This window comes from Silene latifolia, chromosome 10 (assembly GCF_048544455.1).
Source record: "Silene latifolia isolate original U9 population chromosome 10, ASM4854445v1, whole genome shotgun sequence".
Classification (NCBI taxonomy): Eukaryota; Viridiplantae; Streptophyta; class Magnoliopsida; order Caryophyllales; family Caryophyllaceae; genus Silene; species Silene latifolia.
Genome location: NC_133535.1, coordinates 141420701 through 141492789, shown reverse-complemented (window position 1 = coordinate 141492789; position 72089 = coordinate 141420701). Strand labels below are relative to the sequence as shown.

Below are 72089 nucleotides of genomic sequence, written 5' to 3'. Positions count from 1 at the left end.
TCTATTTACCACCTGGTCGCCGACAAATCCGTCGTATTACTATCGGATTGTATCCGATGAGGCACCGGAGGGGAGGTGTGGATGATCTGCAGGGGCAAATGATAATGTTGGCCTTGGGGGTTTTGTGGTAGAGCGATTTTGGGTGTGTGGGAAGAATGTTTCATTATTATTATTATGGGATATTTTACATGGTACTCCTCAACTTTTCGACTTTCTATATGGTACCCCTACATTTTCTAAAATATATATGGTACCCCTAATTGTTATCATTATCACTAACTATACCCCTAAACTTTATTTTTCCGCCAATTAAACTCAGTTTTAGGCGTTAAGTGATTACTTAGACGCGTAACCAAGCTTGTCATTTATCATCCCATGACATAAGGACTCTATTAGGCTCTGTTCCGGGTGTAATTCCAGAGCAAGTATAGTTACCACCCGTGGCTTGTTGAATGATGTCTTGAGTTGGATTCTCCTTTGGTCTCAATCGTTCCTCACGGCCTCTCCTGCAACAATGAACGAACTGAGGGCTTGGCTTTGTGCCAAGCGTACTCACTCCGACGCTCAAGTCAGTAAACTTAAGAGATAAGTTGTTACATGGCTGAATGTGTATAGTAGAGAGATAAGGAAGATATTACCAGCTGAATAGTGTATTTAGGTTTAGTTATGGATTGTTTGGGATCCTTTCCTCAATGAAGGTTGAGGAGTATTTATAGGCTTTCACCTTTTGTCACGTAGTGGCCAAGTGGCCAAGTGGCTAGCAGGTGGAAAGACTGATCTACCCCTCGGCCGAGGGACCTATGGCAGGCCGGCGGGCCATGTTGACTCACCGCCCGGGGTAAACAGATGTGAGTACGCGGATATGTGTCCCGGCTGGCAAGTTGCCATGCCGAGACCCAGGCTGACAGGCCGATGGGCTGCATCGGCTAGGCTGTCTAAGCCGTTGACTTGCTGTGGATATCATTGACCTTGCTCAATATGTTGACTTGGTCAGCGGTGCAGAATATGCCCCATCAATTTGCCCCCAGCGTAGTCTATGCCGTGGTATGGGCTCCGATGTACGTTTGAGCGTATATTCTGCGCAAGTAATTTGTAAAAAATTACCTGCATCGGCTTCTTCTGCGGCGGCCTCTTTTGCCTCGGCCTGGTCTTTCTTAGGCCGTCCCATATCCCCCCTCCACATGGATGCGTAAAGGGCATCCGATGTGGAAAAGAAAGTGACGCTGGCCGAGACCAGGGTTGAGAGTGCCGGTTGTTTTTGATTGCCCCCGGCCGGCGCTATATAGCCTGGTTGACATGGTGGCCGGCGGAGAACTGATGCTTGGGAATTTGTTGGGGAAGGTGAATAGGCAAGGGGATATGAATAGGCGTGTTGAAGACGCTTGGTCACTGTTGCATTGATTGACGTCTAACTATTGCAACGATTGACATCCCGTGGTTGCATGTCCGACACGTGTCTGTACGCTGATTGGTTGACGCTTCATGGGCTGTTTGCTGATTGGTCCTTCTTCATGGGCTTTTCCCTATAAATAGGGCAGTTGCTCCGTGAAATTGGTCACCAATTTCATTCTCCAAAATTTTTCCTCTAAACTTTCGAAGGTTTCTTTGTCTTCTAATTTTCTCAGTTGTCATTCCGGCGAGTGTTTTTCTTCAAGGTAAACAAACAAACTTCTTCTCTTTATTTTGTTGAACAATTATTGCTATTATGTCTTCTCCGACGCCGGGACTAGCACTTCGTGCCGGAGGGTTCCCCGTTGCGTCTTGATGGGGAGGAGATACTAGACGCCATTCCGATAAGGTTTGGGGGCCCTAGGTCTCCTTCTCCCGTAGTCGATCCACCACCGGAGGGACGGGAGGATGAGGGTGACGATGCGATGAGGATGAGGGAACCCCTTCGATGGTGGGAGGGTCTGTCCCGGATCATGGCGAGCCCCGCACGATCGGGTCTTGAACGTGGTTGGTCCCATAAGTTCGCCAGTTGTTCCGGCGAGACATTTTTCGGAGGCCATTTCTCATTCGGTGAGGGGTATAAGATCGTTATTCCTAAGAAGGGTCAGGCGGTCTGTTGCCCTCCACCGGGTCACACCGGCGTGTACATCAGGCATCTGGAGTATGGGCTGCGGTTTCCTCTGAATAAATACGTCGTGGCCATTATCAGAGCTATGAACGTCGCGGTGGCCCAACTACATCCGCTGGCCATGAGGACGATAGTTGGCTTTGTGTGGCTTTGTCTCTTTAGGGGGGAGATCCCGACAGTCAACTTATTCCGCCGACTTCACAGTCTTCGGCCGTCAATTGCCGGTAAAGTGGGGTGGTACAGCGTACAGACGGAGCCAGGCTATGTCTCCGTGAACAAGCTTACTTCTTGCAAAGACTGGCAACGGCGGTGGGTGTACGTCCAAGTGCCGGAGGATTACCCATTGCCCCGGTCTTTCCAGAGCCCTGTTTACTTGCGGTGTGAGAACCGGGAAGAGTATGAGGAGTGTACCTCCCGGGGTAAGGTGAAAATGGACGCTTCGTTGGTCCCTCTTACTGAGGACGAGAAGCGGGCGATGCAACTATTTGATGCTGAGAAGGGATGGCTGCCCCCGACTCAGATCATTCTTCAGGATGAGCTGCTTTGCCGCGTCGGCCTCATACCGGCCCTCAGCCAGGGTGAGTGGGGTCGGTGTGAGGCCCATCTGTGCACGTTATGCTCCTGTTTTTAGAGCTATGTTTTATTTCTTTCATGTAATTCTTGTTTGGTTTCTTGCAGACCGGTTTGGCCAGGATCTGTCCGAGAGTACCTTGAAGAGGATAGGCCTTGATAAGGACGGGGAGGTCGTTGAGCAGCATCCTACGGCTGAAAAAGGTGATCGTAGACCGTCTCCCAACGAACTCATGGATAAGGAGATGAAGTCGCTGGATCGGACGGCGGCCCAAGCGCGGGTTCTAGGTGGCGTGCCGAAGAGAACAAAGAAGGCAGCGTCCAGGCTGGCGAAGGCATCTGGGTCGACTCCCTCGACCCCAGTGGTTCAGAAGGAGCCTGTGGAGGTCATTGATATCACTGGGGGGTCGGTGACCGTTGCTAAGGAGCCACCGCTTGCTTCCACCGTTGCCGGTGAGAAGAGTAAAGAACCACCGTCTGCTTCCGCCGTTGCCGGGGAGAAGAGGAAAGAGCCACCGTCTGCTTCCACCGTTGCCGGGGAGAAGACTGACTCAGCCGGCCCTCGAACGAAGAGGGTCCAAACTGGTACGGATCTAACTTGTGGTTCGGATTTAGCTGGTTCGCTGGACATCCCAGATGACCGGCTTTCTGATGTGTCAATGCAAGGTGACATGGATGCTCTGTGTAAATTTCTTGTAGATCCTCCCTCGGCAACCGCCGTTCTTGCTGAACGGCAATCAGGGAAGCAGCCTGAGAATACTGAGAGGGCGGGTGTCAGAAATGTCATCGTTGACTCCTCGGCTCAGAAGATTTCTGCCTCCGAGCTTGTGGCAGAGGGTGCGAAACTGTATAAGAGGCTGGGGAGGTGGACCCAACAGGCCGGCTCCTACATCACGGAGCAGGAGAAAACTATGGCCCAAGCTGCGCCACTGCTCGCAAAGCTTAAACTGGATCTCTCTGCCGCAAAGGGGGAAGCCGCGAAGGCTAAACTGGATCTCTTTTCCGCCACGAAGCGCGTGGAGGAAGTTGAGAGGCTGCTAGGGACCGAGAGGGCCAAAGTTGAGGAAGCTGATGCCGCCACCGCCAAGATGATGGAAGAGCGGAACAGGTATAAGGATGCTTATGACGCCGTGGTTGCCAAGAGGGATCAGTGGAAGGATCTGTTCGACAACCAGGCGGAGGCGCTCAGGGACGCGCAGGCTGCCGTTGCCCAAAAGGAGAAAGACATTGCAATGCTTCAAGATGATCTTCTCCCTAAAATGTGCGCTCAATTCCGGGACCAGGCCGAGGAGGCGACCAGGGAGGCAATAAGGAAGCTCGTCCCCGAGGGCTCTTTCCCGTGGGATAAATTTGAGCAGCTTTTGGACGAGATGGCTGAGGCTGCGGAGGCAGCGGCGGCGGAGAAGACGGAGGCGGTGAAGGGGGCTCAGATTGCCGAGGCCAAGGCGGTCTATGATGCCAAGGTGAAGGAGGGTGACGCGCTAAAGGCACTTGAGAATGTCGAGCCCTCTTCCGAGCCAGCCACCGAGACTGCTGCTGCTGCTGATGGAGGACAGCAACAGGCATAGGGAGACGGGCGGTCGTCACCAGACTCACCTGGCGTTTCGGATAGCTTTAGCTGTTCGGGGGCCAATTATTGAGCCTTCTCTCCCTGCCATCTTTTGGCGCTTCAAATCCCAAGTCTGTAACCTTTTGTTTTTTGTTTCCTTGCTTTTTGTAAAGCTTTGGTAGGTAGAGTTCAGGCTATCCTTGTGGGGACGGCCGTCGTCTGTACTCTTCTTGCAATTATTTTCAGTAAGGTTTTATCTTTTTGGTCCTCGGCTTGGCCGGGACTTTGATCACGATCCTTTACTTATCTTCTTGCGTTATTAATTGAGTGCCTCCGTTTTTACCGTCGGCATGACCGGGGTAATTTGGATGCATATCTCAACTGTCTAACGTCTTTAGTGTATTGCTTGATTTGCGTCTCAGCTGCACCGAGTCTATGTTCCTGCTAGCATATCGGTCGTTGTGTCCCCGTCGCTCTCGGCTTTGGCCGAGGTAATCGGGGTTACGGCTCGATAGCATTCGTAACTGTAGGCATATTGACCGCCAGACTTGCGTCTCAACTGCACTGAGTATACGTTTCTTCTAGCGTATCGGTCGTTGTGTCCCCGTCGCTCTCGGCTTTGGCCGAGGTAATCGGGGTTACGGCTCGATAAGCGCGATCGTCATTGTGTCCCGTCGCTCTCGGCTAGGGCCGAGGTAATCGGGGTTATGGCTCGATAGCATTCGTAACTGTAGGCATATTGACCGCGAGACTTGCGTCTCAACTGCACTGAGTGTACGTTTCTTCTAGCATATCGGTCGTTGTGTCCCCGTCGCTTTCGGCTTTGGCCGAGGTAATCGGGGTTACGGCTCGATAGCGCGTATCGGTCATTGTGTCCCCGTCGCTCTCGGCTAGGGCCGAGGTAATCGGGGTTATGGCTCGATAGCATTCGTAACTGTAGGCATATTGACCGCCAGACTTGCGTCTCAACTGCACTGAGTGTACGTTTCTTCTTTGGGTGACTGACCGGTGGCAACTTATGGAGGGGACAAGCACTTTGATGGAAAATTTGGGTGATTCTTCATTTGTTATGATTATGCGTTGGGGTGTCCACAATGGGCTTGGACACCTCCGCCGCTATACAAAGTACTTTCTTAAGTTGTCGGTGTTCCAATGGCTCATCAAAGGCACACCCTCCATGTCCGTCAGCCGGTATGTACCCGGCCTTATCTCTTCAACCACTTTGTAGGGACCCTCCCAGTTGGTCGTCAGCTTACCGTGAATGTTTCCTTTGTTGGTGGCAGCCGACTTCCTTAGGACTAGGTCTCCTACTTTTAAGTCCCTTTTGTGGACTCTTCGGTTGTAGGCTCTTCTCATCCGGTTTTGATATACTGCCAAGTTGAGACGTGCTGTATCTCGGCTTTCTTCGACCAGGTCTAGGGAGGCTTTCAGGCCTTCCTCGTTTTCACCTGGGTTAAAGGTAGCCGTTCTGAATGTTGGCACCGTTGCTTCAATTGGTAGGACTGCTTCGGAACCGTAGACCAGGTGGAATGGGGTGTACCCCGTTGCTTCTTTCTCCGTGGTCCGAAGGGACCACAGGACGCCGGGTAGTTCATCGGCCCACCTTCCTTAAGGTCTTCAATCGTTTTCTTCAAACCGTTGAGGATTGTTTTGTTGGTCGCCTCCGCCGCCCGCCCGTTGCTCGTGGGTGGCAGACGGAGGAGTACGCAAACTTGATGCCAAGCTCTTCTAACCAGTTCATTATCAGGTCGCTCCAAAACTCTCGGCCGTGGTCGAATACCATAACTTGGGGCAACCCGAAGCGAGTTATCACATTTTCCCAAATTACCTTTCGACAACCTTTGTGGTCTTCGCCGCATCGCTACGCTTCTACCCATTTGGTGAAGTAATCAATGGCGACGATTAAGAACTTCCTTCCTCCGGAGGCCGTGGGGAATGGCCCTAGCATGTCCATCCCCCACTGTGCGAAAGGAAGGGGACTAAGCACCGGTTGTAGGTCCCTGGAGGGAGCGTGTACACGGGGCATGCATCCGACGTTTGTGCATTTCTTGGTCTTTGTTCGGAATCTTGAAGCATGGTGGGCCAGAAGTAGCCAGCTCGGAGAGCTTTGTGGGCTAGTGTTCTTGCCCCCATGTGGTGTCCGCAGATGCCTTCGTGAATCTCTGTCAGTATCAGTTCTGCGTCGGCTGGACCGACACACTTCAAGAGTGGTCTTATTACGGATCTTCTGTACAGTTCCCCTTCGAACACCAAGTACCTGGCGGCGATCCTTTTTATTTTGGCCGAGGGATTGCGGTCCTCCGGCAATTCACCTGTGAGTTTGTATTTCATGATCGGGGTCATCCATGTTGTCTCGGTCTCTATGTTGCCCACCATGCCGACAGTCTCCGTGATGCTCTTCGCATTCCTGATATCTACCAGCACGGTTCGGCTGACATTCTTGATGGTTGAGCTGGCAAGTTTGGAGAGAGCGTCGACCCGGTTGTTCTCGGATCTGGGAACGCATTGGATTTGGAAAGATTTCAATTTCGCTATGTCGGCTTTTACCCTCTCTAGGTACCTTACCATTCCGTCGTCCCGAGCCTCAAACTCCCCTCTGATTTGGTTAGTAACCAACAGTGAGTCTGTCTTCAACACAATGTGTTCCGCTCCGTGCCCTAGCTAGCTCGACTCGGTTATCACCGCCTCGTATTCGGATTCGTTGTTCGAGGCCGAGAAGGTGAATTTCAAGGCGTACTCAAACTCGTCTCCGTTTGGGCTGATGATAAGGATGCCGGCTCCTGAGCTGTTCGTCGTGGAGGAGCCGTCGGTGTAAACCTCCCATATGCCTGGGTTTGGCTCTTCTTGATATGTGCATTCGGCCAGGAAATCTGCAAGTGCTTGCCCCTTTATCGAAGGCCTTGGTTTGTATTGAATGCCGAAACCGAGAGAGTTCCACCGCCCATTTGATGAGCCTGCCGGATTGTTCGAATCTTTCCAAAGCTTTCTCAAGTGGCTGATCGGTTAGGACCGTCACGGGGTGTGCGTCGAAGTAGGGTTTTAACTTCCTTGTGGCAATGACGACGGCGAAGGCTGCTTTCTCAATTAGTGGGTAATTTCTCTCGCGAGCAACAACAGCGTATGGTGACAAAGTAGATTGGGTGTTCCTTGTTTGTCCTCTTCCCTGATGATCATGGCGCTGACCGTGGCCGAGGTAACTGCTATATATAGGTATAGCGTCTCCCCCAGCATCGGCCTGGACAGAGTTGGGAGAGTCTGAAGATGAGCTTTGAGTTGCTTGAAAGCCGTGCTCTGTTCCTCCCCCCAGCTGAAGTCTTTATTCCCTTTCAATACTTTGAAGAATGGGGTGCTTTTGTCGGCTGACCGAGAGATGAAACGGGCGAGAGCCGCCATTCTCCCGGTCAGCATCATAACCTCTTTTCGATTCCTTGGTTCCGGCAGGTCTAGTATTGCTTGGATTTTGTCTGGATTTGCATCGATGCCTCTGGCGCTGACAAGTACACCGAGGAATTTACCTGCCCGGACACCGAAGTTGCATTTCATTGGGTTGAGCTTCATCTTGTATTTTCTTAGTGAACAAAATGTTTCGTGTAAATCGGCCAGATGCTCGCTGTCAGACTTGCTTTTCACAATAGCATCGTCGACGTAAGCCTCAATGTTTCGCCCTTTCTGATTTTGGAACACTTTGTCCACCAGCCTTGTGTACGTTGCGCCGGCGTTTTTCAAACCAAACGGCATCATTTTGTACATGTATGTGCCGTTAGCGGTGATGAATGCGCATTTAGGCATGTCTTCCTCAGCCATGAATACCTGGTAGTACCCCGAGAAGGCGTCTAGCAGGCTCAACATGGTGTAACCTGCCGTGGCGTCGATCAAGCTATCTATTCGAGGCAAGGGATAACAATCTTTGGGGCATGCTTTATTAAGATTGGTGAAGTCTACACACATTCTCCATGCTCCCGATGATTTCCTCACCATCACAACATTGGCTAGCCATTCAGGGTAAGTGCAAGGCATAATAAAACCCGCCGTAAGTAGTTTATCTACCTCGGCTTTGATGGCCTCATCTTTCTCGACTGAGGAGTTCCTCATCCTTTGCTTGACGGGGCGAGCGGTGGGAAGTACGTTTAGCTTGTGAGTAATTATCTCCCGGCTCACACCCGGCATCTCGGCCGCTGAGTAGGCGAAGACGTTCTTATTCTTCCTTAGCAGGTCCAGGAGGTTGGCCCTGAATTTTGGTTCTAGGTTGACACCGACGGTTACGGTGCGGCCTGGATCAATCTCCACCTCCTCTGTCTCTGCTCCTTCAACCATGCTGATGGTTCGGTCGTTCTCGGGCCTGGGAGTATGCTGTATCTGGAAGGATTTTAATTTTGAAGCGCCGGCTCTCACCTTCTCTAGATACCTTGTCGTCCTATAGTCCCGAGCTTTGTACTCTCCTTTGATCTGGTTGGTCAATAGGAGCGAATCTGTTTTCACTACGACATGCTCCGCCCCGGCGGTTCTGGCTAGCTTGACTCCGGTTATTACTGCCTCGTACTTGGATTCGTTTTTTGAGGTTACGGAGGTAAGTTTCAAGGCGTGCTCAAACACGTCTCCGTTTGGGCTAAAAATAACGATGCTAGCTTTCGAGCTATCCGTCGTGGAAGGGCCGTTGGTGTGTATCTCCCATACGCCGGGTTCCTTCTCGTTCTTCGAGGCGAGCTTTTGTGCTTCCCCCCGGTCCGAGACGTATATCAATGTCAAGGCCCGGATGGAAATTACGGCGTCGGTTTCACTCAAAGTGACCTGGCCTATGAGCACGTTGTGGGCAGATGTGCCGTCGATAACTATAAATTCAGACATAACATTCTGTTGCAGTTCCTCGCCGAACCTCACGCGAGTCGACCGACCCTGGGGTACCAGGCCGACCCCGAGAAAAAGCCGTACGGCGGGTTGGTGCAGGGGTTCAAATCTTCGACTCTCAGACCGAGGCTGAGAAAGCATTCTCTGTACATAATGTTTGTGTAGGCGCCTGTGTCAATCAAGCACCTCTTCACCAAGTGGTTGGCTATGTCTAGGTGGACCGTTAGTGGGTCGCTGTGAAGAGCGACGACTCCCTCGTAGTCCTTCTTCCCAATGGTCATATCGGGGATGTTGGAAGCGGGGGTGGCTGTGTTGGGCACAAAGTTGATGGTCTGACACGGTTCATTTAGGTGCCGTTTGTGCCCATGAGCGGACCCACCATTCTCGTTGCCCTCGATGATAGCATGGATTACTCCTATCCTGTTCGAGACGGACTTGCTATGCGACCCGCCGGCATCGGTTTTCGGCCCCCGCAACATATTTGCCGAGGCTCCCCTTTCGGATCAGTTCCTCAATGGCATTCTTCAGATGTCGGCAGTCGTTGGTTAAATGACCGGTGTGGCCGTGGTACTCACAGTACTGGCTCGATTCACCGTCACTTCTCGGCCTAGGGGGTCTTTCCCACTTCTGGCCCTCGTTCTTGCTCAAAGCGAAGACCTCGGCGGCCGATACGACTAGGGGGGTGTGGTCATCGTACCGTTTTTTGTAATACGTTCCCGAGCTCCCCCCGGCATCCGCCGAGTTCTGATTCCTGGCAGATTTGTCCGGCCGTGACCTATTATTCTCACGGCGTCTTTCATCGGACCGTGACCCGTTGTTGCCACGGCGTCCTTCATCCGGGTTGTCCTCCCGGTGGCTCTTCTTTTCGGAGGGCTCGGCCTCGCTGGGGCCGACCCATGTCTTGTGATAGTCTTCTACCTTGATGGCCTGGTCGGCCATCCTCCTGGCGGCATCCAAGTTCAGGCCTCCGCACTTGATGAGCTCATTTTTCAAGTCTCCCCTTGGGAGGCCTTTCATCAGCGCGAAGGCCGCCAATTCGGGATTAATTTCTCGAATCTGCTGGACCTTTCCATCGAACCTCTTCACATAGCTTCGTAGAGACTCGCCCCCCTCCTGTTTGATAGTTAGGAGGTCCGATGTCTCCACGGCCCTTCTCTTGTTGCAAGAGTACTGGGCTAGAAAGGCGTCTCTTAGGTCGGCGTAGTAGTATACCGAGCCGTCGGGAAGCCCCTTGTACCAACTTTGAGCCATCCCCTGCAAAGTTGTTGGGAAGACTCGGCACCAGACCTCATCGGGCTGCTCCCATACCGACATGTAAGACTCGAAAGCCTCGGCGTGGTGGTGGATCACTATCTCCTTTGTATGATAGGGGTGGCAACTTGAGCTTAGTTGGCACCTGGACTTCTAGGACGTAGGCGTTGAGGGGCTGTCTGACCATGTGTCGAACGACACGCGGCGATCGGCTCCTCGCATTCCTACTCTGGCTCCTCTCCTCGTAGCGGGGAGGACTCCTTCTTCGACTCGGACTTCTTCTCCAACTCTGCTGAGTCGGACTCCTCTGGTTCCTCCGGGGTAAGCCTCGTTCGTGTTGCGGGGACGCTGTCCTCCCATGAGTGCGGGAAGGACTTAGGTCTACCACGCCCACTTTGGGCTCCCCCGGCGACTTGGCTGGGTCAGCTTCTCCCAGTGCTCCGTTCAAATTTCTCGGAGTCACGTTTCGGGCCCTGGTATCCTGGATGGTTTCCGCCGCTCTTGTCGGCGTGACAGTGTGAGCAGGCGTATTACTAATTAGGTCCAGGTCCATTTTCAGTTTTGCTATGTCAACCACATGTCCCATGATGGTGACCTGGTTGGCTGGCAGCGGCGTGTCCGGCATTATTGGCATGCCGAACTCCGGTTGGATTACCCCGCCGGTGGAGGGCTGCACGACTCCAGAATTGTTGAAGGTGTCATCCTGGTGGAATGGGGTTTCGTCGGTCACGACTGCGTCTTGTTGTTTTGACATCTTAGCTTTTTGGGTGGGTTTTTGTTGTTTTTTTTTTTTTTTTGGGAATGAATATGACTAGCTTCTAGTGTCTTTCCCCACAGACGGCGCCAATTGTTCCGGGTGTAATTCCAGAGCAAGTATAGTTACCACCCGTGGCTTGTTGAATGATGTCTTGAGTTTGATTCTCCTTTGGTCTCAATCGTTCCTCACGGCCTCTCCTGCAACAATGAACGAACTGAGGGCTTGGCTTTGTGCCAAGCGTACTCACTCCGACGCTCAAGTCAGTAAACTTAAGAGATAAGTTGTTACTTGGCTGAATGTGTATAGTAGAGAGATAAGGAAGATATTACCAGCTGAATAGTGTATTTAGGTTTAGTTATGGATTGTTTGGGATCCTTTCCTCAATGAAGGTTGAGGAGTATTTATAGGCTTTCACCTTTTGTCACGTAGTGGCCAAGTGGCTAGCAGGTGGAAAGACTGATCTACCCCTCGGCCGAGGGACCTATGGCAGGCCGGCGGGCCCTGTTGACTCATCGCCCGGGGTAAACAGATGTGAGTACGCGGATATGTGTCCCGGCTGGCAAGTTGCCATGCCGAGACCCAGGCTGACAGGCCGATGGGCTGCATCGGCTAGGCTGTCTAAGCCGTTGACTTGCTGTGGATATCTTTGACCTTGCTCAATATGTTGACTTGGTCAGCGGTGCAGAATATGCCCCATCAGGCTCAATATCTATCTTTGGACGTGATAATTTGGCATGGGATCAATAAATTTCCCGTCAAAAAATTTTTAGCCCATATATATCAATAAATACTAGGATCGAGATGGATATTGAGCCTAATAGAGTCCATATGTCATGGGATAATAAATGACAAGCTTTGTTACGCACCCAAGTCATCACTTAACGCCTAAAACTGGGTTTAATTGGCGGAAAATAAAGTTTAGGGGTGCACTTAGTGATAATGACAACAATTAAGGGTACCATGTATGTTTTAAAAAGTGTAGGGGTACCACGTAGAAAGTCGAAAAGTTGAGGGGTACCATGTAGAATATCCCTATTATTATTATTATTATTATTATTATTATTATTATTAGTCAAGTCAACAACACATCAACTCCATGTTATCTGTAACCTGATATAGCATTAATGATTGTTGTTGTTGTAATTATCCATTTGGATAGTTTGTAACCGGCAGGAGGAAGTGTCGGTGATTTAAGTGTAAATTGCCGGTCGTTTAAGTGTAGTCGGGATTTGTGCAAAATAGAGTAACTATGCGACATTATAATATGAGTTCGGGAGTGCGGAATGCACACTTATATATAATAAATATTTGTACTGTTACGGAATGTTTTCAACAAAGAAATATAGTTTGCGCCGTTTTTTTTCGTTGTTGATTACATTGGGTTTAGGGTGCTTGTTTTATCATGCGAGAAATCACGTGTAACCTAAGGCTATAAGGGTCGGAATATTCCCTAAGAAAAGCGGTATCCGTGACTCAAGTATTACCCAAGTATAAATCCTACGTTTACATAGTAGAATGTCCTTCGTTCTCCACAATAATTTCGAAAGGACATTAAAAATACGCACGTTGATAAACCTAAGGCTATAAGTAAGGGTCCGAATATTCTCTATTCTCTAAGAAAAGCGGCATCCGTGACTCAAGTATTACTAATAAGTATAAATCCTACGTTTACATCGTAGAATGTCCTTCGTTCTCCTCAATAATTTAACTAACAGGAAGTATATTTAAACATCAATTCAAAAGGACATTTTCCTTAAAAATACGCACGTTGATAAAATCATCAAAGGCTGACATGAGTTTAGGTTTTTGATAAGCAATGCATCCAATAGTATGGAAGTCTGTTAAATTACGCAAATGCTAAGGACCTTACGTACCAATGGAGTGGGCCAAATCACTACAATTATATAACATCTCTGCTGCGAACTGCCATTACTCGTATATCACTTCTGATCTATCTCTGTGCATGTTATACTCGTCCTTGTTTCCAGGTAACAATATTCTTTTGCTTTCCTCTCTATACTTCTTCATTTAATATCCATTTATAATAACCGAGTATAAAACCAATCTTCAGACCAATCATAAGCTTAAATGTACTATAATACTCTTACAATTTTTTTTTCTTTATCAGCATTGTAATATTTACGTTTCATAGGAGTATTTGCTTTGTTTATATTGTTAGTGTAATATCCATTTATCGTCGGTTTTAAGACAGGGCCTCACTTGTGTTTTTTCATGTGGCCCACATTATGCTACTGGACTCCAATGCGCTCCCATGGTGTCGCTTTACGGGGTCCTTTTTGTATCTCATTTTCCTATTAGTTTTTTCGACAACATTTTCTTTTGAAGAAAGGCACCGACACGAAATTAAAACATATAAGATCGACAACCTCATCGCCCTAGAACGGGTAGTGATAGTCTTATCTTACGAGAAATTTTGTGAAACTCTAGGCAAAGGTAGAGTCGAAATATTCTGAAACAAAAGCGAATGTTTATTACCTAGAATATACTTGTATGACTTGACTGATATATCACAAAAATACGCTAAAATGCAGCAGTTTAGGGTAAAAGGTGGGTGATTACCAACTCCAAATTTTCTATATCATTTAAAAAAGAAAAAATTATCATTGAGTTTTCTAGCCCACTGTATATTTGGATCCTGGATTCGCCCCTGTACTCAGGTCGAGTAATTTAAAGGCAAAAGATGCCTTTTTATTTTATCTCCTTAAGGATGCATAGATTAACATGTACTCCGTATAAATACATGTTCATGCATGCAAATGAAGGTAGAAGAAAAATATGAAAAGTTCTAGACTTTGGTAATTGCAAAGATAACATAAAAAATACCATAAGTATTCACTAGATCTCTTTGCCTAGAACGACATGGAATGATGGAAGTGATAGTCTTATCCTGCGAGAAATTTTGTGAAACTCTCAAATGTAGTGTTGAAATATTGAATGGCTTTGCATTGTAAGGTTATTTGATAAACTAATCGTCGTTTTGGTGTCGGTTACAAACTATTTAGGGCCAATGGTTCACGTCAGCGCTTTTTTTAAAAACGATATTGACATGTTTGTCTTGAAATTATGTATATGTGCAGGATGGGAAGGATTTTGTTTACCTTGACAAAGCTGCTGGTTGCTCATATTGTGTTGTTGAACTATGTTTGTGAGGGAAGTTCCGGGATAACGAGCTCTTTCGTTCGATCGGAATGGCCAGCAATTGATATGCCTCTTGATAATGCAGTATTTGCTGTTCCAAAGGGCCATAATGCACCGCAACAAGTAAGCATCATATCATTCGGGGGGAATTTTCCGTAGGTTGTCGATCCTGATATTTGCGATTATTGTTATTGGCAGGTGCATATCACACAAGGTGACTATGATGGTAGAGCCGTTATAATCTCGTGGGTGACACCCGATGAACCGGGTTCCGGCACAGTGAAATATGGAACCTCTGAGGATAACTACGAGTTCATTGCTCACGGGACTGTAACAAACTACTCCTTTTACCAGTACAAGTCTGGCTATATCCATCATTGTCTTGTCACTGGTCTCGAGGTAATAATTCCCTTCCATCCTTGATAAAGACCGTCACAAGCAAGATTCTTTTGAACTCATCATTTAAGCATTGTTGTTTCCTTGTATATTCATCCTCTATATACTACAGTAAAAAATAACAAAACTCCAATTTTTCCTGCTCAAGTTTCCCCTTAATTATTTAGCTTCTAATAGTGGTCCCCACTCTCACTAATTAATCTTATTATATTATTTCATCTTTATATTTACATGTCATACATAAAAAAATCTTTCTTAATATATATCCTATCTGTACTCAAAAATCATCGATCAATTAATGTTTAATTATTTATGCTTTTAGTGGATGTAGATATGCAATGATATAATATCATTCTCTTTAAAACAATGTTGACAAAATAGTATTCGCAAAACACATAAATCTTATTCGGGCTAAAATTATTGAACCTTCTATTTTACAACTCATAATTTGAGATACAAGTATACAACGATAGTATAGTTTCTCATTAAATTTCAAAATGAATTAAATCACTGTAAATTAATTATTATAAATTCTAATATCCTCCTCTAAAAAAGCCGTGCGTTTGCACGGGAGCTATACTAATTTTTAATTATTTTCAAACTACATGCAGCATGACAAAAAGTACTATTACATGATTGGAAATGGTGATTCGGCTCGTAAATTTTGGTTTGAAACTCCCCCGAAAATTGATCCAGATTGCTACTACAAATTTGGCATAATCGGTGAGTCGATTATTTTCTTGTCGTCATGCATTATCGTATTTTGAATCCTGGTTTTCAGAATTGGCAATTCTCTAACTGTAATGTCTTGTTTCAGGTGACTTGGGTCAGACATATAACTCTCTTTCGACACTAGAGCATTATATGGAGAGCGGAGCGAAAGCTGTTTTATTTGTTGGTGATCTCTCTTATGCTGACAGATATAAGAAGAATGATATTGGGCTTCGTTGGGATACTTGGGGTCGCTTTGCCGAGAAAAGTGCAGCCTACCAACCTTGGATGTGGTCTACTGGCAATCATGAGATAGACTACTTTCCTGAATTGGTAAATACATTAAACACCCTATTTCTATCAGTTTAGTTACATTAAACACATTAATATTTGTTGAGTTTATAGATCTGGTACTTTTAGGGAGGTTGAATTGAGTATTCTTTTTACAAATATAGTTGCGTGTGAAATTTAAAGACAAATTATTAGTATTGCTTTTGAATTAAACAGTCTATCGAACTGTTCTAAATTTCTAATGACTTGTCAGCAAAGTACGTGATAATTTTTACACTTAGAGCGAAAGCAATAACGTAAGTGATAGGGAAATCATTAGTAATCTTATGAAAGTAATCGTGATTGATAAATAAATAACACAAGAGACTATAGATTGAGTCTTTGTGTTTGGGCAAGCGTGCACAATTATAAATAAGGGTAAGATTATTGGTAGTCTTGAGACAAGATTTTGGTGAGTCTTAAGACAAGACTCACTCAAGACTACCAATAATCTATCATGCTTTTAATAAAGTCTTGACAAAGTCTTAAGTAGAGTCTTGGAAATCCAAGACTTAACTTAAGACTCTACATGAATTTTGAACCCACTATTAAAATAAGACATCCAATGAAAGACAAGTGTTATATTATTTTTGTTCTTTTTTTTCTTAAACCCCACATTTTCTCAAGTAAAGTGTAAAAGTAGAGTCTGAGGAGGTGAGTCTGACTGATAATGTATAAAGTCTGAGGTGAGTCTGAACAATAAATAAATAATAAAAGTTAGTGGAAAACTGATGTGCCAGAGTCTTAAGACTTTGGTGAGTGTGACTGATAATCTCACCCTAATACTAAGAAACAAAACAAAGCAAATTAAAGAGAAACAAACACAAGTAATTTTGAAGTGGTTCGACCTACATTGTTATGGTCTACGATCACTAACTCTCTTATAAATATTTCTTTAATAATCAGTCCTGTGACTACAAAGAAACTCCCACCACCTACACAAGTTGTGCGACTCGAGTACATAACCTCTTGCACCCTGCCCCAGCACCCCAAAGTTGTGCAAGACTCGCGTGCTAAATCCTTAGCACCCCAAAGCTCTCTCTTTAGATAGAAAATATTAACATCTTTTTTTACTAGACCAATGGATTGTCTTGCCCAATATACACCCCGCCCACCAAAATTGTGACAAAAGAGAATTAATCTTATTGGCCACACTTACCGGTATTTTAAACATCGATAGAAAGAAATTGGAGAGATTTCATTGAACGGAAGAGATCAAAGTAAGTTTTCCAGCTGGCTAGAGAAAAACCCCATTCCACGAGGAAATACGCTTAGTAAACGTTTTCGATTAGAACTTTGAATAAATCATTTTTGGAGGCTTGGAAATCCGTAGGCATCCCAAGATACTTTCCAATCCCTTTATTATTCTTAATTTTGAGAACTTGTAAGCAATTCCTTGCCTTCCCCAGTTTGTTACTTGAACTAAACAGAATGCCCGATTTCACCTCATTAAGCACTTGCCCAACGCACAACAATAATCATCGATTAAATGTTTTAAGTAAGAAACTGAATTACCCTTGTCATAGAGAAAGAAAACCGAGTCATCTGCAAGGAAAAGGTGTGTCAGAGGAGTCACCCCTACTAATATTGATCCCCTTAATTCGACCCACCTGTTGAGCATGTGCTACATTACACGATAGAACCTCCATACACAGGATAAAAAGATACGGCGACAACGGGTCGGGTCCCCCTGTCGTAATCCACAACGTGGCTTGAATTGCTGTAATGGGGCACCATTAAACAATACCTCATAAGTTACTGAGTTTACACTACTCTTAAAGTTTAATAAGTCTGTCGGGGAACCAAATTTATATAGAACAGCTTGGAGAAAATCTCACTTTACCCGATTATATGCCTTACTCATGTCAGCCTTAAATGCGAATTTCCCATATTTCCCCTTCATATGCGAGTTTATATTGTCGATTGCTTCATGCACCACCAAGATATTATCACTAATATGCCTACCTGGTATGAAATCATTTTGAAAACGTCCTACCAGATAACTCATGACTTTCGCCACACGATTAGTGATGCACTTCGTAATGATTCTCATAAAGGCATTACACAAACTAATTGGACGATAATCCTGAACACTCTCCGGGTTGTCACACTTTGGTACCACAGAAATAAAGGTTCTATTCGCCTCCCTTAGCACCACTCCCGAGTTCAGATAGACACAACCGCTTTCATAATGTCCTTTTTAATAAAGTGCCAACATTTATGGTAAACCACAGCGGGCGGGTTACCAACCAATCCTGGGGCTTCAGAGCTCCCATTTGAAAAACCGCACTCCTAACCTCTTTAGCAGTAAATGGTTGTTGCAAAAGATCAACATCTTCATCAGAAACTCGACCCGGCCGTAAGATGTCGAAGCATAGCTTCATATGGGTAAGCAATCTCTGTCTCCTGGCAATGTTGCGGCGGGATGTATAAATCAACAAATGTCTTTTGAAAAGCACCACTAACCTGATCAGAATCATAGATCAATTGTCCGTCCTCACCTTTAATACCAAGGATTCAATTTTGACCCGCTCGTCCCTTCATCCAATTAAAGAAATATTTAGTACATATATCCCCATCGACCATCCATTTAAACTTAGCTCTTTGACGCAAATAAAGTGATGTTGTGGCAAACCACGTACTTCCTCATTAACACGAGTATATACCTCCTCATTACCAACACTAGTGGCCAAATCCATACCATGTTTTAGTCTTTTATCAAACTCCTCCCATTTTTTCGTCCATTCTTTTCGTTTATCAAGCGCCCACTTTTTAACATTTTGTCTTACACGAGCAATTTTCCTTATTACTCGGAAAGCTGGAGAACCCATATCACAAATCAGCCAAGCTTCCCGAATCACTTATAAACATTCCACGTATTCTAACGCCCAAGCATCTATTTTATACGGCTTTTTGCTAGTATTTTTTGTAAGATTCAAATCCAACTTAATAAGGGCATGATCCTAAACTTGTATCGGATAATGTTTAATAACACTGTTTGGAAAAATTGTAAACCACTCCTTTGAACCTAACGCCTTATCAATACGTTCATACACCCTTTTGTCACCTTTCCTATTGTTACACCAAGTAAATCGCGGTCCCTTAGCTTGAAAGGAATATCAATCGAGAAAAAGGATTACGCATCTGAGGTAGTACCTCAGATCTTGTAATTTTTGAGCATATACACATTTTTTCTGAGCATATTAACATTTATAAATATAGTTTTTGAGCAATATTATATTTTTTTAGTGTAATGTTTTAGTAAATGTGCTCAAAAACTTTATATTAAAGCAAAACTCAAAAACTTTAAAATAAAACTCAGAAAATAAACAATAAGAGGTACTACCTCAGATGTATAGTCTATGAACTGATATCAATCAATTCATTACTTATCCTCCAATTATTAAACAATCACAAATTCTTAAGAGATACGGTCTCTCATCAATGTTAGTGAACCCAACGCCTTAAAAATACGTCCATACACCCTTTTATTTAGTTTTTATCTTTTCCTTTTTAGTTATTTATTTTATAATTCATTTATTGGGTGTCTCCCATTAATGTAGTAAGAGACCGTATCTTAGAAGACTTGCTAGTTGACGTAAAACTAATTGTTTTTTTTTTTAAATCAAAACAACAAACTACTAATTGAAACAACGTTAAACTCTACCTAAACAAATTGATTCTTTTATTTTTTTTAAAAAAAAAGGAAAAAAGAGAGACAATAATGAGTCACCATGTCCGGACTCAAGCAGGAACGTGGAACCACCACGTCCCCACCTGGGAATAGACGTGGAGTCAGCACGTCTGGACCCAGGCACGGACACGGAACCCCCACATCCCCATCGTCTACGTCTAATCGCAGGTTCAGACATTGACATTGCTGTCTCCAATTATTTATGGCAACATTATTGACAATTTGAGATTGTTCATCTATTTTCAGGGGGAAACTGAACCTTTTAAAACATACCTCTACAGATACAAAACACCTTACGCAGCTTCACAGAGCACTAGTCCTCTTTGGTACGCGGTTAGGCGTGCATCTGCCCATATCATTGTTCTCAACAGCTATTCTCCCTTCGGTAAACTACAACTTGTTAGTTTAACTGTTTTCTTTGGCGCTTTAATTTTCTTCGAGACTGATAATCGATTCCTGAATAATAGTGAAATACACGCCTCAGTGGAGGTGGCTTCAAGAAGAACTGAAAAAAGTGGACAGGGAGAAGACACCTTGGTTGATCGTGTTGATGCATATCCCAATGTACAACAGCAATGAAGCGCATTTCATGGAGGGAGAAAGTATGCGTGTCGTGTTTGAGGACTGGTTTGTTCAACACAAAGTTGATATCATCTTTGCTGGTCATGTTCATGCTTATGAAAGATCGGTAATTAAGATTAAAGTTTTATAAGACCCATCTTAAATTTATATGTTTTGATTACAATTATTTCAAATAACTTGTCATTTTATTTTATTTATCAGCATCGTATCTCAAACATACACTACAATGTATCAACCGGTGAACGTTATCCGGTGCCAGACAAATCTGCTCCAATTTACATAACTATTGGTGATGGTGGAAATTCAGAAGGCCTAGCTGGACGGTAATTCTCTCGGTGTCTTTCTTTAACATTTCACATCAAACAAAACGTATCTGTTTCTTTGTATATATGAAACCAATTGAGAAATTAGACCTTGTTTCTTATTTGTTACAGGTTCATAGATCCACAGCCGGAATACTCAGCATTCCGAGAAGCAAGTTATGGACATGCAACGCTAGAGATTATGAACAGGACACACGCTGTCTACACATGGCATCGAAATGATGATGGCAAGAAGGTGCATGTTGACACCATGACTCTTCTAAACCAGTACTGGTGAGTTACTCTTCAAAACCTTTATAATTTCGTATTAGTTTCGTCTCATGTTTACGGAAACTGATTCTTATGGTAATGCAGGGTTGGCAATGGGGAGAGGAGAATGCTAGAGAGGCCAATTGGTGAAACTGCTCCTTATTAATTGGAGAAGCTAAGGATTACAACAATGGATGTCAATTCTGCGTTATTTCAAGGTTTATAATTTTGTATCAACTTTTGTTAAAGATTTGCAGATGTTTGCTCGTTTGTTTCTTGTATCAGAACTTGATGGTCCTTTTTCCCTTGTTATTCATGTCAATAAAGAGGGCCTTTGGCTATTATGTAGTTTTTGCTGTAATATATTCAATTGTTTTTCTTTGATTTTGACACAAATCAAGGAAAGAGGAGGGTGAAGGATCAAATACTACCCTGAAATAGAAAGGAGAACAATTGCCTGAGACACTTCAAAACGGAATAGGACAACAAATGACCGGACAGGGGGAGTATAATATTCGAGTCTTCTATGGCACTGTTTGGTAAATGACATATTGGCCAAATTTCAACATATTGGAGAGGTTTAACATGTTTGACTTACGAATATGCTATTTAGAGCGTTTGGTTAATGGCATATTGAAATAGCATATTGGGGTCCAATATGCTATTTACTAGCATATTAGGTTAGCGGATTAGATAGAAAAAGTATTGTCTTATTTACCCCCTTAAAAAATACTAACCTTCCTTTTATATATTTAATAAATAATTTATTCATATCCTTATTTGTCATTTTACAAAGAATCTAAACAATCTGCTAATCTAAAACTGTCAATTACCAAACACCTCTAAAACAATTCTGCTAAATAAATCTGCTAGTCAAACGCGCTAAATCATTATACTAGTCAAATCTGCTTTCGCGTTTAATTATGAATTAAGTTCATATTAAATATTATGGGATTTTAATATAAAAAGCGACGCCATGATGGAGCTCTTTCGGTAAGTGTAATTAAAGTTCGGAAATTATTATTCCCTCCGACCTTACTCTACCCAAATTATACATGCTGCTTTACACGAAGAGCTGTGAGCTGGCCCAGAGTTTTTTGTTTGGGCGAGCTTAGAGCTGGTAGTTCGGGCCAAGGCACAACGAGTGGGCCAAGCCCGACATTAGGGATCGCATTTGACTCGTGTTGCGACGGTGGGTCTTGGACGGGCTACGACGTTAGGGATCGAAATTGACCTGTGCTTTGGCACGACCCGGCCCGAGCATGACCAGGCACGGTCCGACCCGACTTGGGCAAGAGATGTATAGTTTCAAATGTAACCATTAGACTTGGTTTAAGTATCGTTTTGTAGATCGTGAAAAGTCAAATGAATAGTTTAAAATGTCACCCTTTTGCCTTAGCTTAGATGATTCTAGAGGGGTATTTAATTTTTAAATATTATTTTAATAATAAGAACATTTTAAAAACACGTTGATAAATCATCAAAGGCTGAGAGCTGATTAGGTTTTTTATAAGAATCCAATTGTATGAACTCTGATAATCTACGCAAATCCTAAGGACCTAACGTATCATACAGTGGTCCAAATTACTACATTTATTTATAACATCTCAAGTAGTGCCATGCATTACTTGAACAGTTGAACTTGAACCCATCACTTCTATCTCTGTGCATGTTATCCTCTTCATTGTTCCAGGTAACAATGTTGCTTTGCTTTCCTCTCTATAGTTTGTGTTCCGTTTGACTAAATGAATTTAGAAACTTTATTGTAAAATTTATAATCTTTAAATCAAAACTCGAAAATTCTATTATAAAATTCAGAGCTACACCACTAGCTATAGTATATCAGATGTATAGTCTACTTACTGTTCTTTACTATATTGGTCAAATGAAGAGGAAGTGCACTAGCTAGTACTCCTTCTATCCGCAGTTTTAGGACATAACCTCACTTATGTTTTGCATCTCGGCTCCATTTTCTTGATGATTTTAACATAATAACATTATTGTGACTATTGTCCTAGGTTTAATGAGTTTAAATTCGCCCACATTATACTACTGGAGAAGGGTTTTTTAAATTACGAGTTTAATTTGTTAATTCTAACTCCAGTGCGCTCCCATGGTGTCGCTTTACAGGGTCCTTTTTTTAATCCCGTTATGGACGAGAAAACACGTTAAGAATTTACGACCCATTTTTTTTTTCAGTTCATTTTTTGAGCTACTCAATTATCGTCTTTCCTAATAAAACCCAAAAAAATAAGGTTACAGTTCCTACCCACATCAAACATTCACTGTCAGAAAAAACGGACATGGGCTGAGAAAAAGTGACCCCCAAATCCAAAAACAAGCCTTTCAACCATTTTAACTCACACACAATATTTGCCATAGCCCGATATTCGGCTTCAGCAGAAGACAAAGACACTGTGTGTTGTTTATGGGTTTTCCACGAGATGGGTGATCCGCCAAGAAAAATATACCAACCGGTGACGGAGCGACGAGAGTCAGGACACCTACCCCAATCAGAATCACACCACCCGGATATAGAGAGAGAGCTATCGGCTCGTAAAAGCAGGCCTTGACCCGGACTCCCTTTGAGATACCGAACAATCCGAAGTGCAGCGGCCATGTGCTTAGTGCGTGGCTGGTGCAAGAAGCGAGACAATATATGGACCGCGTAAGAGAGGTCAGGCCGTGTGACAGATAGGTAAACAAGCCGACCCACTAACCGCCTATATGACTCAATATCAGAGAGAATATCGCCAGTAGCTTCGGCCAGCTGAAGATTTTGCTCAATGGGAGTAGTAGCGGGCTTAGACCCAAGTAACCCAGTTTCGGAAATGATGTCAAGTGCATATTTGCGCTGTGAAATATAAATGCCTTCGCCACTTCGAGAGATTTCAAGTCCCAGAAAATATTTTAATGGACCTAAATCTTTCATATGGAAACAATTCCCCAAATACTCTTTAAATTTTGCAACAGCGGAAGAATCGTTACCGGCAATGACTAAGTCATCCACATAAATGAGAATAAAAAGACGAACTTGGCCATACGAGTAAGAAAATAATGAATAATCCGAGTAAGACTGTTTGAAGCCATATACCTTGAGAGCGGAAGTAAGCTTAACAAACCAACACCTTGGAGCTTGCCGGAGACCATATAATGATTTTTTGAGACGACATACTTTACCTTCCTTCCCACGACTGAAACCGGGAGGGAGGCGCATGTAAACTTCTTCGGCGAGGTCACCATGTAAAAAAGCATTATGGACATCCATTTGATGTAGCTCCCATTTTTTAATTGCAGCCACAGCGAGGAAAGCACGAAGTGTACCCATTTTGACAACCGGAGCAAAGGTCTCTCCATAGTCAAGCCCTTAGACTTGGTGATTCTCGAAGACTACAAGACGGGCTTTGAAACGTTCAACGATACCATCAGACTTGTACTTAATTCTGTACACCCATCGACACCCAAGTGCTTTTTTATCAGACGGAATATCAACCAATTCCCATGTACCATTTTGCTCAAGAGCAACAATCTCTTATTGTATTGCATCACACCAATTAGGATCACGGATGGCGTCTTTAAAAGACGGGGGTTCCATTCCAGCTGTTATAGCTGCAAGAAAATCACGTTACTTGGCAGAGAAAATGTTGCAACTGACATAATTAGCAAGGGTATAGGGTGTACCTGAGGATGACGTTGGAGAGATCGGTGTGCTTGAGGGAGGAGACAGACTGTTTGCGGTGTCAAGTACATAACCTGAGAATCGAGAATTAGGGAATTTCACTCGCCTACCTTTACCCATTTCAGGTTCTGATGGAGGGACAGTGGCTGCTGGTTCCGTGGTAGAGGAGGAAGCGCCTGATGCAGCTTGTTCAGTGGGAGAGGACGTTGCTGCTGAGTCGTCTACAGCCTGGTTCGTGGCAGGCCCTGAACCAGAAACAGTGGGGGTATCGAGGTGCTCAGTTGTGGCCTGAAATGGCTCATCAGCGATGTCCAGATCAGGTGTAGAAGGCGAAGTAGCTGTAGTGTTGGGAGTAGCAAATGGAAAGACGGACTCATGGAAAATAACATCACGAGATACAAAGAAGGTTTCGGTTTCAATATCGTAAAGCTTCCATCCTTTTTTATTACTAGGATATCCAACAAAAATACTACGACGACTTCGCTTCTCAAATTTGTCCCCATTAGTATTTTGATTATGGGCATATGAAAGACAACCAAACACCCGCAAGTTCTCATAAGATGGTGCAACCCCATAAAGACACTCATATGGAGTCAAATTGTGAAGCAATGGTGAAGGTGTTCGGTTGATTAAATAAACAGCGGACAATATACATTCACCCCAAAAAGTTTTAGGCAAATTGGCTTGAAATCGGAGAGCCCGTGCGACATTCAAAATATGACGGTTTTTACGCTCAACTCTCCCGTTTTGTTGCGGCGTACCCACACAAGATGTCTCAAATTTTATACCATTTTGGAAAAAATAACCAGCCCTAGCATTAAACTCGTTTCCATTATCACTTCGCACATTTTTTATAGCCTTAGAAAACTGAGTTTGAACCATATTAACAAAACTCATAAACATATCCGTGACCTCAGTTTTGTCAAGCAATAAATAAACCCAAGTAGCACGGGAATAATCATCCAAAATAGTTAAAAAATAGTTCGCACCGCAAGAAGAGACAGTACGATAAGGACCCCAAAGGTCGCAATGAATTAACTCAAATAAATCCGAAGCACGCTTATTGTTTGAAAGAAAACTATCACGGTGGTGTTTTGCTAAATGACAAGCATCACACACGTTGTCTTTATTTGAAAATGAATTACTAAAAGAGGGTATAGTCTTGACCACTTTATCTGACGGATGCCCAAGACGCCTATGCCAAAGGTCGAATTTCCCTTGTCCAGTCACCGTATGCACCGTCAATGGTCTCGCCTCCGCAACAATCCAAAACAGTCCGTCCCTCAGTTCACCTGCTCCAATCGTCTTCCTCAAAGAAGGGTCCTGAATAAGGCAAGTATTTTTAGTGAACTCAAAATAATAAATATTATCAATTGTAAGCTGTGAAACTGAGATTAAGTTGCACGTGAAAGCAGGAACAAATAATACGTTTCGGAGAGTAAGAGATTCATTAATATAGACGGAACCCATGACGGAAGCCACAATCTGTTGGCCATTCGGAAGACCAACAGTGCGACTAGGTATTTGAATTTTATCCTCCAAACACGACAAAATTCCTGTGACGTGATTAGAAGCACCCGTATCAATAATTCATTTACACATACCAATTAAACGGTCCGAGTCCAGCATAGAGTTCGTCAAGGTGTTCGTTATTACTCCATTTGCACGAACAGGGGGATCTGAAGCAGTTTTACTGCTGTTGCTCGAACCTGCCCCACCTGACGTCCCACTTGGAGATGCACCAGGTCCACGACTTGAAGAACGAGCCCTGTAAACACGGTACTCAGCAATAATACGGGGCCTTTCATCCCACCAATCAGGAAAGCGATTAGTTTTAAAGAAGCATTTAGCCGCGTCATGACCACGGGTTTCACAGTGAGAACAGAGAAGTTTGAGTTTGTCACTTCTCTCCTTATCACGAAGAAGTCTCCAATCGGCATTACCGGAAGGAGGAGTTGCAAATATTTTAACTTCAGACGTGTTGGGTTGGGTTTCAGCACGTAAGCGCTCCTCTTGAAGGACAAGATTATAAGCGCGGTTAAGAGAAGGCAACGGGTCCAATTGAAATTGAGAAGATCGGATATTACCGTAAAGGGTGTGATCGAGTCCCATAAAGAATTGATGCAACCGTTCATTAACTTGACGCTGGATTGCCTTCTCCGTGATCTTGCACTCGCATTTGCCACATCGACAAGCAAATGGCGGTTCATGTTTAACAATCGAGTCCCATAGCGACTTAAGCTTCCCGAAATAGGAAGTCACATCCATTCCCTTTGTTTGCTTACAATTATTCAACTGTGTCTTGAGGCCGTGGATCATCGTGCCGTCGATAACTGCATATTGCCCTTTAATGTCGGACCACAAAACAGAGGCATCATCGGAATAATCAAGATTATCGAGTAAACTCGGATCAATCATATTGTGTATCCATTGAACAATTGTGCAGTTAACGACAACCCAATTCTCGAGGTCGAATTCCGTTGTGGGTTTTTTATGGTCCCATCAACGAATCCGAATTTACGACGAGATTTGAGAGAAAAAGTCATGGATCGTTGCCAAGCGTCGTAGTTATCACGACGTAAAATAACGTTTGATATTTTTGCCCCCGAAACATCATGTGAACCGAGATAATAGGGGCTGAGAGGATCGATTGTTTTAGGTGGGTCAGTGGAGATAAGAGCCCCTGACATGGCTGCGTAGGTGATGATTTTCGTGGTGGAAGATTTTAGGGTTTTTTTGTGAGACCTGGAATTCCTGATACCATGTTAAAGAGATAGAAAGGTGATTTCTGTTATCAGGTTTTGCCCAAACTTAGGCTTAAATAGAGTACATGCTAAACAATGATCCCGTAAATCAGGCTAGAATAATGCTAAATAAACATGATAATAGCAACAATATATTGACTTTCCTAATAGATTTGTACTCATATTGAGTAGAAAATTGGAAATTCGGTGATTTTATTTTAGTTTTATTGAGCAATAATTCTTTTTCTGACAAAAGAAAAAAATCGGATTATTTGGTTTTTGAGGTGAGGTGGAAAAAAAATCTCATTTTCCTTCTTAAATACTACCTCTGTTCCGGTCATTTGTTATCCTTTTCCATTTTGTGTGTTTCGGTCATTTGTTGTCCTTTCTATTTTAAGAATGAAATTGATGAGTAATTTGATCATTCACACTCAATTTGTTACACATGTCATTTAGTAATTGGCTCTCTCTTCTTTCCTTGGTTTTTATGCCAAAACTAAAGAACAACAATTGACCGGGCACGGCGGGCAGAGGGACTACTGAATAATCGCTTCATTGAATTTGTGTTTAAAGAATTGACTTCCTCTAAACAATAAACATTGCACATCTTGGCCTGAATTTAGAGCCTGTTCATGGGTCGTCACTCGTCCCGTATATTTGACCCGGGCTATCCCACCCGCTAAATAGGCTAGTTCGGATAAGGGACTTTAAGAAAAATATAAAGGCCAGGCCCATTAATCCGTTTCAAATCCGCTAATCCGCTTGTTCATGAGCCAAAAATGTAATGAGTCCGGCCCATGTCCGGCCCATACCCGTATTTGGACACCTCTACTCAAATTTAAGTGCACCACAATTAGACCTACTAAATGTTGGGGCTGGTGTCCTCTACAGTTAGTGCAATGACATATAAATCTCTAAAAGGATCAAAGGGTATACTTTTGTATTATTATCAGTTGGTCCACGTTTATCAATAACGGTTGGCTTGCTAGATAAGTTTGACGTTATTGTCATACTGATGGCGGTGATCAACTGGTCCCTAAAAGTCACACCTATAGGATACGTTTGAGAGATGTGACGGTATGAAAATACAGTCATGTTGATGCCTAATATGACTAAGCAGTTAGTCGGAGTTATTGACTAATAATTAGTCAAACGCGATGTTGAGATAATTATTTAATACGGATTAAATAATACTGGCTAATGTGAATTAAGCGGTTAATTCGTAAATTGAATATAAACGACTATATTCAATTAATGTATATTGAATTAATTAATTATACAATATTGTCATTGTCGGACAAGTATTAATATATCGACTGAGTCATGTTACTAGTTGATATTTTAATAACCGATAACCGATGACGATTTATATTAAAAACCCGTCATATACATTTTAGCATTTTGAGTCGGACCACGAGTTAAAAATAAGGAGAAAGTGGAAGCCCACTCCCTCCCTTGTAAAACCCACGGCCGAACCATATGAACAAAAGGAGAGGGCTTTTCTCCTTTTGACCTAAGCATATTCATTTGCACAAAAATTAGGTTTTTGGAGGCATTTTCTCTGAAAACCTAGATCTCACATCGAAAACTCACAAAAACTCTCTCAATATTGCAAGGCAATTAGAGAGTACTTTCTAGCACAAGGGGCATAGTCTCAGACGGTCTTGGGTGCAACGATTAGGAGTAAATCTATATTGATTTCTGTTCTTAGGCCGTATTCACAAAGGACCCAAGGTTGATTCTTATACCTTTATCGTTTCTCTTGTATTTTTCGTTTATGACAATAATCACATGTTAAAGATACGTTATAGTCCTAAAATTTAAGGGAATTTTACGGATATTTTCCCTACAAGTGGTATCAGAGCGAGGCCACGTAAATTTTTCATTATGATTTTCATTAAACGATTTGAATCGATAATCATTTTTGCATTGAATTCCGTGCGGCTGAATTTTTTTTTGTCTCGGCTGAATTTTTTTATGCACGGCTGGTTTTTTTTTTTTTTTTTGCATTGGAAGCCGTGCCACACGGCTTACTGCTGATCAGTCTCAATCGTCTGATTTTGTTTTTCGATTTGTTCTTTGCATATTGTTATTTTAAACGATAATCATAGCAATATGTTAAAGATTTGTCAATTGTAATTTTGTTTTAATACGGATTATGTTCAAATTGCAATTGGTGTTTTTTGTTCAATTGTTGGTTTTGGCCGAGCTAAAAAATTTTGAGCCGCTGAAATTTTTTTTTCTTGCTCTCTTTTGCTCTCGGCAATTCGCTGCTGAAAAAAAAAACAAAATTTTTTTGATGTTTTTTTTGTCACGGTCCAGCCGTGAAAAAGTAAAAAAAAAAATTCGTGTTTTATTTTTTTTTCGGCCATAAAATGCATACAATACGGATTTTATGCATTCGCTTGATAGTGAAACGGTTCACTCACGTACCATTTAGTTATTTTAAAGCAATTTAAAGTAACGGATTATCATGGATTAAAATTAAGTTGATTAAAGCGGTTTTGTCACATATTTTTAATCATTAAAAGGTGGTTTGGATAAATTTAACATAATTACGGAATTATGTCACGAATAAATTTCATTTTAGTTGATGCATTTTATTTATCGTTCCTTTTGAATGCCTTGAATGTTTTTATTACGTATTTAATTTTACAAACGGTTGTAACTTAGTGTGCCTTAGTAGAACGTGTTACCGTAATGATGGAACACGGTCTTGGTTGTATTTTGAGATCTCGCATCTCCGTTTTGTTTTTTTTTTCTTGTAATAACAGTTTTAATTTAGAATGTAAATAGGTTTATATTTTGTAATTTTAAATTGTAATTTTGAGAAGACCAAATATGGAGATCGGATGCTCACTCCCGCTGCATGGACAAAGATGGAACATCAAGACAAGCTTCTCGGGTCCAACGGTGGATTCCAAAGTTGTATTATGTTCTTTTTACTAAGATAGGCCACACTAGGACTTTTATTTACGTTTTGCATTCTTTTATATTTTTGTAACGATAATTTGCATCATATTCCGCCTAAAACCAAACCACCTAATATTTGCATGAAAACTGACTCATATAGAGGTTACGCGTTAGTTTTCTTTGATATACAGATATCACATGTTTTAAATAAGTCATCACCTAAATTAATTCATTCACGCAATGCTAGAAAGTACTCTCTAATTGCCTTGCAATATTGAGAGAGTTTTTGTGAGTTTTCGATGTGAGATCTAGGTTTTCAGAGAAAATGCCTCCAAAAACCTAATTTTTGTGCAAATGAATATGCTTAGGTCAAAAGGAGAGAAGCCCTCTCCTTTTGTTCATATGGTTAGGCCGTGGGTTTTACAAGGGAGGGAGTGGGCTTCCACTTTCTCCTTATTTTTAACTCGTGGTCCGACTCAAAATGCTAAAATGTATATGACGGGTTTTTATTATAAATCGTCATCGGTTATCGGTTATTAAAATATCAACTAGTAACATGACTCAGTCGATATATTAATACTTGTCCGACAATGACAATATTGTATAATTAATTAATTCAATATACATTAATTGAATATAGTCGTTTATATTCAATTTACGAATTAACCGCTTAATTCACATTAGCCAGTATTATTTAATCCGTATTAAATAATTATCTCAACACCGCGTTTGACTAATTATTAGTCAATAACTCCGACTAACTGCTTAGTCATATTAGGCATCAACATGACTGTATTTTCATACCGTCACATCTCTCAAACGTATCCTATAGGTGTGACTTTTAGGGACCAGTTGATCACCGCCATCAGTATGACAATAACGTCAAACTTATCTAGCAAGCCAACCGTTATTGATAAACGTGGACCAACTGATAATAATACAAAAGTATACCCTTTGATCCTTTTAGAGATTTATATGTCATTGCACTAACTGTAGAGGACACCAGCCCCAACAAGCTCCCACTTGTCCGTACAAGTGTACGTGCAATAACGTTATCCGCACTAACTGGAGGACACCGGCTCCAACACTAAACTGGTCAATCGGGTTGGGTTTGGGTCGGGTCGGATTGGGTCTGTTCAGGTTTCTCAGTTTTTATTTTTTTTCCAGGTTAATTCGAGTCGGGTTATTTTGGGCTTCAAGTCTGTTTCGATATGTTGGACGAGTCATTTTCGGGTTAAGCGGGTCGGTTAACTTGGGTCGGTCATTTTCGGGTCAATCAATAAAGGTTAGAAAGACAGTTTAAGTCTTTTCGCTTTAGTTAGAATTATATTTTGTCGGCTTATTTTCGATTTAGGTGGTTTTGGATCAGGTCATCTACGGATCGGGTCAGTTAGGGGTCAAGAAAGCTCGAGTCATATTCAGATCAAATCGAATTGGGTTAATTCAAATTTTAGATCAATTTCAATTGTCGGATCAATTTGAATCGGATTGCTTTTACCAGCTCTAATCACAATCCACAAGGGAGTTGCCAGATACCACGTGCTATAATGCTGGCCTCTTTTTTTTTTCTTTTTTTTTGTAAGCTTGTTCTTTGTTATCTTAGTGAGAGGGACTCCTTGTTAGAGATGGCAATTCGAGCCGGGCTAGCTTGGACGGCACGAGTCCAGTACGGTATGGCACTGCTCGAAGTGAATAGTAACCTAGGCATGAGCACGACACGAGTGGGCTGAAGTCGGGCCGCGGCGTAAAATTTGGAAAAATTTCGTGCTTTGGCACGACACGGACCCCGAGTGACACGAGCACGCACCTGGCACGACGCCTGTGAAATGGCACTTAGGGGAAAAAACTAATTGTTAATGGTTTTTTTACTTGAGATCTAACCGTCTTTTTTTAATATCGGTTTTTAATTATTTAATTAAATCGAGTACATAAAATATACAATTAATCAATTACATTAATATTTAGTAAAATAAGTATTTATCATTGGTATTCATCGGTTATTAGACAAAAGAAAAACAAAAAATATAACATTTTTTTTAAAACAAGAAAAAAAACTGAAGGCCCATGGGCCGGACCACATACAAGGCACGATTAGCCCATGTGCCAGGCACGGCCCGAGCACGAAAATGGGCGTGCCAGAAGCGGGCCATGACAGGGGCTGGGGTGAATGGGCCTGGCACGGCACGGCTCGAGAAGCCCAATATCTATGCCTGGGCCGGGCCAAATTTGGGGGAAAGCACGATGGGTCGGCACACGGACCGAACCAACACGGCCCATTACCTACTCTACATCCTTGTTAGAGCATTCTTAGAGGTGTGCATGGCTCATATTTTATCTCTCATTTTATTATTCGTTTACCTTGTTTTTTTCACAAACTATTTCATCTATTTTCATCATTTTATAAACTATATCTATACAATAGTAATAAGGTTCCCCATCAATATTAATTAGAGCATCCATAAAGGTAAAATTTTATCTCCTCATTTGCCTTTTCTCTCTCTCTCTCTCTTCAAATGAGCCTTTTCATTATTGCACCACGCTTCCCATTATTTGGGATTCCTCTACTTTTGGAGGAGGTTCCAAAAGAAGAGTAAGGCAATTAATGTGCCTTTTGGGAAATTCTCATATTTTGTATGCAAATTTATGTTATTTGGGAACCTCATTATTGCAAAAACGCTGATAGGGCGTTAGTACCAGGTAATGCCCAAATTGGGTGTCACCCTCTCACATGCATTCTTAATTGAAGGGTTCCCACTCACCCCATGTGAGAGGGTGGCGCCCAAATTGGGTGTCACCCGGTGGCGCCCTTTCATTTTCTTTATTGCAAACTGGGGCGGACCCACCTGATAACAAGGGGTGGCGTCCGCTACCCCAAACGTAAAAAAATCGGTTTAGTAGATCGATTTTTGCTACCCCAAATATTGTTGAATAGTGGATAAATAAATATTAATGCATCAAATATACAACAAATATCAAGTGGTTCAGTGGTAAAGGCTTTGTTTTCTTAATAATAATCCTGGGTTCAATTCCCATGAAGTGCAATAATAAATATAACATGAATTGATTACTTTCAGGGGCGTCTTAGAACAAATAGAGGCCCAGTGCGGCACGGAAAAATGAGGCCCAAAAATGAATGCACAAGTATATTATACTTCTTCAATTTCATTAATAAATGAGGCTAAAAAATGAATGCACAAGTATATTATACTTCTTCAATTTCATTAATATAAGCTTATAACATGGTGACCAAAAGTGGAGGCGTGGTTCCGACGTCCATGGTTACCTGTGGCTTTAGACACCCCTGATTACCCCAAAAAAAATTTCGATTCTAAAATTTATTGATATATATATGATAGGCTATCGCACACCTATGCAAAAATAATATTTATACCCTAGCAAAACAAATGAATGTAGTACGTAGGGGTCGAACCACAGAGAGACGGGAGTTGTTAATTAGTTGTTATGGGTTGAATTCTATCGAGGTCGGTTTCGTTTGATTGATTGGTTTGTTGATTAGAAAGTAATAAAATAAATGATAAAAGGAGTCTAGGGAAGTCGGGTCACACATGCAAATTATGTAAATGCTTAAATTAAACATATGAGTTGATAAATGTTAATTGTTTAGGCTTAGAGACACCCATCCGGTCTATGGTTGACACTAATGTCGTAAGGTGGATGTCTCTAAGCCTAAACAACTAACATTTATCAACTCATATGTTTAATTTAAGCATTTACATAATTTGCATGTGTGACCCGACTTCCCTAGACTCCTTTTATCATTTATTTTATTATTTTCTAATCAACAAACCAATCAATCAAACGTAACCGACCTCGATAGAATTCAACCCATAACAACTAATTAACAACTCCCGTCTCTCTATGGTTCGACCCCTACGTACTACATTCATTTGTTTTGCTAGGGTATAAATATTATTTTTGCATAGGTGTACGATAGCTTATCAAATTTTGGCGCTGTTGCCGGAGAGGCGGTTTTGTTTGCTAATTAGTTGTTGAATTTTATTTTATTTTATTTTGTCTCAAGGAACACTTGTTCCTTGGGATCTTCTCACGGTTTCTTTGTAGTTTTAGTGCCTATTTTTGTAGGTGATAAAGCTATTGGCCTTTCATAATGAATTACGAATTCGTCCCACAACTCAAAGATGAGCCTTTTCATGACTATCTTGCCCTATTCAACCATTTTTGCGATAGTCTCCTCTCTCTTGGACATGTCCTTGATGGGGATTACATGGTTCAATTCGCGCTTAATGGCATGAATTTTGAGAACCGAGAAATAGCTCTAAATTTGAGTAATGGGAGTGTCTACTACATGATGGGGTTAGAACTTTGGAATTTCTTTGATTTCATGGCTAGCCAAAGTCAATTACGGGAGGTATCACGCCAATTTCATTATTGGCGTATCGAAGAGGAGCTTAAAGTGTTACATGCTCGTTTGGAAAAAAATTCTCAAGAGAAACCGAGACCACGTGAGCCTATCTTTTCTCATTTTACCTTTTTACCTCCCCAATGTGAGTCTTTTAAATCTAATGATTTTGAATTATTAGATGACGATGATGATAGTCCGACTTTTTCTTCTAAAAGTCCTCCTAATATCATTCCAATTGATAATTTAGAGACTCATGTTGATGACATTGTCCTTGTAGTAGATAACACACTCACCATGGACGATGTTGGGCCCGAATGTAATGAAAAGGATGAGGTTTTACACGAGACCTTAGACCCCTTTGAAAATCCTTTCGTAGAGGATGTGGTTGACCTTTTTAAAGTTGATGGAGGACTTAGTGATGCTAATATAAAGGTTAAGTGGGATGAACCCCCCATTTTTGACGAGTCCTATCACTTAGAGTTTTCATACCACCAATTTGAGACCGATTATAATTATAATTTATGCACTAACGATTATTTTTATGGTCTTAAGCATGATGCTCCTTTTCTTGCTGACGAATGGAGTACGGTGTCTATTTGAAAACTCTCATGGGCAATTTGATAAGATTAATCCTTTCTTGCCTTTGATCTTTCATACTTATATCTTATCAGTTGCTTACATATGCTTGTGTATTGCTCATGCACAGGTATATGATTTACTTCTAAGAGCATTGACGTGTTTTTTTAGAGGACGATGGAGGATCCATTAGAAAAAAATAGTTTGTTTTTGTTTTATTTCAATTTTTACGCAATTTCATGTTTTATTAGAATTAGGAATAAATTTTAGACTAATTAGCTATTTTGAGTTGTGACTTGTAGGTGTTTGAAGAGGAGAAGAGGTGTTTTGAAGGATAGCATACTACCCCATGTTGTAACCCCGTTCGGGGTCGTAACATTTCCGTTCCCAAAAAAAAAAAAAAAATTTAAAAAATTTAAAAAAAAAAAAAAAAAAGTTAACGGTCAACCCCGATCGGGGTCGTGACTTTCTTCCTTATTGCGCGTTTTAATAAAATACGGGATATGCTAATCTTTTCCATATGCTTCAACAACAAAGGACGGTACTCCTTCTCTCTATTTTTCTTCATTTCTCAATCAAATCACCTCCGAAAACCTCTATTAGCATCATGGACAAACTACCCACCGGAATTTTGGCCCATTTTTCGATGCGTTGCTAAGTGGAGGAATCCCCCAATGTTTATGCTAGCTTGGGGGAAGCTCGTTAGTCTAGTCAGTTTTCTTTTCTTTGCAATTTAGTCTAATTTCTCGCAACCCATTAGACATGACCTCTAATCCTTCTTGTTTTATGCTTTGAGCCATTTTTATGGTTTCATTGGGTAGTTTAATTGTTGGCACATTGAGGACAATGTTGTGTTTAGCTTGGGGGGAGATTGCATTTGCATTTTAGTTAGTTTGCATTTAGTTAGTATAGAATTAGTGAGAATTTTTGAAAAATTTGTGTTGTTTGCTTGTCCTACTTATGCCCTCGTATTTGTCCCATTTTTGGCTTGATAGCTCTTGATTCGCTACTTTTGACGGGATATAGCATGCATGGGGATGTCTTGACATAGTAGGTGGAAGATGGAAATTAAACCAAGTAGGCTTGATCTTGACTTTTGGCAAGCTACAAAATTGGTAAGGTAGAACCTCCTTAAAGGCCATTTCATCTTTATTTGGTCTCACTTAAGTGAGTGGTAGGTCTCCTTATGGTATGCGTTATATCAAAACGCACAAGTATGGTCTTCTTTTCATCTCTTTTAAGCATTACTTTCATTTTGCTATGCATTTTTGAAGCCAAATTCACATTTTGATAAATTGCCCATTTTCTAGCCCCCTTCACATGTTATTATTCCCTAGCTACATTAAAAATAGCCTACCCTTGTTAAAGCTAGTAGCTATGTCTTTTGGTGATGGGATGCTCAAAATTGGGATGTTCTTTAAAATTTATGTCATTGTGAATTTGTTTGCCGGATGTCATTGTTTTCCGGTTGTGCTATGAAAGAAAGAATTAGAGTTGAAGAAAAAGAAAAAGAAAAATAAAGAAAAAATGAAAAAAAAGGATGAGAAAAAAGAAAAGAAAAGATTTGTTTGATGAAGTTGTTGTTAATAATAAGTGGTAGAAGAAGAAGAAGTTAAGATTTCCCATATGGTTAATTTTATATTTTGGAGAAATTCTTAAGGTTTGTAATGTAAGAAGTCATTTGTCTTCTAATTGGGCTATTTTGGGTTGGAATGAGCATTTTCACATGCTTTTGTTGCTAGCTTAACATTAGCTCCACATATCCATAATCATTTGTCCCCCTTATGTCCCATATTATAATAAAGCCTTTTTCTTACCCTTTGGCTTCACATTGTGCTTGCATTTGATTGTTTTGGCTTATGATTTGATTGTTTACCATATTAGATTGCGGGCACATTCTCATGAGTCGAGGATAGCTTGAGTGATTATTCACAAAAATGTCCTCTACACAAAATTGAGTTATGAGTGGATCGTGAGAGTCCGAAAGTCAAAAGATCATGCAAGAGCCGAAATGTTTACTTGAAGTCATCCATGCTACGCCGCCATGTAAATCTCATCTATGATTTTGCTTATCCTTATGCCCATGTTGTTTTGGGATTTGAATCAATTGCTTGTTAGCTACTTGGGATTTGCAATGTTGGGATGATCTTGCTTGAGGACAAGCAAGGACTTAGCTTGGGGGAGTTTGATAAGTGCATTTTCTATACATTTTAACCCCTTATATTAGCTTTATTTCACATGTCATTTAGCACTTATCTTAGTGTTTTATAAGCTAATATGTGTATTCTAGTATCTTTGCTTGTCTTGTCATATTTTGTAGGTACTTAAACTTTTTGGAGCTAAAATATTACAAATAAGCTACTAAAAGAAATAAGCTAAGTAAGAGCACAAGTTTGGGCTAAGTGTTGGAAGTGCATGGACTTTGCATGAAGAAAGTGTTGGATCAAAATGAAAATGCAAGCAAAGTCATTGTGCAAGTCAAAGCCCAAGAATTCAAGTCCAAAATGTGGTGGAAAATTTGGATGCTAAAGAAGAGCTTAGGATGCCAAAATACTTAAGATGCCCTCCTTAATGCTCTTAACCACACTCATAAACAAGGCATTAAAGCACCAACTTTGGATTCCTTGAGCATTAAACCAAGAATTGAAGAGAAAATTAAGAGTGTGCTTAGGATGCCAGTTTGGATTCCTCTACAAACTTTGCTCTCTTATTTCCTATATAAGGGGTGCTAATCACACACCTATATACCACCATTCACATACACAATTTCTCATAATTCTCTCTAAATTTAGTAGTTAGTTTAGGTTAGCTTTTAGTTTAGTTTAGTTTAGATTTACTTTATGTTATTTACATTTCCTATTTACATTACAAGTTATAAAACAATTTACATTTACAAGTTATTTATATTACAAGTATTGTTCTTCCATTTTCATTTCCAATTTCAAGGTAATTTCTTATTCATGTTTTTATTTATCATTAGTTTAATTTACATTTTCACCATGTTAGAGTAGTATCTTTTGTCTAGGGAATGAAGGGAGCCATGCATAAAAAGTATTTGTAAAATGTTAAATTAGGTTGATATAATATTGTCTAAATTGTTTCTATCACATGTTTGCACCTTAATGTTTAATCTTTGTTTAAAGGCCTTATTCATTGATTAAGTTTGTTCATTCGTTCTAAAAGTCGAGAGGCACGGAATTGAATTAGACTAAGCATGTGTAGTAGAACGACCTAGTCATGGACGAGAGTTTCTCTAGGACCCGGTCTATGGTTGACACTAATATCGTAAGGTGGGTGTCTTTAAGCCTAAACAATTGACAATATTATTATTACCAAATTTAACATAATCATATATTTACGTAATTGGCATGTGTGACCCGACCTCCTTAGACATTTTATTTATTATTGTTTTATTACATCAAACCAATCAACCAAAGCAAATGTTAATCAACCAAGGTAAAATTCAAGCCATAACAACTAAATTATAAACTCCCGTCTCCTTTGGGTTCGACCCCTAAGTACTACATTCATTTGTTGTCTAGGGTATAAATATTATCTTTGTATAGAAAATTCACTTATCAAACTCCTCCAAGCTAAGTCCTTGCTTGTCCTCAAGCAAGATCATCCCAACATTGCAAATCCCAAGTAGCTAACAAGCAATTGATTCAAATCCTGAAACAACATGGGCATAAGGATAAGCAAAATCATGGATGAGATTTACATGGCGGCGTAGCATGGATGACTTCAAGTAAACATTTCGGCTCTTGCATGATCTTTTGACTTTCGGACTCTCACGATTAATATAAGGAGTTAAAATGTATAGAAAATGCACTTATCAATATATATGGCCAAATTTTTTTTTGCTACCACAAACTTTAAATCCTGGGTCCGCCCCTGATTGCAAATATGGAGTTACGAAATGAAAAGGGTAGATGAAAAAGTTAGTGAAAAATGAGGTGGACGGATGAGAAAAGGAGAGAGACTTTGCGGATGCTCTTATAAAGGCTAGAGTACAAAAAGTTTACTTGAGACGGTTATTTTCGTCTGAATGTTTCAGACGGAACATATGTAACCAAGTTACACTTGAATATAACCTAGTTTAAATGGTTACATAAGGCCGTACATAAGGTCGTTTGAATACTTCCGACGAAATAGTCCATCTGAGAAGAGAAATAATGAATAGAGTATCCTATTTTGAGCTTTATGGATCAAATTAGGCCCTGTTTTTTTGGACTTAAAGTCACTTAATTTAAGTTAACTTCAGATCTTATAAGTTCGATTCGATTCGATTCGAGATCCTATAAGTTCGATTCGAGATCCTTTAAGTTCGATTCGATTCAGATCCTATAATTTCGATTCAGTTGAGATCCTATAAGTTCGATTCGATTCAGATCCTATAAGTTGATTCAGATCCTATACGTCACTTAATTTAAGTTCGATTCGAGATCCTATAAGTTCAGATTCGATTCGATTCGAGATCCTATAAGTTCAGTTAAGTTCAGATCCTATAAGTTCAGTTAAGTTCAGATCCTATAAGTTCAGTTCAGATCCTATAAGTTCAGTTCAGATCTTATAAGTTCAGTTCAGTTCAGATCCTATAAGTTTCAGTCCAAAAGAACAGGGCCTTAATGACAGTTTTCTTTGTTTTGTGTGGGACTTTGTTAGTTAATGACAGTTTTAGTCATTGACATACCTTTCTCGTCGAATAATCTTATAAGGTGTCTAAAGAAGATGCCTTTTTTATATTATCTCCTTGAGGATGCATAGATTAACATGTATAAATACTTGTTCAAGCACGAAAATGAAGGTAGAAGGAAAATATAAAAGTTCTAGACTTAGGGTAATTTCAAAGATAACATAAAAATTCGACAAGTAATCTCTGGATCTCTTTGCACAATCTTATCCTACGAGAAATTTCGTGAAACTCTAGGCAAATGTATATAAGACTTGGTTGATTGTATGAATAATTGAATTAATGTATAAGGAATGGTACATGTATATATATAAGTTACAATAAGAAGAGATAGACCTAATTCTAAAGATTTGGAAAATATACACTTGCTATATGTACAATATTTGCTCATCTTTTGCCTTGGAAAGTAAGGAAGGATCTTGAGCGATCATCTTTGCCTTAGTTGAGTCGATATGGTTAATACGCCCCCTCAAGATGGACGTTCTGAGGAAGAAGGCCAATCTTGCTACGTAGTTCTTGAAAATGACTTTTGGAGAGAGGCTTTGTGAGAGCATCGGTGAGTTGATCTTTGCTTGCAACGTGCTGAATTCGAATCGTGCCGAGTTGAATGTGTTCGCGAACGAAGTTGAATGAGATGGCCATGTGCTTCATGCGAGAGTGGAAAACCAGTTTCGAGCATATAGGGTGGCGGAGAGATTGTCACAAAAGATAGATGGTGGTGTCGTGACATTAATGTGAAGTTCGGTCAATAGATTTCGAAGCCATATTAGCTCGGTTGTGACGGTTGCGACAGAACGAAATTCTGCTTCGGTGGTGGAGAGGGCAACGCCTTTTGTTTTTTGGAGGACCAGGAAATGGGGTTGCGTCCAAGATAAACAATGTAGCCGGAGGTTGATAAGGAATTGTCTTTGTCGCCACCATGATCGGCATCACAGAAGGCATGGAGACGAAGCGGGGTGGAGCGATATAGTTGAATGCCAAGGTTGATGGTTCCATGTAGGTAGCGAAGGAGCCGTTTGAGTGCGGTCCAGTGGGTTAGAGTGGGGTGAGGAAGAAATTGGGCGAGACGATTGACGGTAAAGGCAATGTTAGGCCTGGTTAATGACAGATATTGCAAGCTCCCAACTATTGCACGATAGTCGGAGTGGTTATGGATAGGGTTGTGATCCTCTCGGACCAACCTAGTGTCGACAGCCATTGGGGTAGCATTTGGTTTTGCTTCTAACATTTTATACTTGTCAAGAAGGTCAGTGATATATTTCGATTGGTTTAAGTGGAGTCCAAGTGAATTTGGAGTAACTTCGATGCCTAAAAAATAAGAAAGATGACCAAGGTCCTTTAGTGAAAATCGTTGTGATAACTGAGTGATGAAGGTTTGTATGTGGTGAGGGTGTGAGCCAGTGACGATGATATCATCGACATAGACAAGGATATATATACATGTGGTCATAGAGTGTAAGGTGAATAAGGAGGAGTCGGAGAGGGATTGTTTAAAGCCATAGGTGAGAAGATAGGTCTTTAACTCGGTGTACCAAGCTCGAGGGGCTTGTTTTAAACCGTATATTGCTTTGTTCAATTTTCAAACATAGTCGGGTTTTGTTTGATCAACAAAGCCATGAGGTTGGGTCATAGACATTGTCAGTTAAATTACCCTGTAGAAAAGTGTTGTTTACGTCTAGCTGTCGTAGAGACCATGATTTGGTGACAGCGATAGCTAATATAAGACGAATTGTGGTTGGCTTTACAACTGGGCTGAAAGTTTCGTTGTAATCAATGTCGGATCGTTGATGAAACCCTTTCGAAACGAGACGTGCCTTGTATTGTTTAGGAGTGCCATCCGGATGGAATTTTTTTCGAAAAAACCATTTGCAACTTACAACATTTTGGGTCGAAGAGCGTGGAAGTAGGGACCATGTTTGGTTCCGTTCAAGAGCTTGGAATTCATCTTGCATAGCATGACACCATTGAGGAAGAATTAAGGCTTGCTTGACGGTGTTAGGGAGGTGATCATGGGTTGAAGGGATATGAGCGAGATTGTTGGCGTATCGAGGGTTGGGTTTTCGAATGTTGTTGTCTAGACGAGTAGTGACAGTTCGAACAGGTGGTGGTGAGGGGTCGGTTGCAGGCGGGGCAGCGGAATATGAAGGGTGGTCAGAGGGTGTTGTGGCAGCGGAGGAGGGTGGATTATAGGAGGTAGTAATGGTGGGAGTGGAGTCATCATTGATGGGTGGAGTCGGTGTAGTCGTGGAGGACGGAGGAGCACGCCGAGAATAGACAATGGTCACGGGTTTGGATGAGCGAACCGTGGACTGGTTGGGTGATGGCAGTGGCGTGTCGGGGTGACGAAGAAGAGGAATGTGGAGGGAACACCAGTCATCCGGTTGGGCGTGAGGTGGAGGAGACGGGTTGGGTGTTCTAAACGGATATTCATCATCGATAAATTTTACATGGCGAGAGGTATAAATTTTATGAGTTTTGGGGTCAAGACAATGATAAGCACTTTGGGTGTTGGAGTAGCCAACGAAGATGCAAGCTATTGAGCGATCTTCGAGGTTGTGTTTGGTATATGATCGGAGCCATGGATAACAAAGACAGCCGAAATTATGAAGTTTATTATAGTCGGGTTTTATATTATGTAATTTATAGAAGGGTGAGTCACCATTTAAGGTTTTGGTGGGTAGTCGATTGATGAGGTAGGTCGCTGTACTAAAGGCAAATGGCCAATAAGAGGTGGGTAGGCCCGTGTGATTTAGCAAAGTAAGGCCAGTTTCGACAATGTGACGATGTCGTCGTTCGGCATATCCATTGTGTTCTGGCGTATGTGGTGGAGAAGTAAGGTGAGATATCCCGTCATCGAGTAGGGATTGATTTAATTTAATATATTCTCCGCCGTTGTCGGAGAAAAAACGATGGATGGGTCGTTTAAAATAATTTTCGACTAAGGCTTTGAATTGAGTGAATATTTGAGTGGTCTCGGATTTTTGTTTTAGCGGGTATAACCATACATATTTTGTAAAATGGTCTACAAATATGACGTAATATTTGTAATGGTCTCGAGATAAAATTGGGCTAGTCCATAGGTCCGAGAAAAGAAGGTCTAATGGTGTGTTTGACGTGAGTGTGGAAACAGAGAATGGTAGTTTCTTGCTTTTCAAAATATAACAAGCATGACAGTAATCATTAATTTGCGAAAATAAATTTTTATTGATAAGTTTGAGTACATCATACGAGGGATGTCCTAACTTATGATATCATGATTTTTGCGTGGTTCCTTTTTTGATAGCCACGAGGGTCACGGGTTGGGGAGGACTCCATTCATAGATCCCCTGATTTGCTCAGCCCTGGAAGAGTATTTTCCCGGTTTGCAGGTCCTTTACAAAAAATGAGTCACGTGAGAATAAAACATAAGCATTGTTATCGCTACATAATTTCGAAATTGACACAATATTGCGAGAAATTTTTGGAACATGAAGAACATTGTTAAAGTTAAGATTATGGAGAATGAATGAATCTGTATTAGCGATGTTGAGAGTGGATCTGTCACCAATAATTAAGTCATCGAGGCCGTCATAAGGTGAATGGAAGGCCAAGGTGTCGAGGTCGTGTGTGAGGTGATGGGAGGCACCACTGTCAAGGAGAAAATTGTGGTTGGGTGGAGGGTTGCCATAATTGGCGAGATGAGCTTGAGGTGTGTTTTGGTGTTGACGATAGGTTGTGTAAATAACTGAATCCCTGATTAGGGTATTTCATTCATATGATATATATAGCTAATTACAAGTGTGAACGGTATACAAGATATACGATATCCTAGCCTAGTATACAGGAGTATAATATCAAATATTGACTAACTAATATTTACTGAATAATACATCCCCTCAGTCGTAGCGGTAGGGGAACGAACGCAAAGACTGGTCCGAAACTGATTAAACAATTGGCGCGGGAGTCCCTTTGTGAAAATATCTGCATACTGATACGAGGAAGGGACGTGAAGAACGCGGACCTTACCAAGCTGCACCTGTTCACGAACAAAATGTATATCAATCTCAATGTGTTTCGTGTGCTGGTGCTGAACGGGGTTGTTGGACATATAGACGGCCGAGTCATTGTCGCAATAGACAAGTGTGGCCTGGCGAATTGGCATAAGAAGATCAAGAAGGAGATTACGGAGCCAACTCGTTTCAGCAACAGCATTGGCAACCCCTCGATATTCGGCCTCGGCACTAGAACGAGACACTATAGCTTGGCGTTTGGACGACCAAGAAATCAAATTATCACCCAAAAACACGCAATACCCAGATGTGGAACGGCGAAAATCAGGACAACCGCTCCAGTCAGCATCAGAATAAGCAGTAAGCGAATGTGACTTGGAGACGGATAAAGTAAGACCGAGTTCCATAGAGCCTTTAACATACCGAAGTACGCGCTTCATAAAGTGCAAATGAGGTTCCCGTGGGTCATGCATGAATAAACACAGTTGTTGAACCGCATAGGTGAGATCTGGTTGAGTAATGGTCAAATATTGCAACGCACCTGCAAGACTCCGATATAAACTAGGGTCAGCGACAATAGGACCATCGCCAGCGCTGAGCTTGGAGGATGTATCAACAGGAGTGGCAAAAGCGTTACACCCCGACATAGAGGCACGGGCAAGAATGGACTTGGCATACTGACTTTGAGAAAGAAAGAGGCCGGTTTTTGTGCGGGAGACAGCAATACCAAGAAAGTGATGAAGCGTGCCCAAATCTGTCATGGCAAATTCTCGAGACAAAGCAGTGATAATATAACGGAGGAATGCATCACTAGAAGCAGTTAAAATGATATCATCGACGTATAATAATAAATAAGAAATTTCCGAGCCCCGATGATAAATAAATAAGGATGCATCACATTTACTGCTTCGAAACCCCTGTGAAATAATAAATGTAGCAAACCTGTTTAAGGGCCTTTCGGTCTGTAAAACCTGGGGGTTGGTGCATATAGACAGTCTCTACAAGATCGTCGTGTAGAAAAGCGTTCTTAACATCGAGTTGATGAATAGGCCAAGATCGTGATACAGTTAAGCTAAGTACGGTGCGAATAGTGGCGGGTTTAACAACAGGACTAAAAGTTTCGTCACAATCGACCCCGACTTGCTGAGTTTTGCCATTGAAAACTAATCGCGCTTTATAGCGCTCAAGAGTACCATCGGATCGAAACTTGTGGCGATAAAGCCACATACATCGAATCACGTGAGCATCAGAGGGTCGAGGTACCAAATCCCAAGTCCGGTTATCAATACGAGCTTTATATTCGGCCTTCATGGCAGCTCTCCAATTCGGATCACGAAGGGCCTCGGGTGGTGACTTAGGGACGGGTGAGAGTGGTGGGTTGTTGTGGGCGATGAGGTTTAATCGGTCAATGGGTTTAAAAATGTTGTGTTTGCTACGGGTGGCCATGGTGTGGGCTGGTGGTGGGGGAGGTGGTGGAGGTGGGGTTGAGGAGACAATAGTGATGTTGGTGGGAGACAATGTATGCGGGTTCGAGTGGAAGGCTGGGCTAGAGGTCTGGTTCGGGTGGGAGGCAGGGGTACTAGGCTGGTTGGCAAGGGATAGTGGGGAGTTGACAGGGGGTTCAGGGAAAGGTTGGTGGGGCTAGATGGTGTGGCTGGTGGGTTTTGTGGTGGTGGTATGGGGTAGGCGAACTGGTCGATGTTGGGTGGGGGTACGGGTTCAAGAAAAGTGTAGGTGGTAGGGGCAGGGGTAAAGGTTTGGGCTTAGGGAAAGATATGTTCGTCGAAAGTCACGTGTTGAGACAAAATAATTTTATGAGTTGCAAGATCGAGACACAGGTACCCTCTGTAATTTGCGGGATAACTAAGGAAGACACATCTTGTAGACCGGGTTTTTAATTTGTGGTCACGTGTGGCTGACAAATTCGGGTAGCATAAGCACCCGAAGACACGGAGGTGATCGTATGTGGGTTGACGGAGATAGAGTGCGGAAGCGGGGGATCGGTATTGTAGAAGTTTGGATGGGAGAATATTGTGGAGATAAGTGGCTGTGTGTACAGCTTCAATCCAGAAGTGGGGAGGGAGAGAAGCGTGGGATAGAAGAGCTAAGACGATTTCATTGAGACGACGTATCATGCACTCGGATTTTCCGTTTTGTGAGGACGTTTGTGGGCAAGAAAAACGCAGGGATAGGCCGTGTTGTTGCGAGAATTGGTTCGTGTTAATTACAAATGTAAAGATAGGGTGAGGAGAGCCTTAAGTTGGCTCACTGTCTAGTGATCTTGTATGAGTCATAAGTTGTTGATCAGAATTGGATTCTCCAATTCGATAATATGTTGTATGGTTGATAAAACATTGTATGCGGGCTTTCAATGTTAATGAAATTCTTACTTTCTACCAAAAAAAAAAACAAATTCGCGACCCATATCACATTGAAAGCTTTTTATTTGACTATGGAATTGAGTTGTGACAAAGGTTCGGAATTGCAAGAATTTATTAAAGACCTCGGACTTAAATTTTAGCGGATAAATCCACACATATTGGGTAAAATTATCAATAAGCACCATGTAGTATTTGAAACCGCTTTTACTAATAACAGGAGAGGTCCATAAATCACAATGTATAATATCAAAAGCAGACACAGACATAGAATTGGAAGAATAAAAAGGTAGACGCTTATGCTTACCAATTTGACAAGCATGACAAAGTTTGGAGCGACGCTCCTTATTACAACGTATAAAAGCATGAGTGTGAAGATGATCTACTATATTAGGACCGGGATGACCAAGGTGAGGGTGCCACAGGTCAGACGCAGACTCGACATGGAAGGCAGCGGGCGGATCTTTTGTGGACGTAGATGACATGGGATAAAGAATACCGGTGCTATTGCTCCTCATTATTATTTTCCCAGTCCGTATATCCTTCACAGAAAAACCATTTGGATCAAATTCGACAGTCACATTGTTATCCTTGGTGAATTGTCTTACGGAAATTAAATTTTAGATTATTTGTGGGGTATATAGGACATTTTTGAGAGACAAAGGTCGGGTTTGGGTGGTGATAGTCGTATGCCCGGACCCGTGAACCGGAATAGTTTTACCATTACCAACATAAATAGACCGAATAGTGCTCTTATTAAACGGAGGAGATAACATACCTGACTCGGACGTCAAATGACAATAAGCGCCAATGTCCATGTAGAAATTGCAATCCTCGGGTTGATACATAGTCATAGTCTGAAATGCTTGTCCCAAATGAGACGGCTCGAGGCCATCAATGCTATGAGTCACGAATACCTGTCCGGCTAGTGGAGGAGGGGCAGTGAACCGCGGTGGACCAGAGGGTGTACCACGTGGCTGCTGCAGCTGCCAAGGCGACATCCACCCCTGTTGCGAAGGGTATGGACACGGCGGAATGGCCCACTGAGCAGGGTACTGCTGCGGCCAGAATTGAGCAGGATCGGCGACCCAGGTTTGTGTCACTGGTGGTTTACCACCGCCTGAATTGCCACCACCCCTGCGCGGCTGCCAAGTTTGCTTGCCTTTGCCCTTATGTCCCTGCTTATTCTTATTCTAATTTCCACCATTATTGGAGCGATTTGAATTAAATGATTGAGAGCCATAGGAATTACCTGAAGATGATCCTTGAGAAGGAACAAGAGCAGCAAGTGTCGTGGCACTCTCAGTCTCTGGGCGAGATGATTGTCGATGTGCCTCTAATTGGAGCATGCTTCGGGCATTTTCGAATGTTGGCATAGTTTGATTGATATACGCACCAACAGTATCATACTCAGACGGAAGACCGCGCACCAATTGAATGACTAACCTTTGATCATTGACAGGGCTACCAACATCAGTGAGTTGGGTTGCTAAATCCTTCAATTGCTGGCAGTAGTCATCCAACGAGGCCGTCTTCTTGAGTGACATGTTCGTAAATTCACTCTCCAACGCCGTGGCATGAGCCCTCTTATTATTATGAAAATGATTTTTGAGACGAGTCAAGCCTCGTAGGCTGTGGATTCGCTTTCGAGAATCCGAAGGAGTAAGTCATCAGAGAGAGAGCCATAAATCCATTGAAGCATGTGTGCATCAATTTCACACCATTCGGAATACTTCGGATCAGATTCGGCAGGAGGACGGGTACCATCAATATGATGGGATACCTTATAACCTTTGGCATGGAGGAGAAATAACTTAACTTAAGAGGAGTAAGTAATTTTTACAACATCAAGCATACGAATTTTGTGGAGTATGTTAGTGACAGAGTAAACGGGGTGGAGTCCGAACTTGCCGGATCCAGAGAAGCCATCGTCGTCCTTCGTCATTTGTCGTAGCAAAGGGAGATGACGAGGAGAACATGTGGCGGAATTAAGGTGGTGATTTTATTGTGAAAAAAAACTAAGCTCTGATACCATGTAAATAACTGAATCCCCGATTAGGGTATTTCATTCATACGATATATATAGCTAATTACAAGTGTGAACGGTATACAAGATATACAATATCCTAACCTAGAATACAGGAGTATAATATCAAATATTGACTAACTAATATTTACTAACTAATAGGTTGGTTCGGGAAAGACAATATTCGGAAAGAGTTTGCGAAAAAAAGGGCAGTTGGAGATGACGTGGCCCGTTTCACGACATCACTGACATCGACCCTTAAAAGGGCGAGGGGCAGCGGTATTGGTGGAGGTGCGTTGGTGAAGATTGTGCGAGTAGGAGGGTGTGGTGTTTGGGCGAGGCTGACCACGGGTGTATGAGTGGTTGTGGCGGTAGGCAGGATTTGCGGATGGAGCAAAGTGATTGGTGGTGGGTTTGTGCTTCATGAGGATTTCATGTTGCAGTAGCTTTTCATGGAGAGCCTCGAAAGTAATAGGTGTGTCTCGAGCTCGGACGGTTGTGATAACGGGTTTGTAGGACTCGTAGTCGAGCCCTTTTAGCACTTGTGCAATGACATCCTCAGGGTTGAGGGTTTTACCCATGAGGGTGAGTTGGTCAACACAAATTTTGATGGAATTCATGTACTTGGAAATTGTTTAATCGGTTTTTTTTGCAATGGAATCAAAGCGTTGTTTGAGTTGCATAATGTGCGCTCTTGATGGATTGGCATAGGTTTGGGCAAGAAGGTCCCATGCCTTTTTGCGGTTTTGGCCCGAACAATGAGTGGTTGTAGGGCGGTGGTGAGAGTACCCATTAGGGCACCGAGAATCAACCCGTCTTGCTTGAGCCATGTCAAGTAAGCCGGGTTTGGTTGATCTTTTTTGTCGGCAGTGGTAGTTTTTTATGGTGGTGAGGACTCGGTTCCATCGACGAAGCCGAGTAGGCTAAAGCCGAATAGGATATTGGTTAGTTGAAAGCGTCAAGCGGTATAATTTAGTGCATTCAATTTGACGCAATGATTGAGGTTTAGTGATGTTAGCGGTTTCGAAGTCTCATAAGGGTTGGGAACTACGGTGTCGTTGGTGATGGTACCTGACATGGTGACGGGTGAAAGGGAAGAGGCGGCTTGCCGTTTAAAAGAAGTGTTGCGGCGAGGTATGAGGTGTTTGGATCGATGACCTTTTGATACCATATAAGACTTAGGGTAATTTCAAAGATAACATAAAAATTCGACAAGTAATCTCTGGATCTCTTTGCACAATCTTATCCTACGAGAAATTTCGTGAAACTCTAGGCAAATGTATATAAGACTTGGTTGATTGTATGAATAATTGAATTAATGTATAAGGAATGGTACATGTATATATATATATAAGTTATAATAAGAAGAGCTAGACCTAATTCTAAAGATTTGGAAAATATACACTTGCTATATGTACAATATTTGTCAATCTTTTGCCTTGGAAAGTAAGGAAGGATCTTGAGCGATGATCTTTGCCTTAGTTGAGTCGATATGGTTAATATTGTAGTCTCGAAATATTCTCAAAGAAAAGCGAATGTTTATTATTATAATTGGAATATCGATTATTATTAATACGTCAAGAATCGTGTCTTGCAAATATACAAGGATGGCTATATATACTATCCTATACATCATATTTACGGAAACATAATATATGTAAAACGGCTAGTGAATAAACTATTATAGGAAAAGGAGATATGTTGCCGGAATTGTAAAGTAGCCGTTGGTGAAGGCTATGTTTGGGCCGTGTATTACCCCCTCTCAAGTTGGTGCGTGTAAGCTTGAAACACCCAACTTGGATAGTAAAGTATGAAAAGGTGCCCGTACCAGGGCTTTAGTTAAGATATCGGCCAATTGATCTTTGGTGTGGACATAGCTTGGTAGAATAGTTCGTTTGATGATTTCGTCGCGAACAAAATGACAATCCACCTCAATGTGTTTGGTACGTTCATGAAAGACCGGATTGCGGGCTATGTGTAATGCAGATTAACTGTCACATAGCAACTCTGTTGGCTGATTTTGAGGAATTCCCATGAAGTTTAATAAGCCTTTAATCCATTTGGTTTCTCCAACAGTATAGGCCATGGCTCGATATTCTAATTCGGCGGAGGACTTTGACACGGTCGTTTGTTTCTTTGTTTTCCAGGAGATAGGAGTGCTGCCGAGGAAGAGGATATAAGCGGATAGGGATCGTCGAGTGGTAGGACAAGCGGCTTAGTTTGCATCGCAATAAGCATGTAATTGGAGGTTATTGTCGGAGCAAAGTAAAATGCCTTGTCCGGGATTCGTTTTGATATAACGGACTACCTGTAACGCGGCTTGCCAATGATCCATCCGTGGGGCATGCATGAACTGGGCAAGAATGTGAACTGAGTACGTCAATTCTAGTCGTGTGATCGTGAGGTATACGAGGCGGCCAACCAGGCGTTGTTACGGCTGAGGGTCAGTTAAAACCGTGGAGTTTGTAGAGGCGAGACGGTGATTCGGTTCCATGGGTATCTGATGTGGCTTTGACCCAAGAAGCCCGACTTCGGTAAGAATATCGAGAGCGTACTTCCTTTGTGATAAAAAAAACCCGGTTTTGTTACGTGCGATTTCCAAGCCCAAGAAGTATTTTAATGGGCCGAGATCCTTCATGTGGAAACAACCACTGAGGTAGCTTTTGAATTTGTCGACCATGGTTGTATCACTTTCGCAAATGACTAAATCGTCAACGTAGATAAGGACATGTACCTCGGTTTGTTTCGTAGAAATAGAAAATAACGAGTGATCATACGGGCATTGTTTGAAACCATAGGAAGTAAGAGCGGAGGCTAATTTTGCGTACCAACACCGAGGGGCTTGTCATAAGCCATAGAGCGATTTTCGAAGTCGGCATACCTTGCCATCGGTGGAGTTGTTGAAACCCGGAGGCGGTTTCATGTATACTTCTTCTTCAAGGTCCCCGTGTAAGAAAGCATTATGGACATCCATTTGGTGGATGACCCAATTTTTGGCGGCAGCAATGTTAAGTACGGTCTGGACCGTTACCATCTTGACCGTGGGGGCGAATATTTCTTGGAAATCGACTCCCTCGATTTGTCGGTTCCCCATGACTACCAATCGGGCCTTATATCTTTCGATCGTTCCATCGGCATTGTACTTAAATTTGTAAACCCACTTGGACCCAATAGCCTTTTTGTGAGGCGGATGAGGCTCGAGTGTCCAAGTATTGTTTCGTTCCAGAGCTTCAATCTCGCTTTTCATTGCTTGTTTCCAATGATCGACCTGCATTGCTTGTTTAAAGGAAGTTGGCTCGTGGTTGTCAGCCACGGCCGCTAAGAAAACTTTATGGTTAGTCGAAAACTTAGAATAGTCGACAAAATAAGAGATGGGATACTTGGTACCTGAAGGCGATGATGAAGCAGTGATAGCGTGAGTCGAGGGGTTGATGGGAGGTCGAACAAAACCCTTTAGTCGAGAATTCAGTATCTTGGTACGGTGTCCTTTTCCCAAAGTTTCGGTGTTAGTCGTGGGTTCAGGTGTTTTCTTGGTGCTTGTTGTTGGTCCATGGGTATGGGTGGAGGAGTTAGTGGTGTGGTTGGGAATTGTTGTGGTTGTGGGAGAGGTTGGAGGGTCGAGATTGGTGGGTGTAGCCGAGGTGGTCAAGTCGAGTGTGGCGGTAGCAGGTGGGTTGGGCTGAGGTTGTTCGGTTGTGGTGGTGGGGTCGGGGCTGTCATGGGCTTGTGGTGTGGACGTAGGGGTGTTGGTGGTAATAAGAATGTTTTCAATGGGAGTGAAGGTGTCATCGAGGATAGTCGAAGTCAGGCTTGGATCATCGTGTATATTTAAAGAATGGTAAGGGAATTCGTGTTCAATGAACACGACATCTCGAGATGAAAAATAGGAACCCGTGTCTAAATCGTAGACTTTCCACCCTTTTTTCCGAAGGGGTAACCCAAAAAAACACATTTACGACCACGAGGTGCAAATTTATCATGGGTTCGATTTATATTCCGAGCACACCACAGGCACCCAAACGTTCGTATATGACTCATAGGTGGTGGTTTTTGAAAAAGAATTTCGTATGGAGTTTTTCCTTTGTGAATAGTACTCGGGGTTCGATTTATAAGATAGACTGCAGTGAGAATGCATTCGCCCCAAAAAAGAATAGGTGACCTTGCTTGAAAAAAAAGTGCTCGAGCAACATTTAAAATGTGGCGATGTTTACGTTCGACCCGAGCATTTTGTTGAGGAGTATCGACTATAGAGGTTTGAAAAATAATACCATTTTGTTTAAAAAAAATTCGAGAAAATTAAACTCATTTTCGTTGTCAATACGAAAAGCTTTAATTTTCTTATGAAATTGACGTTCGATAAGCGCAAAAAAATTAAGTAAAGTTTGACGTGTTTCGCTTTTACGACGAAGTAAATAAACCCACGTGGTTCAGGAAAAATCGTCAACAATTGTTAAAAAATATTGGGAACCACATGAAGCATTTTCAGAGTACGGTCCCCATAAATCGCAATGTAATAAATCAAAAGTACCACTGGCAATGTTCGAACTTAAAGAAAATTGTTCCCGAGTCTGTTTAGCACGGAGACAAACGTCACAGTGCTTACTATGAAAATCAGTACGATGTAATTTATTAGAAATAGGTAAAAAACAAGAAATATTTGTAGAGGGATGCCCCAACCTACGGTGCCATAATTGAATTTCGTCAGTACCGGCAGTGTGGTAGGCGTGAGCATCATCAGTCCGTACTCCCTTCAAATAATATAAACCCTCGACTTGCTCACATGCTCCAATCACCGTCTTCGAGGAACGGTCTTGAATAAGACAAAGTTTTTGAGAAAATTTAATTGTTAAAGAAGAATCAAGTAAAAGACTCGAGACAGAAATTAAATGGCATTGTAAATTCGGGGCGTCTAAAATGTTTCGCAAAATTAAGCGAAAGGACAAATGGATATCGCCACTTTGAGTGGCCATGGCTAAATCCCCATTAGGGAGGCCGACACTCAAAGGAGTGATAGCGTGTAAATTAGTAAAATGCGACAGACACCCCGACATGTGGTGGGATGCACCCGTATCAACAATCCATGAAGAATTCGAAAAATTACCGTTTAAGCGATCAGAGGTTTCGATTTTTCGGTTGGTCCACATCTGAGTTATTTCCTCAAGCTCCTTGGGAGTGAGGTTATTAAAATCAATCCTGTCAAGAGAATTTAACGGAGTACTAGACGAGGAAGCACCATTACCATTACTCGGGGGATTAATATGACCGGCAGCCATATTTGCCCGCGGGAAAGAACCATTGTTGTCGGGTCCTTTGGAACGAGACAGAGAAGCAGCAGGGGTATGAGATTGCTTCCTGTTTTGAGCATATTTAGCCCGACCAGTTTCGTCCGGGACAAAAACAACTTGGCTCAAATCAGTAGCATTCAGAGGTAGATAAATTCGGTCTCGAGGACGGTCCCCCCACCAATCAGGGAACTCACCAGTAACACGGAAGCAAGATTTAAAGTGATGACCGTTCCGTCGACAAGCGATACAATAAGGTTGAATTTCAGGGGTATTGTTATCAGCCCTAGTCTCACGAGTACCCCCTCCCCCAGAGGTTTTATTGTCGTGATGAGCTCGGGCAACGAAGGCCATAGTATCGGGTCGGGTTTCGGTTTTGGTAGGGTGAAGGCTACGTACCCCTTCCTCCTGAAGTAAACGATTTATAAATAAAATCAAGGGGAGGTAAAGGATTTGTACCGAGGATTTGGGAACGGGCATTGTCATACCGTTCATCGAGACCAATTAGGAAGTCGCGGACCCGTTTTTTCTGTCGACGTGCGTCCATGATGATGACCCAGTCACAGGAGCATACATCACAGGAACATTTGGGAAGCGGGTCAACATCGATTAGATCATCCCATAGTGTAGTTAAGCGGCCATAATAGGCCATGAGCGATTCCGTCGGTCCCTATCGGCATGCTAGAAGTTCTGCCTGCAAACGGTATATATGAGCATCGTTGGTTTGACAAAAACGATTTTTAATGTCGGTCCATACCTGTATTGCCTCGGGACGAAGGGATATCGTCTTTCGAATCGAAAATTCGATGGAATTAAGAATCCAAGCGGTTACCAAAGCATTGGTAGAGCGCCAGGACTGATAGTTTGAATCCGTAATCGCCGGTTTCTTGATCGATCCGTCGAGGTATTCGCTTTTTCCTTTTGCGAGAAGAGCAAGGAGGAAAGCTCGTGACCATTCGTCATAGTTGGTGCCATTAAAAGCAATTTGTGTGATATTATTGCTCGGATTTTCGACTTGGACGAAGGTGACAGTTTGAGGAGTCGAGGTTGAGACGATTTGGTTACCTTCGGGATTCGTCATGTTCTGTGGGAAGAGAACAGAGGAAGCGGCGTTTGAAAAGAAAAAATTGATTAGTAGGAAGGAACCCTAGCTGATGATACCATATTATAATTGGAATATCGATTATTATTAATACGTCAAAGAATCGTGTCTTGCAAATATACAAGGATGGCTATATATACTATCCTATACATCGTATTTACGGAAACATAATATATATAAAACGGCTAGTGAATAAACTATTATAGGCAAAGGAGATATGTTGCCGGAATTGTAAAGTAGCCGTTGGTGAAGGCTATGTTTGGGCCGTGTATTATTTATTACGTGATTTTGTCAATATTCAGGTCATTGTTTGCCGATTGGCATTCCGACGAAGTGCCTCAGCCTATGAAATTTTGAGATTTTTAGTTGAAATTTTTCGAGGTTGCCTTACATTATTACCTTTTTGCCCCCACTTAAAACTTTCGCCGCCGCTGAGTTCTAATTCTTGCTCCGCCACTGGTTGTCATGTCGGCGTTATTGACATGTTTGTTCTTGAAATCATGTATCTGCACAGGTTATGTTATAACCAGTTAATTGTCGAGATTGAAGAGGATGGGAAGGATTTTGTTTACCTTGACAGAGCTTCTTCTTGTTCATAACTTCATATTGTGTTGTTGAACTCTGTTTGTGAGGGGAGTTCTGGGATAACGAGCTCTTTCGTTCGATCGGAATGGCCAGCAATTGACATCCCTCTTGATAATGTAGTATTTGCTGTTCCAAAGGGCCAAAATGCACCGCAACAAGTAAGTTGTCATACGAAACTTCAAGTTCTAAATTGGTGCTCTTGATATTGGCTACGACTTCTCACTAGGCACTGTTATTGGCAGGTGCATATCACACAAGGTGACTATGATGGCAGAGCCGTTATAATCTCGTGGGTGACTCCCGATGAACCGGGTTGTAGCACAGTGAAATATGGAACCTCCGAGGATAACTACGAGTTCATTGCTCACTGGACTGTAACAAACTACTCCTTTTACCAGTACAAATCTGGCTACATCCATCATTGTCTTGTCACTGGTCTTGAGGTAATTCCCTTGTTTTTTTTTTCTAGTAAATAGAGTTGAGCTGAACTAAACTTAATGCAGCTGAATTGAACTGGACTTAAATGAGCTGAAATTAAATCCAGAAGAACATAGCTTTAGTGTTGATTTTGGTGTTTCTTTGTTCATTTGATTTTTTTCAAACTACAGCATGACAAAAAATACTACTACAAGATTGGAAATGGTGATTCTTCTCGTAAATTTTGGTTTGAAACTCCACCGAAAATTGATCCAGATTCCTACTACAAATTTGGCATAATTGGTGAGTCGATTCTTTTCTTGTCGTCATTATCGTTTTTTGAACCCCCATTTTTAGAATTGGCAATTCTCTAACTGTTATGTCCTGTTTCAGGTGACTTGGGTCAGACATATAACTCTCTTTCGACACTAGAGCATTATATGCAGAGCGGAGCCAAAGCTGTTTTATTTGTTGGCGATCTCTCTTATGCTGATAAATGTCCCAAGGATGATATTGGGCTTCGTTGGGATACCTGGGGTCGCTTTGCCGAGAAAAGTGCAGCTTACCAGCCTTGGATTTGGTCTGCTGGCAATCATGAGATTGAATACATGCCTGCCTTGGTAAACACACTCAAAATAAATTGTTCATCCCATAACAGACATTGACATTGCTGTCTACAATTATTTATCGCGACATTATTGACATTGTTCATCTATTTCCAGGGGGAACTTGTACCTTTTAAGTCATACCTCCACAGATACAAAACACCATATGCAGCTTCACAGAGCAGTAGTCCTCTTTATTATGCCATTAGGCGTGCATCTGCCCATATTATCGTTCTCTCCAGCTATTCTCCCTACGGTAAGACCTCAACTTGTTACCAGTACTAGCTGGTTTGTGGGTTTTCTTCGATTGATAACAGTCAGAGGTGGAGTCTTGTTGAAAATGACATATTTTCGATTATTCCTAAATAGTGAGATACACGCCTCAGTGGATATGGCTCAAAGAAGAACTGAACAAAGTGGACAGGGAGAAGACACCTTGGTTGATCGTGTTGATGCATGTTCCAATGTACAACAGCAATGAAGCGCATTTCATGGAGGGAGAAAGTATGCGTGTCGTGTTTGAGGACTGGTTTGTTCAACACAAAGTTGATATCATCTTTGCTGGTCATGTTCATGCCTATGAAAGATCGGTAATTAAGATGTTGACTTTTATGAGACCCATCTTAAATTTATATGTTTTGATTACAATTATTTCAAATAACTCTTCATTTTATTTTATTTATTAGCATCGTATCTCAAACATACACTACAATGTATCAACCGGAGAATGTTATCCAGTGCCAGACAAAACTGCTCCAATTTACATAACAATTGGTGATGGTGGCAATCAAGAAGGCCTAGCTGGACGGTGATTCTCTCAACGTCTTTCTTTGTCTCTTATACATTACACATATAACCAATTGATCAAGAAGTTAGAATAACTTGTTTCTTATTTATTACAGGTTTATAGATCCACAGCCGGAATACTCAGCATTCCGAGAAGCAAGTTATGGACATGCAATACTAGAGATTATGAACAGGACACACGCTGTTTACACTTGGCATCGAAATGATGATGGCAAGAAAGTGCATGTTGATACCATGACTCTTCTAAACCAGTACTGGTGAGTTACTCTTCAAAACCTTTATAATTTCGCATTAGTTCCGTCTCATGTTTACGGAAACTGATTCTTATGGTAATGCAGGGTTGGCAAAGGGAAAAGGAGAATGCTAAAAAGGCAAATTGGTGAAATTGCTACTTAATAATTGGAGAAGGGTTGTGACTCTATCCAATTGTCAATAATAATAATAATAATAATAATAATAATAATAATTAATAATAAAGATATGTAATCTCCCATTATGTGAATGAGCTCTTTTGTTTCCAGTGTCGGAACTTGATGACCCTTTCCCGTTGTTATTCATGTCAATAAAGAGGTCATCTTTCGCTAGTGTGTATGGACTTTACATGTGCTGATATGCAGCATTGTTTGTTGATAGGTTACAGTGTTCATTTTAATCAACAACAATGTAGAAAAATCGAGTCGAGAAAATAAAAATTAAAAAAACTTAAATTTTACTTGAAGTACCGTTACTTTAACCCTAATAATACTACTCCCTGTGTCTTAATTATTTATTTACTTTAATTAAAATGCTCATCACCCGAGTAGACCTGGAAAAATAGAACTGACCTGAATGATCAACAATAAGAACCCGATATGTACCAGACCCGACACCTGAACTGAGACCCCGAACTTGATCCGACCTCGAATTGATCATAACTATTTCCGGATCGAAAGACTTATTGTTACAAATTGAGCATTATCCCCGAAAAACTTTAAAATAACAGAGTTGAAAATGAACCAATATCAAACCCGAAATGACTCGACCGAACCCAAACTCACCAAGTTGATTCGTTTGATAGATCTACACTAACAAGATATATAAAAGGTAAGCAAGTAACTAGGCAAAGGGATTCTTTCCCAAAACTTTTCGTAAATTATTTTTACTTAGATTAATTTATACCTGTTGCGTTCGATTTTATCATGCAATAATTTGTATAATATCTTAACGTTGCTTCTAGATCATGGCAACGTAATTGGTGACTGACAAGTACACATGCACAATGGAAAATGACGAGAGATATTTTTTTCGTTTGCATATCGACTTTAGTTTGGATTTGGTCCGGCTAGAATCGAGAAAGCTCTCTTTCATATTAACTACTAGTTTTCTTGTCCGTGCGTTGCACGGATATTAAAATAATGTGATAAATTTCACAATAAAATGGAATATAGACATATAGTACATCGTTCATGTCTAAGATTTTATGTATGCCGCATGACCAACAAATAATTCCCGTTAACATAATATTGACATAAGAATAAAAGAGTGTTTGATTAATAAAATACTTTTTTTAGCAAAATAAAACCAATATGAAGTTTATATATATGATACTTGGACATAGTTTTAGAATTTGTTCACTAATACCTGTTTGTTTTTAAATTTGTCAAGGATTTAATCATTGCTGGATCAAATTGTAATTATGTAAAAACATTTACAGGTAGTTAGAATGTTTCATTGCTGGATCAAATTGTAATTATGTAAAAACATTTAGAGGTAGTTAGAATGTCGTATCTCCCGGTCAAACTATAGAAGTACATTTGAATGTGAACCAAATTCGACGCAATAACCCCCCCCTCTATAGCATTAGTCTTGGCCCCCATCTTCTCGTTTGAAACGAAATCTTTCACGCAAAACCCTATTTTTCTTCCCTATTCACACACATGATCTAAAATAATCTCATCCCTTGAAAGATCGATCATTGTATCCGAAACTTATCTCAAATTTATCCAAGCAAGTGAAAACTAAACCCTTACTTCTAGAAAAATCCACCATCCAATGTAAACTAACCCTTGCTCTCGACAATGTTGTTTTTTTAAGAAAATAAAACCAATATGAAGTTTATATATATGATACTTGGGACTGAGAGAGTTTAAATTTTGTTCATTAATAATACCCGTTTGTTTTTGAATTGGTCAAGGAAAATAAAAATCATTGTTGGGTCAAATGGTAGTTACGTAAAAACATTTACAGGTAGTTAAATATCATATCTCCCGGTCAAACTATAGACGTACCTTTGAATGTGAACCAAATTCCAACGCAATACTACATGGCTGAGGCTACTTATGACACCCTCCTATAACAATAGTCTTGCCCCCCATCTTCTCATTTGAAACAAAATCCTTCACGCAGACCCCTATTTTTCTTGCCTATTCACACACATGATCTAAAACAATCTCATTCCTTGAAAGAACGATCATTGTCTTCGAAACTTCTCTCAAATTTATCCAACCAAGTGAGAACCTAAACCCCTACTTCTAAAAAAATCCACAATCCAATGGAAACTAATCCTTGCTCTCGACAATGTTGTTAGAATTAAGATTTTAATTTAATTTGGATTGATGGGGTCAAGATTAAGTTTATCAGTATGATCTTTTGAGGTTTCATGTTATTATTCATGTTACCTATATATTTTAATGCAAGCGATATTTTGCTGATAAATAACCTTATTTATTATCACTATCCTCGTTAAACTCATCACCCTTCCACAAATGCATCCTCCCTCCACCCCACTAATTTACCCGCAAAATAAAACATCAGCCACTGTGATTAGTTCTTACTACTTGAAACAACCTACAATCCACTACCACTATCACTACCTTTCTGCTATGTATTTTACATCTAAGAAGTCATAAATCACATTCATCTCCATGAAACACCAATCTTTACTCCAGTTGATATATATTGTTCCTCATCTCCCTTATTGAAGACAATTTATTTCTTCTTCAACAAAGAAAAGTTTAGAAGCAATCTTCCCTCTTATCTCTCTCCCTTTCCCTTCCTAGTCTTTTTCTCATCCCCGCCCCTACCTCCATTCCAAATACTCAAACAAAGTGTTTGGGTCCTATGTTTGTAAACTGAATAAGTTTGAATATTATATATATATATATATATACACGAACTTTGCTATTTATTTCATTTTGCATATATAAGTCTTACTACCTCCATCTCATTTTTATTGTCCTTTTTTTCTTCAAATTTTATTATCTCATAATTATTATCCCCTTTCTAGATCTAGTAAGGAAAAACTTTAGTCAACCAACTCGTCGCAATCAATCTCATTTCCACTCGAAACGACCTTTAGCCCACCACTTAATCCCTTCGGTTCACACATAAAACGGTCTAAAATGCAAAGCTTTCATCTCTCTCTTGAAAATTCCATCTAACTAATAGAAAACTAACCGCTACTTTCTGAACTTCATCATTTTTACATCCCGTAAAGATTAAGTTGAACATGACAAAAAAAAATGCAAAAATTAGGTTTTGTTTTATAACGACAGATTGAACATTTTTTTTTAGCATTTTGAGAGTTTTTACACTATTTAAATAATAAATGTGTTATTTTGAGTGTTGATCATCGACATATTGAAATAGTAGATTGTGTTGTAATTTCCTGTTTTACATTATGATCTTTAATTAGTATATTATAAGAAAATAAAAAATGAATTTTTTTATCTCTGAGAAAATTAAAGATCAAACTTTATCTTTATCATATTTATAACGGATAATTTACACGGTACCCCTAAAGTTGGCCACTTTGCACAAAATACCCAAATTTTTTATCCGAAAAACTTAAAGAGGCGATAACTCGTGTTTAGGAACTCAGAAAGTGAAGATTTTTTTTTTTTTTTTCAAATCGATATCTTTTCGAGTACTACAATTTGAAAAACAAGTTTGACGAGTTTGGAACTTGTGACCGGGAGATATGCTCACTCAAAGTTTGTTCGGTCGAAAAACCTTTGACGCACAATAACTCCTAGTAGCGGAATCCAAATGCGACACTTTTTTTTTCAAATTGTAGTTCTTGGAAAGATGAGCGATTTGGAAAAAAAATTCGTCACTTTTGGAACTCGTAAACACGAGTTATGACCTCTTTAAGATTTCCGGATCAAAAATTTGGGTATTTTGTACAAAGTGGCAAACCTTAAGGGTACCGCGTGAATTATCCGTATTTATAATTAATATTCTTCACTTTAAATATATAAATTTAAGCAAATTTAAATAAGTTAGCTAAACGTTATAAATCACAAATTGTACGAAACAGTATAATCATTTTTTTTATTAATATGAAATAAATGTCATAAACTTCATGAGAATATTAATGCGGTAGAGAACTATAGAAGATTTGGCAAGTACGTGACCCTCTTTTAGGTTTAAATTTTTTCATTTATTTTTATATTTTTGCCTAAAGGTGATTAAAGCATCGTATTATGCATGCCGAATATGTCTTACCCTTCCCCAATTCGTATCTCTCGCTAAATTATAGTGATGATGTGCTCAATTTACAAAATATATATATATATATATATATATATATATATATATATATATATATATATATATATATATATATATATATATATATATATATATATATATATAGAATTAGGTTCAAATGAGTCCATCTTACTTAGATGAGTCCATGAGTCCTAATCTTAGCCATTAGATTATAACAAAATCAATGGTCAAGATCAATTTGAAAATAAACAAACCTATATAAATCACAAAACCCTAATTCTCTTCATTTTACCACCTCTCACTTATCTTTCTTCCTCCCTTTCTCTCTCTACCTCCCACACCGATCCCCCCTCCCCCTGCCACGCCCCGCCACGCCGCCTCCACGCCAACACCGCCGCCACCAACAATCCTTCCCCGCCGCGACCCGCCACACCCTCTACCGCTTCACCATTCGGCCGCTCTCTTTTTTTTTTGTTTTTTATTTTCTAGATCCGAGAATAGGAGTGATTGTTGGTTGTTTTTTGCAAGTGTGGGGCTGCTTGGAGTGGTGATGCCGTGGTGGTGGTGAGTCAGGCCGCCGCCTGCATTCTCTCTTTCTCTCTTTTTTTTTTTTTTTTCGAAAACTTTCCTTTTTCTCTTTTTTGTTTGGAAAATTTCAGATTTACAAATAAATTTATGCGACCTTTCATTTTACAAATAAATTTATGCGACCTTTCCTTTTTTTTTCGAAAATTTACTAATTTTTTTATCATTTGTGTCAAAAATTTTAGATCTTCAGTTAAAAATATGAGATATTTCATATTTAATCGAAAATTTAATTACAAAATATCAATATGGCGACGGTGAAGGTGATGCGGCGGGACGTGGTGGTCATGTCGTGGTACGTTGTTGTTTTCGCCGCCTATTTCCCTTCTCTTTTTTTTTTTTTTTTTTTTTTTTTTTTTTTCAGATCTTTTCGCCTCTTTTTTTTTTTTTTTTTTTTTTTTTTTTCATATTGGTGGTGCGTGATGGCCGTTGTTGCGGTGGGGACGCCATGGCTGGTGGTCGAGGCGGTGGCGGTGGTCGTGGTCTCATGGTCATGGGTTGGGTGGTTGGAGTTGGTGATGTTGGTGGTTATTAAAATAAAGTTTCAAAGAAAGACATGTGTTAAAGTTACATTTATATGGACTAAAGTTACGTTTATATGGACTAAAGTTGCGCTTATATGGACTCAAAGTTACGTTGATATGGACTAATTATATTTATTAAGGATTTAAATTAAAGTTACGTTTATATGGACTAAAGTTTCATTTTAAAGCATTAAAGTTTCACTCATATATCATTAAAGTTACAGTTAAAAATTAGTTAAATTAAATAAATATTAGTCCCAAGTACATTATTTCATAAAAACAAATTTTTATATTAAAAAATAGTCTAAAAAAATTAAAGTTACACATTTTAGCATTAAAGTTTCAGTCGTAAAACATTAAAGTTATATTCAAAAAATGACAATTTTAAAAAATTATAAACCAGTAAAATTAACTAAATTCAAATTTTTATATTTTATATTATCTAAAAAATTAAAGTTTCAATTTTTAGCATTAAAGTTTCATTCGTAAAACATTAATGTTATATTTATAAATCTGTAAAAATAAATAAATTTAAAGTTTAATATTAAAAATTAGTTAAAAAAATTAAAGTTTCAATTTTTAGCATTAAAGTTTCATTCGTAAAACATTAAAGTTATATTTATAAATCTGTAAAAATAAATAAATTCAAAGTTTAATATTAAAAATTAGTTAAAAAAATTAAAGTTTCAATTTTTAGCATTAAAGTTTCATTCGTAAAACATTAAAGTTACATTTATAAATCTGTAAAATTAAATAAATTCAAATTTTAATATTAGAAATTGGCCAAAAAAATTAAAGTTTTAACTTTTAGCATTAAAATTTCATTCATAAAAGTTAAACTTATAATTGTAAAGAATTAAAGTTAAACTAATAAATTAAAGTTTCAGTTATAAAACATTAAAGTTTTCATCTTAGAATTGTAAAATCTCAACCATCCATTTTAGAGATCAATGGCTAGGATTAGGACTTAGTGGACTCACCATTTTAGGTGGACTCATTAGAACTTGCCTCTATATATATATATATATATATATATATATATATATATATATATATATATATATATATATATATATATATATATATATATATATATATATATATATATATATATATATATATATATCATCAATAATAATTAGTTTGCTCCATATAATTGAATACAACCGTTTTTTATACATGTAAATTTGTCAGAAGAAAAGCTAGAGAGAGACGGTCTTCACTATGTTAGGGAAAGACTACTCTTACCCTTTTATGTGTTTTTCATGACTTTTTTTTAAAGTTGATCGTTGCTTGAATTGAATCTTAACCTTATACATATTTCTATAATAAGTGTATCTAATTTACCTTCAAGCCTCATTTAAATCTATTTTATTACTCATGGTACCATTTTTACTTTAAATTGTAAAACAATCGCACAATAAAGTTTTTCAAAACATTTACTCATTTGTCATAATATTATATTTCGATTCGCAAATTAGCAGCAACTTTCTTTATCTTTTAATACTCCTTGAAAAATAGATATCGAACTTTGTACTTATCAATAATTTATGAATATCTTATTTAAATTTTGATTAATATACTTTTATATAATGACAAATGAATGTAAATAATATAATAATAAATTATCAATAGAAGTTGAAGTGTATTGTGAGGGAAGTAACTTTAAAATTAGTAGGAGAAATACATATGACATTTGAAAAATAAACTTCGTATTATGTATAATTAAATATGACATTAGCAATAACAAAAGACGTAGGGGCATATTTCAGCGTTCAATTTACTCTTTACATGAGTAAATTCCATATAGTACGTATTATGCATGCACATTTGTCACAATCCAGTTCGGCCTAGGGCCTTTTAGCCTCACAATACCTCATTTTTTTATTGGAAGTTGTTATAAAATTGGATATTATAAATATATCAAATGTTTTTTTCTTCTAATTTAATAAAAAGTGAACAAATACTAATGAATAATTTTTTAATATTAATAAATTGTATATAATTAATTTATTTCTTGTTTCAAATAATAAAATTCTAAAATAATTAATTAATTCTCATTTCTAATAGGAAAATCATATTCCTAATTATAATAGAAAAATTTCAAATAATTATTATCTCCTAATTCTAATAGTATAATTAGGAAAAAAAAGCCTTAATAAATTGTTAATTTATTTCCTATTTCTAATAGGAAAATTGTATTCCTAATTATAATAGAAAAATTTCAAATAATTATTATCTCCTAATTCTAATAGTATAATTAGGAAAAAAAGCCTTAATAAATTGTTAATTTATTTCCTATTTCTAATAGAAAAATTGTATAATAATTAATTAATTCTCATTTCTAATAGGAAAATTATATTTCTAATTATAATAGAAAAATTGTAAATAATTAATTATCTCCTAATTCTAATGCTAATAGTATAATTAGAAAAAAAAGCCTCCTTTAGTAATATATATTGATTGATTGATTCTCGATTTTGAAGGTCTTAATAACGAAATATTAGGTACATTTTACAAAAGCTAACATTGAAATTATACTCCTTTCATCCCAGTTATTTTGTAAAAACTAGGTAGTATTCCGCGCTTCGCGCGGCCTATTTTAATTTTTTTTTTATTATAATTGAAGAAAAATAGTATAATTAATAAACAACTTTAATATTTTTACTTATAAATAAAATAAATTATTTTTTTTAGATTTAACTTCAATGTTTTAAAATAAAATACATACAATTTTAATCAAAACTAATAAGTAATAATAAATTATGCATGATCAACGTTTTTATAATTAAATTATGTTCCGAATCAGTTTATATTGAGTTCTCAATTTAAATCATTTAACGATACATTATGCTCCGAATTAGTTTATATTTGTTCAAAATGATGTGAATATAATCTTATGTAATTTATAATTTTTTATGTATAACGTGTGATATTTATGTATCAAACATATAGCGTACAAACTCGGCTTATTTAAATTTTTTGATTGTGTGTTGAAAGTGCTATGTATCAAACATATCTATAAGAAATTTGCACCTCTTGTTTAATAGTTTACATGTAAATAAAATAAGTTGAACTTTCTCAAATATTATATTTTGAGGTTTAGCTTCAAAGTATTTAAAAGAAAACATATAAAATATTTAACTAAAAGTAATATTTAGTTAGTCATAATCAATATTTTATACTTGACGCATACATATTTAATTGAAGATATTAAAGAAAAATGTAACGTATTTTCTAGTTTTCCATGTCGTTTATAATACTTAATTTCCTCCGTTCCATTTGTTTCTTTACGTTTGCTTTTTCGGCATTATTCATTAGTTAGGAGAATCTCCAATAGAACTTCTAATATATAACATAAAAGATAGTCATGTGAGATCTTGTTTAAATCGTCTCCCCGAATGGATTATGAAAATCAAATAACTATTATAATTTTTAGTAACATGTAGCTGAAGATATGAACAAAAGAAATGTGCATTGGCATATGTGTATAAAGCAAACGTAAAGAAGTAAATGGAACGGATGATGTATTACTTAATAATCATTACTTATTAATTGAGCATAACCCTAGAGAGAGAAATACCCTAATTATTTTGAATGCTTGAACCAAGTAGTGGTCTCCCGCCGGAGACCCCTCCGCCCACCACTGCCACAACCACTGTTCTTGAAAACAGTGGGAGCATGGCTACACCTATCCTACCAAATTAGAAAAATGCCAAAAGGAAAACGATGCATATCGATGAATTTCTCGCAAACCCGTCTTCTACTGGTGTGCACTGCATTCAAAATGCCAATCAAATGATCAACACCCCTGTGTCGTATAAATCAATGGTGCAGGGATTCGGACCCGGAGAGAATTCGTTGGATGTATTGTCTTTAGACGATGTTGAAGAAGATTCAGAGGATGATGATGATTCAGGGGAAGACGATGATGAAGATCTGTGCCCAAGAATCCGTCTCACGAAGATTGAAAAATCAGAAATTCAAAAACCATGGAGCCATTCACTGATAATCAAAATGTTTGATAAAAAAATTGGTTATCTCGCATTGATGAGAAAACTACAAGCTAAATGGTGTATTAAGGGTAAGCTCACACTGACGGACCTTACTAGCAACTACTATGTCGCAAGATTCTCCACCAAGCAAGACTATGATTTCGTGATGACACAAGGCCCATGGATGATTGACGATCACTATTTGACAATCAGAAAATGGGTCCCCAATTTTGTTCCGTCAGAGGACAATATTAGGTGCCTTACAGCTTGGGTCCGTATCCCTAATTTTTTTTTTTTTGCTAAAATGTAAGCTTTCATTCATATCAAATCAGCAATACAAGTACAACTTTAAAGTAATGCCATATTTAGTGCCCATATTACAAGAAATGCACTCTATCTAACCAACTTCTATCATTAGACGAGACAATACTAGTATGACAGGTTTGAAATTGTCTCTTTACTACGTCTATGGCTTGCCTTGCAACTACCTTTGGAGCATCTACACGGCCAAACAAGCGAGCCTCATTCCTCTGCCACCAGATTAAATACCAGGCAGCCAGCACCACAGAAGTGAGGATACTCTTCTTATGTTTACTCCATCTTCTAGAATTAATCTGAGCCAGGACACCAGACTGCCCAATAGAACACTGCAACAATCCTGCAATTTCAGTGAGCACAGCTCTGCAATAAACACAGTCCTGAAACATATGCAAATGACTCTCAATATTCAAGGCACAGATGCAGCACCAGTTATCATCAGCAACTCCATACTGAATAAACCTATCCTTCAGCATAAGAGCCTGACTAGAGATAAGCCAAGCCACAAAGGAATGCTTAGGGACAGCCAGGGGGCACCAAATTGCCTTGTACCAAGTTACCTCATCCCTATGCTCCCTAAGACAATTATAACAGCTCTTCACAGTGTACCCCGTTGAACCAATAGACCAGTCACCATCAACAAAACCAGGACTAATAGTATCCTTAACTTGACACACCTTCCTCCAGTGCCAACTAGAATCACTACTAGGAGAATAAGAAAACCAAGGTCTATCCTTTAGATACACATGATGGACCCATTGCACCCAAAGCTTGTCAGGTCTCACAGATACCCACCATACAAGTTTACCAATAAGAGTTAGATTCCAAGTTTGACTGTCTTTGAGGCCAAGACCCCCTTCTCTCTTAGGAACACAAACTTTCTGCCAGGCCAAAGGTGGAGCTTTATGAAATTCAGAGCCCCCTTCCCATAGGAAATTCCTACAAATAACATTAACCCTATTCAACACACCCTTTTGGCAGAACAAACATGGATGCCCAATAAGAATGCATAGTAGAAAGCACAGAGCTAACAAGGATCAATCTACCAGCATAAGAAAGCTGTTTGGCACCCAGGCTCCTTATCCTTTCCACAATTTTATCCACTAACACAGCACAGTCTTGCTTAAGTAATCTGCCTGCAGTGATGGGCACTCCCAGATATTTGAAAGGGAGCTGTCCTTCACTGAAACCAGAGACACTCAAAATATCCTTTTTCAAGGCATTATGAACTCCATTGAAGTACACACAAGATTTATGAGGGTTCATTCTTAACCCAAAAGCATTAGAAAAGGATGAGAACCCTCTGAGCAAGACCATCATAGAATTGGCATCCCCTTTGCAGAACATAAGGAGGTCATCTGCAAACATTAGATGAGTAAGCTTTAAGGATTTGCACAAGGGATGATACTTAAAAGGTAACTTGGTAGTGGCACATTCCAGAATTCTACTTAAGTATACCATACAAAGAGTTAAGAGGAGAGGAGACATTGGATAACCCTGTCTCAAACCTCTCTTTCCCTGAAAGAACCCAAAAGTATCACCATTTATTGCAAGAGAGAATGTAGCACTGCTAACACACTCCATGATCAGATCCCTGAGATGAGGAGGAAAATTAAATGCCACCAGAATCTCCCTCGTGAACTTCCAGCTTATAGAATCATAAGCTTTCATGAGATCAACCTTAAACATGCATCTAGGGTTACAAGATTGCCTGCTATACAGCCTCACAAGGTCCTAACACACCATAATGTTCTCAATGATGCTTCTGCCCTTGATAAAACCCCCCTGATTCAAGCTAATTAACTCAGGCAACACCTTAGCCAGTCTAGTACAAATAATCTTAGAAATACACTTATAAAGTATGTTACAGCAAGCAATAGGCCTAAATTGATGAACCTGAGTAGGCCTCTTGCTTTTAGGAATAAGTGTGAGTGCACTGGCATTGATTTGTTTCAACAACTTCCCAGTTTTAAAGACATCTAAAACAGCAGTGCTCACATCAGTTCCAATCACATCCCAGGAGTCTTTATAGAATGCACTGGAATAGCCATCAGGCCCTGGTGCTTTATGATCAGGAATAGAGAAGAAAGCCTCCTTAACTTCTTGACCAGTAACAGAAGCTAACAAGATATTCTAATGACTAGAGGTGCAAATACTACCCTTCTGAATGACTTTAACATTCACAGAATCAGTGTATACCTCAGTGCCCAACAGCTGCTTATAAAAGTTCAGAAAAGACTCCTTAATTGCCTGAGGGTCGGTCTGAACAATACCATTCATATCTGTGATGCTCAAGACCTGATTCCTCTCAAATCTACTCTTAATAACTCCATGGAAAAATTTAGTATTCTTGTCCCCATCTTTACTCCAAGCAAGTTTGGCTTTTTTTACTTAAGAACATGGAACAAGCATGCTGCAGATCATGATACTCAGAGAGGGCTTGTTTTTCCTTTTCCAGCCAAACAGTGCTACTGGGATCCTCTGCAAGAGTAGACTGGATAGATTCCAGTCTCTTTAAGGAAAGCATAGTAGAAGTCTCAATGTCTGCAAAGTGATCCTTATTAAATTGCCTAAGATGATTCTTCAATGTCTTTAACTTCTTAACAAGTCTAAACATCTTAGTACCCTTAAACTGATCACTCCACCACAAGGGCAAATTAGATAAGAAAAGGGGAGATTTACCCCACATGTTGTAATACTTAAAAGGTTTTTTGAAGCAACCTGTAACACCCCCGCACACCAGAACGCCTTACCAAGGACCATTCCAGTGTATGACGGTGTCACCATCTCGGTTTCCCGAGGAAGTAGATCAAATTAGACAATACAAGAACAATATTATAATATTAGAATATCTGTCACAATGTCTTTCTATTCAAAGTCTCTAAAATAAGGTTCAATTACAACACTTGTGATTCTACATCTCTAGACAAAGTGGCGTGATGACTCGATCCCTCCAATCCCAAAAAGCAGCAGTAATCAACTATACCGCTAAACCAACCGCTCACCATCCCCGAATGGATCACCGCAGATACCACAAAACAACACGTGGTCAAGATCTTGACTAATCAAATATAAGACAAGACAATAAAGTAAACGGTGATCATCCACTATCTCAACCTTACCACATCGTACCATAACCGACTACACCGCGAAGGGTGTAGCCCTGCCAGATTACCCATCGCAACAGGTAACCTCGCCGCCGAGTGGGTGACCGCAGATCCATTCCCACCTAGTCCGGCTCATCATCGAGCGACTAACATTCCCTGTCCCTTAATGTGCACATCCCCTCCCGTGACGGGTTCCACGGAGGGCGAACTAGGGTGTGAAGCCACTCCCGCAAGTGACTCCACCACAATCACACCCACAGCATCACAGCTGTCACACCACAACGACATCATCACCCCAACAACCATACTCCGATGATCAACAGATAATCACAAATTACAATACAATCATAATCTCAAATCAATTAACAGTAGACTGAGTAGGGAAACCCTACCTCATCGCAAAGCATGAAGGATTTCCATTTACAGCCACGCACGACTCCAATAAGCATCCTAACAATGATAACCGTATCCTATTACACGACTATACTCAGAAAATCATTCAAAAGGACACATGGCAGAAACTTACCTAACCTTACACGTTGGTGACGACATAGACAACCACCACCCACATCGTCCTTGCTCCGCGAATCCCGACATTCCCATGGTAGAGGTTTAGGCTAATTCATTAAGGTATGAAGCTATGGAGTGATAGAGGAGGGAGATAGCCTAGGGTTAGAGAAAGAGAAACTGTCGAGGAAATGAGATACTGAAATGAATCTCGCGAACTTGCGTTTATAGTAACGTGTCGACAGCGGCCATACTCGGTCGAGTATAGGAATACTCGGCCGAGTACTGGTGATACTCGGCCGAGTGGTCTCAGCTAGGTCGAGTAACTAAACCTATAAGTCTCCTGTTACAAGTCTGATCCCTCACCCATTCATCCCTAAGGTCTAATTGGTCAACAAGGTCGGTCAACCGCGTTCCTACAGATCCTGGGTGTTACAATCTTCCCCCCTTAAAAAGAACTTCATCCCCGAAGTTCAGCCCGCACGACACTCCCCGCAAGTTTACGTACCATGACATCAACCGCCTTCACCAAGATGTATAATTTCACGCTATTCAGACATTACCATCAGCCACTTTACTCAACTATAAGCACCTATCACAGCTACCTCTCCAAACAAAGTTACTCACTAACTTACACATATACATACGGAGATTAGCGAAATTCCTACGCCACTTTTGTCAAACGCGGCACAACTACTATCAACCATAGCAACACGTACTCGAAACCATACTCAAAACAGTACTCAACCATACACTTATGCAAGTATACAATTGTAAAACCATACGCTTATATTAAGTATACAAATGCAAAACAACATGTCATTGTAAAGCAATACTCAAATTGTAAGCAGTACACAACCACACATTCCGTACACCACATACCAATTATCAAAAATTGAATTGACTCTTCATATAAAAATTGAATTGACTCTTCATATTACTTGACACCCGTGCACCATATAATATAATCTTCACATTAATTGAATACCACATAGATACCGCTTAAAGAAGACATACATACTTGTAGTTCAGTAATTCCGTATGTGAACGTACCTAACATATACGTGATTCCCAATATTCCATAACATGCCATACTTACACATAATTAAATACATATTTCATAAAATCAAATACTTGGTTTCGCGACATTACTCTTCCCCTCTTAAAAGGAACTTCGTCCCCGAAGTTCACCACTAATCACTTCCCAAAACCCAACGCTAAAACGTACTACATGACGGCGACATTACTCATAAACCCTTGTAGCCCAACTTGTTTTACGACATTACACTCTTGTGACTTATAAAGACCAAATACCTCAGTAACCAACATATATATTCTTATAGCGACAATTAACATATAGAATAATTGAAAAAGAACAGGTCTATACGTAACTTCATTGAAACAATTATCATTGTAACCAAACATATACATACGTATACAACTTCTTACAGTGCCCACGTGATATGAGTAAAGTGTTACCTTCATATAATTTAATGTCTTGGGTATTCCACCCCTAAATAACTAACCTGTGTTACACAACAAAACATTCATAGATTTATAGCCGATACCAACAATCACAAATCCATGATACCATAATGATCCATCTGTGGGACGTCATCTAGTATAACATAGTAAAACAAGGAGCTAACAAGCTTTGTCATGCAATTATCACGGAACTATGAAATTTTCATAACGAATTTCCAATATCCCTCTGAAATCGCAATAATCGGCCGAGTATGAAAAGCTACTCGGTCGAGTAAGTCCTACTCGGCCGAGTATAAGAATACTCGGCCGAGTAGACTCCACTCGGTCGAGTAGTAACCTATACTCGGTCGAGTTGTACCTGCTAGAGAGTGTTTTGTCGATAAAACCTAGCTATCACTAACAAC

General features: G+C 40.2%; 1 protein-coding gene across 3 annotated transcripts; it reads left to right on the top strand.

The window, feature by feature from the left end:
* The first annotated feature begins 12915 nt into the window (after nucleotides 1-12915).
* On the top strand, nucleotides 12916-56936 carry LOC141606066 (bifunctional purple acid phosphatase 26-like). Of its 3 annotated transcripts, none has more exons than XM_074425058.1 (10): nucleotides 12916-13037; nucleotides 14148-14331; nucleotides 14407-14607; nucleotides 15216-15327; nucleotides 15422-15648; nucleotides 19586-19724; nucleotides 19807-20027; nucleotides 20123-20244; nucleotides 20356-20517; nucleotides 20599-20841. In XM_074425058.1, exons 2-10 carry the CDS (start codon nucleotides 14149-14151, stop codon nucleotides 20657-20659), a joined length of 1428 nt encoding a protein of 475 aa, XP_074281159.1. In that variant the 5' UTR covers nucleotides 12916-13037; nucleotide 14148; the 3' UTR covers nucleotides 20660-20841. The 3 variants fall into 3 exon arrangements, with proteins under 3 accessions (XP_074281159.1, XP_074281161.1, XP_074281160.1); XM_074425059.1 differs by lacking the exon at nucleotides 12916-13037 and adding an exon at nucleotides 13393-13503; XM_074425060.1 differs by lacking the exons at nucleotides 20356-20517; nucleotides 20599-20841 and adding an exon at nucleotides 56769-56936.
* The last annotated feature ends 15153 nt before the right edge of the window (nucleotides 56937-72089 follow it).

Excerpts from the sequence above, each read along its gene's own strand:
- LOC141606066 (XM_074425058.1), top strand. The coding sequence starts at position 14,149 with ATGGGAAGGATTTTGTTTACCTTGACAAAGCTGCTGGTTGCTCATATT. Across the intron at positions 20,028-20,122 it reads TTCATGCTTATGAAAGATCG|CATCGTATCTCAAACATACA; the intron begins GTAATTAAGATT and ends TTTATTTATCAG. Across the intron at positions 20,518-20,598 it reads ACTCTTCTAAACCAGTACTG|GGTTGGCAATGGGGAGAGGA; the intron begins GTGAGTTACTCT and ends ATGGTAATGCAG.